At 41.4% G+C, this 60,948-nt stretch overlaps 1 protein-coding gene and 1 pseudogene across 1 annotated transcript; both read left to right on the forward strand.

The window, feature by feature from the left end:
• The first annotated feature begins 26,907 nt into the window (after positions 1 to 26,907).
• LOC101536392 (putative vomeronasal receptor-like protein 4) lies at positions 26,908 to 27,846 on the forward strand. Its single transcript, XM_058670458.1, has one exon. It carries the CDS (start codon positions 26,908 to 26,910, stop codon positions 27,844 to 27,846), a length of 939 nt encoding a protein of 312 aa, XP_058526441.1.
• Positions 27,847 to 46,472: 18,626 nt separating this feature from the next.
• Positions 46,473 to 51,935, forward strand: LOC101536643 (putative vomeronasal receptor-like protein 4; annotated as a pseudogene).
• The last annotated feature ends 9,013 nt before the right edge of the window (positions 51,936 to 60,948 follow it).

Raw genomic sequence — 60,948 nt, forward strand, 5'->3', positions numbered from 1 at the left:
TATTTAGATTTGCTTTGTGTTCTATCATGTGGTCGATCCTGGAGAAGGTGTCTTGCACTGCTGAAAAAAAATGTATAATCTGTGGCCTTAGGATAAAAAGTCCTATAAATGTCTACCAAGTCCAGTTGTTCTATTGGTTGTATGAGTTCTGTTGTTTCTTTGTTGAGTTTTTGTTTGTTGATCTGTCTATTGCTGTTAGCGGGTGTTAATACCACCCACAATTATTGTGTGCATATGTATGTCTCCGCTTAAGTCTGTAAGTAATTGCTTCACGTAGCTAGGTGCATTGCAGTTTGGTGCATATATGTTCACGATGGTGATTACTTCCTGATGGGTCAATCCCTTCATCAATATATAATGGCCTTCCCTGTCCTTTTTGATGTATGTCAGATTGAAGTCTATATCATGTGAAATTAGGACAGCTACGCCAGCCTTTTTTTCTCGTCCATTGGCGTGAAATATCTTTTTACCATCCCTTAACTTTCAGTTTCTTAGAGTCTTTTCTGGTTAGATGTGTCTCTTGTAGGCAACAGATAGTTTTGTCCTGTTTGATGATCCATCCCATTAATCTATGTCTTCTGATTGGTGAGTTTCGGCCATTTGTGTTAATAATTTAAAAAGAGGTTGCAAATTTGCCCTGCCATACGTATGTGTTTTTGTGGGTGTTGATATCTGTGTAATTGCCCCTCCTTGTGTGAACTTTAGTGGGGAGACCTTCCTGTTTGCCATCTTTGCTTATGATTTGCCTGCTTTTTTTCTGGATTTAGTGCATTTCTAAGGAGATTTTGTAGAGCTGGTTTTGTGGTGGCATATTCTTCTAATTTCTCCCTGCTATGGAAGTATCTGATTTCATTTTCAAATACAAATGAGATCTTTGCTGGGTACCTTATTCTTGCTTGACAGTTGTTCTGATTCAGGATTTGGAAGATCTTTGTCCATTCTCTTCTTGCTTGTAAGGTCTCTTCAGAGAAGTCAGCAGTGATTCTGATTGGTTTTCCCCTGTATGTGATCTTTTCTCTGCTTCGTACTTGTCTCAGGATTCTTTCTTTGTCTTCGTTAGAGTGGAATTTGAGCACCATATGTCTGGGTGAAGATCTCTTTGGGTTGTATCTGCTGGGAATCATCTGGCCATCCTGGATTTGGGCTGGGTTCATGTCCCAAGTGTTTTGAAAGTTTTCTTGTATACTTTCATCAAGCACCATTTGCATTCCTGGCTCTCTTTCTGCTCCTTCAGGAAGACCAATAATGCTAACATTTGATTTTCTTGTGAGGTTGTCTTTCATTTCTTGTATGGTCTTATTGGCTTTGTTCAGACTTGTCTCCAGCTGTTTAATGAGCTGGGTATCTTCATTTTGTGTGTCTTCCGTTTCAGCGATCCTCTCTTCTGCTGTATTTACTCTGTTGGTTAGGCTCTCAATTTTGTGTTCTAAGTCAAGGATTTTGCTTTTCCTTTGTTGTATTTCTGTGACTATGTGGTTCTTGAAAACCTTGAAGTCTTCCCAATTTTTCTCATTTTCTCTGACCGAGTTTAACATTATTTTTTTGAATTCCTTGTCTGGTAGAGCTTCCATGTCTTCATCTTGCATCTCCTAAATAGACATTGGCTTTTGGTCCTTTGTTGGTGGGGTGCTGGCTCTCTCATCTGGATCATTACTTTTTCTGGTATTTCTTCCCATTGTGTTAGTGTTTCTTTTTGAGAGACCTAGGCACCAGCATGCTGAGGGTTCTCCAAGCACTATCCTGCAGAGATCGGAGCCTGCAGGCGTGGAGTAGCAGGGTTCGGGAGTTTCCAAGGCACTTTTGATGTGTCTCCAGAACACTGGACCTCAGGGCACCACTTCCAAAACCCAGCGGATTCAAGGTGTACTCTCAGCTCGTCCCCTACATGTACGTGACCACAGGGTGTGGGGGAATGAAGGCTCTCTCTGGGTGCGCCCCCTGTGTGCAGGTTCACAGGGCAAGGAGGATTCAAGGTGCTTTCTCAGTGTCCCCAGTGCCAGGGACTGCAGGGTGTGGAGGTTCCAGGTGCTCTCTGGGAACGCCTCCTGCACGGATCTGCAGTGCCCTCCTGGTGCGTCTCCTAATCATGGGACTGTAGGGCGTGGAGTGTTCCAGGTGCTCTCAGCAGCGAGGGACCACCGACCCCAGCTCTCGCACGGATCCGCACAGCCCAGAGGAGCACACGTGGGTCGTGTGGGTCACTACAGCCTAGCTGTGTGCCAGTCCGCAAGGCATGGGGGAGTACTCAGTGCACCTTCTCAATGTCTCCTCAGCGCACAAGACCTCTGTGCGTCACCTCCAAGACACAGTTTTGGCAGTTTCAAGGCACTTTCGCTATGTCCCCAGATGCTGGAATCTCTGGGGGGGGTGGGGTGTGGAGATGAACACCAAGGAAGCTCAGGCTCTGTGTGTGCCCCTGCAGGGTGAACTCCAGTTGCCTCCGACCCACTTTTGCCCCTACCCAGCCCACCCAAACCTCAGGCTCTTGCAATCTGCCTCTGCAGCTGTTGAGGACATTCGCCAGTGACGTTCTCTCTAACCTTCCTTATCCTCTGGCTGAGTCTCCTGGTGGCTACATCCTCTGGCAGCTGCATCACCTGGCGGCTGCATCTCCTGATCGCTGCACTGAAACGTGACTCAGCAGGTCTGGAGCAGGACACCGTCTTCCCTGCCTTTTGTTTTATTTTTTTCCTGGTTGTTCTTCCGAGCTGTGTGGATTTTTTTGGCTCCACACTGTCCAGGGAACTTCACGCTCCTCTCCCTGTAGCTCTGTGCTGCTCCACTTATGCTTCTTTTGCGTTCTATCCCTCTCTCGCTGTGATCTCCCTCATATCCTTCCTCCTATGTCGGCCATCTTCCGAATCTCCCAGCTGCTATTAGATATTTTATCCTGCTTTCTTTTTGTGTGTTTTTTTTTTTTTCCTGTTGGGCTTGTGTTGTTTCTATTTTCTTTTTTTTTTTTCAAGGAACCAACTTTTAAAAAAATATTTATTATTTTAGTTTGATGATGATTGCACAGTTGATTAGGGCACAAAGGGTCAAGGTCTACAGGAAAGAGGGTAAGACCATTGTTTGCACAATATTTTATTTTATTTTTTGATTCTAGATCAGTGTAAGGGGAGAGATAAAGGGAGAAGCCCCACACAGCCAACCACCCATCTCAGGTTCCCTGATGTGGGGCATGTTCCAAGAGCACTGCTCAAATGGTTTTGATAGTTCAGCAGTTCTGAATTGCTGCCAATCTTTCCATTCTAAGTACGATGAAGTCTCTCCAGAACACACTGGCTGATATAGTCCACCTTAGAGTCTGCCCAGACTCATGGCTGGGGTAGTTGATCCATCTGTTCAGTCCTCCATCCTCTGTTGTGTTACCAGGTGTCTGTGTAGGTTCCAATGGACTGCCATATCCTCCATGAGCACTTCGATTTGCTGTCTACTGTTCCATCTGAGACTCTGAGGAGGCTCAGCTTTGACACTTTCATTCCGTGGTCAGACAATGGAACCTGTATTTCTCTTCATGGTTGGGGCTCTGAGATCAGCATTTCAGTAGGAGGGATCCCTAAAGAAATTTCATCTGAGTTGATCCCAAGACTGATTCTCATGTGCACATGCCTGTACAGGGTCTGGCACAAACCATTGCCCCAATCAGCTTATGCATATGCTGGTGCTTTCAACTGCTGGGTCAATTCTGTTTCCAGCCCTATCTTCCACATGAATCAATGGGTGTTGCAGTCCAGCCTAATTCTGCCCACCTCACTCTCAACCCTCACACAAACCAGTGGGAGCTGCAGCCTATTCAGGGAGACTCCCAATAATCCCCACCAGTTCTGTCCCCTTCACTCGTACCTGTGCTTGCTAGTTTGCTGAGCACACTAGTCCATTCATTCCCACACCCCATTCAGCTCTCATACTTGTTAATGGGCATTGAAGCTTAATTCAATTCAACAAGGCCCACTATCCAGCCCACGCATGTGCAAGTGGGTGTCATTTTGTCCAGCCATGACTTCCTCAGGCCTGGTTTTCATGCTGTCCAGTGGGAGTGGTAACAATAGAGAGAGGTGCTCACTATTTACCTACTGGGCCACTCCCATTCCTGATCATGTCAACCAAGCATGATTTTTCCCTGATCTAGCTCACTTGAGGCCCACAGGTGTTATAGCCCAGCTCTGTCTGGTCTGCCCCATTCCAACTCACACTCTCGAGTGGGAGTTATGTTCCAGCATGGGAGCCCTGCACAGTCCCTCTACCAGATTTACTCTCCCCCCACTCCCATGTCTTGAATGTGCATGTTGAGTGTCATTGCCAGGTCTGGCATAGCCTGCCAACCTCAGCTTTTGCCAGTGGGTGCTGTAGCCAGGTCCAGCACTGTACACCCCCAATTCCAGCTCAGGTTTGTGAGGGCTACAGCCTAGCCCAGCTCAGCTGGCACCCAATCCAAGCCCTCATGTGTACTGGAATGTGTTCCAACCAGATCCTGCCTGACCCACATTAAATCATGCTGCTCAGATTGGCCAACAGGTGATGTGATTGGCCCTGCCCACTCTGCCCAGAAATTGTGCCAAATTTGTGCTGCTGGGTTCCTTTCCCTGGCCTGATCTGGGTTGCCCCCTATCATGGTTCTTGCATTCGCGTCCATGGACTGTGTCCTGACAAAGAAGTTTCCCAGGCTCCTCCATCAGAATCATTTCCAGCGCCAGATCTTGCACACATGGGTGTCCATGGACCAGCCCTACTCAGTCAAACTTCTGATCTATCAGAAAATATGGCCTTTCCTGACAAGCCTTCAACACATTCTGGCTATTATTGCTGGTTGTTACAGCCCAGTCTAACCTGGTCCACACACTGACACAGCTCCCACCCAGCTGTATAGGGGCACAAACCTAGCCTAGCCCGACCTACACTTACTTTGGTCCTCAAGAGCACCAGTGGGTGCTGGATCTACCCCAGTATGGTGCACCCAGTCCCAGTCCACACTTGTGCCAAGATATGCTGCAGCCACATCCAGACCAAAACATGACTCCCATTTCAGCCCCAGGCCTACCAGTGGAACCACAACCCAGCCAGGTTACCCCCTTACCTCCCCAACTAGGTGTGTTTCAAACTATAGATCTTGAACGTGGCAGTGGTTGATCCCACCCAGCTTGGCTAGTTCCTCATCTGTCATGACCTTTGCCTTTGGATGCTGTAGCCTGTCCTGACCCAACCTAAACCAAGTCTCATCATTTGCTGGCAGGTGCTGGAACCTGGCCCTGCTCTTTCTGCTCCCCTCCCAGACTCATGCAGCCTGGTAGGTGTGACAGCCTAGCTGAGCTTGACCTGTGCGCCAGCATGGTTTCTGCTCTTGCTGGTTGAGGTAAGATTGGCTCAGCCCTGCCCAACCACCCCCTTCAAAATCAACCCAACATTATCCAAGAGTTGGACTTTCCTTGCACAGGCTGCCCAACACTCAGGCCTGAGACATGTGCTAAGCAGTGGGAGCCACCCTGAATAGGTTCCCCAAGTTCCCAGGTTACTCCACTAAGTCCTCTCCCTGACTCAGACCTCACATGCTCCAGCAGGTGCTAGGTTCTTGCTCAGCATAGCCTGCCACTCCATCTTGGCTTTGGCATAAGCTGGAGGATGTTGCAACCTGGCCCACCTTACACCCTGTTTAGGATGCACATGCAGGTACTGCAACCTGGACCTCCCAAGCCTGTTTCCAGCCTCAGCATCTGTGAGTGTTGGTGCATCCCACAGTCATTCCTAGCTCAGCCCATCACCACCCTAGCTCTTAAGCTAAACAGCAGGACTTGTATTATTACCAGATTGAACCAGTTTATCCCCTGCAGCATTTATTGCCAGACCTGGTTCTGTTGCGTGCTGGTGGGTTGTGATGACCCTTCCTAATATGAACCATCCCTGCTCTGACACTCAGTCAGATATTGGGCTCTGTCCCTGCTGGATAGGCCCTCAGCCACAGCTTTTGTGTGTACTGATGTGTGGCAGTCAGCAATGTTCTATGCTAAAAGCCCATTGCAGGACTTTCATGTGGGCTGGTGGATCAGTTTGACCCAGACAGATCATATGGATTCTCCTGTCTAAAACACCAGGTCTCACTCACAATGCTTACCAGCAAGTTTAGTGAAACCATTGTTGGGAGTCACCCAGGATTCATCCCTCACCTACATTCATATTGGCCTTCCATGGATGTCTCTAGTCAGCAATTACATATGCCAAAATGCTAGAGCTCATCGTGGGGCACCCAACAGACAGAGCCTCACACCCAATTGGTGTAGTAGCTATCCAAAAGCTCAGGACTTGCTCATGGTGTGACAGTTATAGCCATGTCCTTAATCCCAAGCATTTTGTCTGACCTTGTATGGATATTCCCTGCAAGAGCCACACTGCTAGGGGCTGCTTTCACCAGAGCCCTGTGGCTGAACACCCACCCCCTAGGTTTCACCAGCCAAAAGGTGGTCAACCAAGTTTTTGAGTCACTGATGTTCAGTATGGATTTTCTCATCTCTATTTGGTTAATTTCTATTCTTATTTTGATAATTTCATGCTTTCTCTTGTTTTGAGGGGTTGTTTCATTGTTTTTCTAGTTTCCTCCGGTGTATAATTAGCTCATTTGCATGTTGTCTTTCTTGTTTCTTGACGTGGGACCCCAATTGCAATAAATTTGCTTCTTGATAGTGCCTTGGTGTTATCCGACAATTTTGGTATGTTATGATGTGTCTTCATTGGTTTCAAGATTTTTTTTTTGAGAGACAATATGGGAGAGAAACAGGATGGCAGAATAGGGTAAGGACATGTTTAAACTGATAGAGAAACATTTAATCAGGATGAAGCAGAGAGGACATATTCCAGGAAATAGGAGAGGACAGAACAGCAGAGGGGTACCTAGAGATTGACACACAGTGAAAAGGAGTGAAAACAAGGGTGTGGTGTTGCAGTGACTGATACTCCAATAGCATTCAACTAATGGTAATCTGAACTCCACCAGCAGCTGAAACTCCATCAGCAACCAGGTGGGAAGGGACTTTCACTGGGAGTTCAGCAGGTGAACCCAGACAAAGAACGGTCCATCCTGCTGGTCTGTTTGATTTGACCAGGAGCAGAGACAAAGCTGCAGATCCCAGACAGGCAGTACAAGAACAGGGTAAATTTCAAAGCCCAGTCAGCCTCCTAGAGCTTAATTGGGTGCCATTCTGTGTAAGTAGGAAAAGGCAAGGGAAAGGACTGCTTTTCTGATTCTGTGAACTGCAGCAACGTGGAATTCTACAGGTTCCACCCAAGACAGGTCTGGGTAGCCCTCAGACCTGATGGCTAGCAGATCAAGAACTCTAGTAGTGGTATGTCAGGCACCACTTTGTACACTGTGGAAAATGTTTAGGACTGCAGGAGACAACAGTGAACTGTGCATGTGCTGGGCTTGTGAGAACAAACTGATTTCAGTGGATTGCACTGGTCCCACAGGAAAATAATACCGACTGTGGCATTGTATGGGTCAAAGTAGGTCAGAGTGGCACACAGACCTAATGTCCAACAGGTTCTGGCAAGATCAGCAACATCCACAACCTAACTATGTATAACACCTGATGTCTCCCTAATCCTGGGACCTGGTCCAACTGAAAGTGGGAGAAGGGTTGCCGAGACAATAGTGCTACCGCAGCACAATATCACAGGAGATGGAGACTGGTGAGCCAGGAGCTGATGCTACGGAGACCATAAGTGGAAATCTAACATAAGAATCCAGACCTGGAACTTGCTGGAGGGAGTGGCACAATTGGCTGCAAGCAAGAAGGTTTGCCCCAACTGCAATAAGTGAAATCGAACTGTAGACCTGTGGGTGACACAGCTTAGAAACCCACCCCAAGGAGGAGAATCTGATAACTAGAAGTACAATGATCAAGAGCAAAAGAAGAGACACAGGCACAATGAATATTACTAAAGACTCCCCTGTAAAGGAGCAAAACTCTATGCCAACCTCAGAGTTAACTGAGGAAAACATCGAGAAAATGGGAGACACAGAATTCATAAAACTCATTATAAGGCTTCTGATCAACAATGAGAAGCACATACAAGAGTTCAAAGAATTTAAGGAATATGTTACACAAGAGATAACAGCAGCAATTAAACAAATCATGGCTGATATATCAGAAATTAATAACACAGTAGAACAAAGTAAAGATACAGGGAGAGTCTCCAAAATAGAATGAAGCAAGCAGAAGAAAGAATCTCAGCATTAGAAGATATTTCCTGTCACCAGGGGGAAGCAAACAAAAAAGCTGGAAGCAGAGCTGGAGCAGGCCAAGAAAATGTATTCAAGAATTGAAAGACACTATTAAGAGGCCAAATACAAGAGTTATGGGAGTCCCAGAAGGTGCAGAAAGAGAAGATGAGTTTGCAAATGTATTTAATGAAATAATGAGGAAAAAATTTCCTAATCTAGAGAAAGAATTGGAAAAGAAGTTCCAGCAGGGGCACAGAACTCCCAACAGGCTAGATCAAAAGTGATCTTCACCACGACACATGACCATGAAGCTCTCCTTAACTGAACATATGGAAAAGATCCTTAATTGTGCATGTGAAAAAAATCAATTGACATATAAAGGAATGGCAATTAAACTCACAGGAGACCTCTCACAGGAAACTCTACAGGCTAGAAGAGAATGGAGCAACACATTCCAGATTCTAAAAGAAAAAAATTGAAGAAGAAGACCTTGAAAAATGGAGAACCTTACCATGTTCTTGGATTGGCAGGACCAACATTATCCAAATGGCCATATTACCGAAAGCAATATAAAGATTCAACGCAATCCCAATCAAAATCCCAGCAACAGAAGTTCATCTGGAACCACAAAAGACCACGAATAGCTAAGGCTGTCTTGAAAAATAGAAATCAAGCGGGAGGAATCACAATTCCAGACCTCAAGACATACTATAGAGCAGTGGTTAGCAAAACAGTCTGGTACTGGTACAGAAACAGAGAAGAAGATCAGTGGAACAGAATAGAAACACCAGAAGGGAATCCACACATGTATATTCAACTAATCTTTGACAAGAAAACAGAAAACAATCCAGGTAAAAAACCTGGTCTATTCAATAAAAGCTGTTGGGACAACTGGATAGCAGTTTGCAAAATAAAGAAGCAAGACCCGTACCTGTCGCACTATACAAAAATCAGCTCTAATTGGCTCAAGGATTTAAACCTACACCCAGAAATCATTAAACTACTAAAGGAAAACTTAGGAAGCACACTCCAAGATATAGGAACAGGGAGAGACTTTTTAGAAAAGACTCCTAAAGCAACGGCGATCAAATCCAAAATGAACAAATGGGACTATATCAAACTAAAAAGTTTCTGTACAGCAAAGGAAACAATTAAAAAAGTGAAGAAGCAACCAACAGAATGGGAAAAAAAATTTGCATTCTACACAAGTGACAGGCGACTAATATCTAGAATCTACAAAGAGCTTCAGAAACTCAGGGATAGTGAAAAAATAAACCCTGTAGCAAAATGGGCAAAGGAAATGAACAGACATTTCTCAAAAGAACAGATACAAATAGCTAACAAACATGAAAAGATGCTCCGACTTTCTAGCCATCAGAGAGATACAAATGAAAACCATCTTGAGGTACCACCTAACACCTGCGAGACTGGCCTACATTCAGAATTCAAAAAACAACACATGCTGGCGTGGGTGTGGGGAAAAAGGTACCCTCCTTCACTGCTGGTGGGAGTGTAGGCTAGTACAATCATTGTGGAAATCCATATGGAGAGTGCTTGGAAAATTGCAAATAAACCTGCCATATGACCCAGCAATCCCGCTCTTAGGAATATATCCAACAGAAGTAAAATCTGCATATGAGAAGGGGATCTGTAATCCTATACTTACAGCAGCACAATCCACAATATCAATGACATGGAAACAAACTAGATGTGCGTCTAAGGAAGAATGGTTAAAAAATACTGTGGTACGGAATATATATATTGCTTTTGGTAGTACAGACATTTTGATGATATTAATTTTGCCTATCCAGGAGCATGGGATGTTGTTCCATCTGTCAAGGTCTTGTTCTATTTGTTTTTTGAGTGTTTTGTAATTCTCTTCATAAAGTTCTTCTACACTTTTGGTTAAATTTATTCCCAGATATTTCATGCTTTTCTCTGTTATTTTGAATGGTAGCTTGTTGGTTAGATCTTCTTTCATCTTGCAGCCATTGGCATACACTATGGCTGCTGATTTTTGTTCATTTATTTTGTATCCTGGAAACACAAAAAACCACGAGTAGCCAGAACCACTTTGAAGAACAGGAACTTAACAGGGGGAATCACAGTACTGAATCTATGGACATACTATAGGGCAGTGGTTATCAAAACAGCCTGGTACTGGCACAAAGATAGAGAGGAAGATCAGTGGAACAGAATAGAAACAACAGATGGAAACCCACACAGATACAGTCAATTAATCTTTGACAAAAAGACAGACAACAATCCAAGCAAATGGAAAGGTCTGTTCAATAAATGCTACTGGGACAACTGGTTGATAGCCTGCAGAAACAAAAAGATAGACCCACATCTCTCACCATACACCAAAATCGAATCTAAATGGATAAAAGACCTAAACCTACAACCAGAAACCTTCAAACTTTTGGAAGAAAATGTTGGAAACACACTGCAACACTTAGGGGTAGGCCCTCACTTCCTAAAAAAGACTCCAAAAGCAGTAGAAATCGAGACCGAAATAAACAATTGGGACCTCATCAAACTAAGAAGCTTCTGTACAGCTAGAGAAACAATCAACAAAGTAAAAAAGCAACCAACAGAATGGGAGAAGATCTTTGCACACTACATAGGAGATAGAGGGCTAATCTCCAGAATATACAAAACAACCAAAACACCAAAACAAACAAACTGCTCAAGAAATGGGCACGGGAAATGGGCAGACATTTTACAAAAGAACAAACCCAAATGGCAAACAAGCATATGAAAAAATGCTCAAGTTCCTTGGCAATAAGGGAAATTCAAATGAAGACAACAATGAGGTACCACCTAACTCCAGTAAGGATGGCACACATACATAATACCACCAACACTTGCTGGCGAGGATGTGGGGAAAAGGAAACCCTTCTCCACTGCTGGTGGGACTGCAGACTTGTACAGCCTCTATGGCAATCAGTTTGGCGAATACTCAAACAACTGAAAATCAACATACCATATGATCCAGCAATAGCACTCCTAGGGATATATCCAAAACATCTCCTACACAAGAAACCAACATGCACGCCTATGTTCATAGCAGCACAATCTACAATCGCAAAAACCTGGAAGCAACCAAAATGCCCAGCAGCAGAAGACTGGATAAGAAAGCTATGGTTCATCAACTCTATGGAATACTACTCAGCTATTAAAAAAAACGAAATGCAGTTCTCTGTGGTCAAATGGGCCAACTGGAATCCATCATGCAAAGAGAAATGAACCAATCCCAAAAGGTTAAATACCACATGTTTGCCTTAATTTGTGATGAAAAGATGACAACTTGGAAGATAATACCTGTATATTGTAATATTAGTGCAATCTCTAACAACCTGTATCCAATGCAATAAGATAACGCGATATAATCTATAAACCAACAATTAATGTCAGAATACTCAAGATCTACATCGAAAATCTGTAAAATCTACTATACTCTTAATACGCTATGTTAACCTGTAATGGAGAGGGAGTGCAGGGAAATCTTTCAGGACCATAAAAAGAGTGAGAAAAAAATACAATACAGCCTATCAAGATCAAATCTGGTAATCCACAGACAACAGACTCAAAGCGGCACTAAACAACAGTAAAACTACTATACCAATGCATGAGGGGGGAATCGAGTGCGATCCTGACAACCTCTTAACAGGAGGTCATGTGCGTGGAGCAGGGGGGCACTCCAGAGTGAAGCAGGTGGTAAGGAGGAAGCCTGGATCCCAACCATGAAGACTCCCAGACCTTCACCACAAACTACTAATACAAGCAAGAAGGACTATATCCCAACTGCCAAGGAGGCCACAGAGAATTGGATGCCCTCAGAGGCCGAGTACTCTGAGGTCACCCACCCCCAACCGGAGCTTCCTCAGGGGATGGAAGAAGTCCAAACACTACCGTGCAGAAACCAACGTCATTGGAAAGACAACCAGAAGCCCTGAGAGGTCCGCAGACACAGAAGAACAATAAATGTCCTTCGGGACCAGAGAGGAGAGCTTTCTCTGGTCCGAGCCTGGCTCCACCTCTGGACCCCCGCCCTCCCTCGCAATGACCATCAGGATCGCTTCGAAAACCCCTCACAACAAACAATCATCATACAAACTAAAAAAACCTAAAATAAATAGACAAACAACAGAAAGTAGAGCTTGAAATCTGACAGGAAAGAGCTGGCATGGATTGGCTCATGCCTCGCTGGGTGGGACACAAAGAGTAGTTACTCCTCACCATGGTGTTGAGGATTTTCCTGCACAACCACCCCCCCCCCAAAAAAATGTTCTGCACCTTAAATGTCGACAAATATCTTGTTAGAGTTACAAGCCAGTCTACATTATCCTAAAATCTGCCAAGAGCAGCAAAATTATACTTCAACACAACAAATGGCTAAATACTAAAATGAAATAGACACAAGACAGCTGAATGGTACCTTATAGCCATTTTAAGGTATATAGCAGCCAGTCCTATATGTAAACTAAAATTGAAATGTCAATGAGCTAATCATAGGTTGTGGTTAGGACTTTTTTTTTTTTTTTTAACATACTGGTACTCAAAACCATGTCAATTCCATAATGTTACAAATTGCTGTTGATGTTATATTGGGACTCTTAATTTACTGGGATGATATTCTACCAGCTCTAACTGTGGACCAGAAATGGTCTCCCCAAGAAACTGTTCAACCCATCTGGACAATAAGTAGCTGGAATCTATGTTTGGTATATGTTTGCAAGGAAAAAATCTTGATTGAATTTGAACTGTAATACTGCATCAAGGTGGAGGAATCCACCGGGGGGGGGGGGTGGGGAGGAGGTAGAGGAGTGGGAGGATTCCCAGAGCCTATGAAACTGTCACATAATGCACAATAATTAATAAAAAAAAAAGCTGTGGTACATCTACTCAATGGAATATTATTCAGCTGTCAAGAAGAATGGTATTATTCTATTTAAAACCAGGTGGTCCCAACTAGAAACCATTATGCTCAGCGAAATGAGTCAATCACAAAAGAATAAATACCATATATTCTCTCTCATATAAGGAAGCCAACATGGAAAGGTGGAGTTCATCAAGTGCCCATGGAGTATGCGATGGAAACATAGTTCCTAAGAGACTTCTGTGTTTCCTTTTAGTTAAGCATGTGCTGCCTACTCAGTGGCACATTACTTAATCAAGGTGTTACAATTTGTTGTTGATGTTGTTGCTGCTGTATTCATGCTGTGATTGATGTGGCTGTTATGAAATGATGTCAATCTGAAAAATAGTAAAAAAAAAAAAAAAAAAAAAAAAAAAGACTCATTTTTTGACAGTATTTTTTCCTTGCCCAGGGCTTCCATGATATTAAGGATGACAGTTTGGCATATGAAAATATGTGTTAAAAATATTTGCATTAGTCAGTTATTTTCCTTGTAAAATGCTGTGATTCATAGTTAGCTGAAAGAGCTGTGCATTTAGTTTAATCAGTATGTGTAAAAGTGCATATGCAGTGTTAGAGATGGGAATCATTGAAAAGATGGTTGATGTTACTGTTAAAATTATTGTACTTCTTTATATTTAGTTCTGATCTAAATATAGATTGCTGCAAGTCAGGTCCCACGGCAAGAGATGCTGAAGATTCTCTGTTCTAGGCATGTAGGCATTCCATGGATGAAGTAACAGCAGAGTATATTTAGCATGCTGTGAACATGACTATGGCAAATTGGCAGTTTTCGTCAGTTGCTGGCAATAGTTTAGAGTGATGATAAATATTATTTTGATTTTTTTGTGTTATTTAGTTATGAGGAAAGTGTATGGTAAGCAGTCCATTTGATGGTTTACTAACTTCCTTGTTGAGAAGTCCTAGTTGATTATGTATTTAATATGATAACCATTTGTGTGCTGTGAATTGCATTAAGAGCTATGTAGGGCAGAGTTGATGCTTACTAAATGTGCAAACTGGATTGATGAGACTAGCCAGTCAAATCTTTTCACTAGTAAGCCACTCAACAGCCCATGAGATATTTATTAAAAATGTCAAGTAAATCCTCTTATTTTTGTATCATAGTGTCAAATAGCAGTAAAACAAACATGTTAAGCTCCTTAATCTACTGCTATGTTTCACTGTAAAATTTACCTTTGTTAAAACTTGCTTGTGTTCAAATTTGTTGAGACCACACGTAAAAGTATCCTAATATTACTTTGGCTGGTATTTTCTAATTACTGTATAATATTTTGGGAATGCAAATTTCATCTGAATGTCAACCACAGTTAAGCATGTGCCGTTTGTTTTACTTACTCAGGTTTTGTAATTTGATGGAATTTTTTATCATAATTTAATAAATGTTTGCTTTATTTAATAAAAAAAGAAAAAAATTGTCATCCCAGAATAACATATCCAGCAAAGCTTTCTTTTGTGTTTCAAAATGAAATAAAATTCTTCCACAGTAAAGTTAAAAGAATATGCCTCTACCAAACCTGCCCTACAAATGATACATCAAGATACTGTCTTGAGAGAAAAGGAATAGCACCAGACAAAACCAAAGGCAAATATGAAGAACATCCTAGCAAAATGACAACAGAAGGCTAAATCAATGAACAATCCATTCCTAAAATGACAAGACCAAATTACCACTCGTAAGTATTAATCCTGAAAGTAATTGGTTTAAGCTCAATCAAATGTCATACATTAGTAGACTGGATGAAAAATCAAAACCCATCTATTTGCTGCCTACAGGAGACACATGTCACCAACAAAAATCAGTGGAACCTATGTCATGGATTTTGATTTTTTTGTTTTGTTTTTGTTAGCTTCATCTCTTCAAAGCAATTTCTTCTGATGAAATTATTCAATTGCTTCTGATTAAATTATTCAAAGATTCATAGATCATACAGTAGCTTCTTTCTGTTCAAGAAGGTTCTTGATTTTCTTTTCCACTTCTTCAGCGACACATTAGTCATTCAGTAGCATGTTATTTAACTTCATGGTGTTGTTAATTTACTTTTTCTTCCTGTTTTCATTTTGTTTTGTGTCTTTTTATTTAAGGAGATGTTTAGTAGCTGTGTAATGGAGACTGTCATATCTAGTAACATGTTATTTAACTTCATGGCATTGTAAATTTCTACTTTTCTTCCTATTGTTGATTTTGTATTGTGACTTTTCATTTAAGGGAATGTACAGTAACTGTGAAATGGAGACTAACATATCCAGATGTGAGGATACAATGTAGTATGCATCTCTACTTCCAGACAAAGAAGGACTTACAATGAAACTGTTTACTATGTCTTGACAATAGGATTCTGGACTTTCTGCCTTTGTCCATGCCCTCATGATGCACATATGACTGCGTGTGAACAACTATATTAATGAATGAGGGGAACTAGGTGGGGGGGGATTCGGGAGGGGATAAGAGAAAACCCAGGAGCCTTTTTAACTGTATCAAAAAATGATATTAATATTAATAAATTAAAAAGATTTAAAAAAAGAAAACTAGGGCCCGGCGGCGTGGCTTAGCAGCTAAAGTCCTCGCCTTGAACGCCCCGGGATCCCATATGGGCGCCGGTTCTAATCCTAGCAGCTCCACTTCCCATCCAGCTCCCTGCTTGTGGCCTGGGAAAGCAGTCGAGGACGGCCCAAAGCTTTGGGACCCTGCACCCGCGTGGGAGACCTGGAAGAGGTTCCTGGCTCCCGGCATCGGATTGGCGCGTACCGGCCCGTTGCGGCTCACTTGGGGAGTGAAGTGAATCATCGGATGGAAGATCTTCCTCTCTGTCTCTCCTCCTCTCTGTATATCCGGCTTTCCAATAATAATAAAATCTTTAAAAAAAAAAAAAGAAAAAGAAAACTAGATTTGCAATTATCATGATGAGGTTAAAGGCACAACGATTTATCATGGGATATAATGATAGCAAGTGAAACTGTTCTCCCATATTTTACCTCCTTTATGGCATTTTTATCACCTTTGTCAATAGCGACATTCATTCAGAAATAGATTACACAAAATCTGTTGCATGGTATTAGCTCCTTCACTTATTCTCTTTTTTTTTAAGATTTTATTTTATTTTTAATTTTTTTTAAAGATTTATTCATTTTATTACAGCCAGATATACAGAGAGGAGGAGAGACAGAGAGGAATATCTTCCATCCGATGATTCACTCAAGTGACAGCAATGGCTGATGCTGCGCCGATCCGAAGACAGGAACCAGGAACCTCTTCCGGATCTCCCACATGGGTGCAGGGTCCCAAAACTTTGGGCCGTCCTCGATTGCTTTCCCAGACCACAAGCAGGGAGCTGGATGGGAAGTGGAGCTGCCGGGATTAGAACTGGCGCCCATATGGGATCCCGGCGCGCTCAAGGTGAGGACTTTAGCCACTAGGCCATGCCGCCAGGCCCTCATTGACTTATTCTTATATACCCATATAGTCATGCTTTTCTGATATTATCAAGAATGCTAATGCACTTGTTGGAGGTGGTTTAGGTACAGTGGTTCTATTTCAATTTAGACAAGGGGCAAAAGATTTTTGGCATGTCGTCCTTGATTTTGGTAGGGCACACTTAGGTGGTCCTCAAAACATGTTATCTGTATCCAAGGCACTACTATGTTTCAGGATACCGTTACAATATATTGCTGGATGCTCCTGTGCCTGCTGTATGTGCCCAACCTACACTATTATAGGAAGGCAAAATGGCAGCATGAACATCATCCTTTCAAATGGATTCCAAGCCGCCTCAGTAAGAATTCCCCATAGCTTTTCAAAGTAAAACATCTCCTGATTGTCACACTGTGTTTCAATCTCCTCATGTGAGGGAGGCTGGGTAGGAAATGCCCTTCTTCCTGAAAAGAGATGGTGTAGAACTTCTAAGACTTCATTGTTAACATATATTGCAGAAAGTCTGTTTGGCAAAATTTATTTACTTAAGCAGTTAGAGACTCATGAATTAGCAGTAAAAAAAATTGATGACCTGGAGACTGAAAAAGATGGCTGACTGCAGAGAGCTGGTGTAGGGTGGAGTAGGGAAGGAGGGGAGCTGATCCAGCAGAGAAACAGGCCAGGAGGCGCGAAACTGTAGGGAGAAGAGCGAGAAGGTCACTGGAGTTCACTAAAGCAAGAAGATCTACACAGCGTGAAGGAACAGCCGCAAAAAGTAGGAAAGAAAATACAGCATGCCGCGAGAAACCTGGTGAGTCACGATCCCAGGCAGGGGGAAGGCGGCAGAGGCTCAACCGCCCCAGGGAAAACAGAGGCGGCTGGAAGGATAGGCGCCCACACCGACAGGGGCACCAGTCCCCTGGAAGGCAGGAGCCCCCAGAGGAGGCTACTGGACTGATCATTGGGTGCATTATCCCTGCAGAAGTGGAGGAAAAGCTGGGGAGATTTCCCAGAGGCTTGCCTACCCGCTGCTCAGCGGCTCTGGGAGAGTGCAGAGGGAACAGGAGCAGCGCTGTGGGACTGGGGCTCAGAGATCCCCATATCGGCTCCGAGCTGTGGACTGGCTGCGGGAGAGTCAGTGGATCCTGTTGCTGGACTCGCCCTGAGCCCCAGAGGCTGGGCAACGCTCGACAGGGCCTCACGTCCTGGGCAGAGGAGCAGACTGCTGGGGGCACGTCTCACCTAAAGGGCTCTGTGCCTCTCAGAGATCCGCTTCCATCCTTGAGAGAGTGCAGCTGAGGAAGTGGCTTCTTCAGGGCGGAGTCCCCAGCTGGGCTCAGCTAGAGAGGCCAGACCTGAGCGGGCTCAGCTGAACTGGCCGGACAGGTTTTCCCAGCAGGAGCCCGCTCGGAAAGACCTGCCTGTGGTGTTGCAGCCCTCGGCGGAGCAGCGCTTCCGAGTTTGGCACTGGGGCCGCGGAGATCTCCAGCCCAGCACAGGCCGGGGTTGGGGATTTTAGGCTCCGAGCAGCAGGAGCCCTTGCTGTGCTAACCTCAAGCCCTGAAGGAGAGTCTCGGCTCAGCACTGAGGCAGAGACCCCCGCTGTATTAGCCTTGTGACCCAAAGCCCAGGCGCGGCTCAGCAGAGTGAATCTGTAGGGCACCGCCTTTGAGAGGGAGCCACAGGGGAAAGGGCCTGGCACTAGGGCTGGCCCACAAAGCCTCCTGACCCAACTCGGGGCTGTGATCTACAGACCCTGAAAGCAGCTGGTGAGTCAGGCAGTAAGCCCTGCTAGGCTCAGCCGGAGACCCCAAACCAGAGCCGGCTCAGCTGAATCACCGCTAAAATCTCAAAACAACAAGAAGTAAAAACACAATGAGGAGAAGTATCAGAAAAAGCAATGACCCAGAGGAAAGATCAAGCACTCCCTCCCAATACAACCAAAAACTAATCCCAATATCTGAGATGCAAGATGAAGACATAGAGGAACTATCAGATAAGGACTTTAAGAAGCTAATGATGAAATTCGTCAGAGAGAGTGAAAAGCGCTGGGAAGAGTCTAAGGCATTCGAAAACCATATCACTGCAGAAATAAATCAAGTCAAAAAGGGAATCCTTGATATAGAGAACAAAATTGAAAGCCTAACCAACAGAATGAACACAGCAGAAGACAGAATATCAGAATTGGAAGACAATCAGAATGAAAGGCAGCAGCTCATCAAACAGTTGGAGACAAATCTAGAGAAAGCCAATAGGTCCATACAGGAAATGAAAGACAACCTCAAAAAATCAAATATTAGAATAATAGGCCTTCCCGAAGGAGTGGAAAAGGAGACAGGCTTGCAACGAGTGCTCAATGAGATAATACAGGAGAACTTCCAGAATACTGGAAATATAAATCTAGCACAAATCCAGGAAGGACAAAGAACCCCCAGTAGATACGACCCAAACAAATCGTCTCCCAGACATGTGGTCCTCAAGCTACCTTCAAGTGAATACAAGGAAACCATTCTAAGACAAGTAAGAAAAAAGGATAAGATTACTTTCAGGGGAAGGGAAATCAGGATCACAGCCGACCTATCAGAAGAAACGCTCCAAGCAAGGAGAGAATGGGGTAAAACCTATCAAATCCTGAAACAAAACAACTGCCAACCAAGAATAATGTACCCAGCAAAGCTCTCATTTATATTTGAGAATGAAATCAAATACTTCAACAATAAAGAGAAACTCGAAGAATACATCAACACGAAACCAGCTCTGGAAAATCTCCTCAGGAAGGTGCTAAACCCAGAAAGAAAAAATACAAACCAAAATCAAAGATGGCAAATGGGAAGACCTCCCCACTAAAATCCATACAAGAAAAGTCAACCAATCAAAAACTCTAATAGTCGCAAATACACACTTGCACACTTACACTCATGGCAGCCCAAAACCAATTCCTCTCAATATTATCTCTAAACACAAATGGCTTAAACTCACCAATCAAAAGGCATAGATTAACGGAATGGATCATCAAACAGCACCCAACTATATGTTGCCTACAAGAGACACATCTAACCAGAAAATCCTGTAAGAAATTTAAAGTGAAAGGATGGAAAAAGACATTTCATGCCAATGGACGAGAAAAAAAGGCTGGTGTAGCTGTTCTAATCTCAGATGACCTAGACTTCAAGCTGACAGACATCAAAAAGGACAGAGAAGGACATTATATATTGGTGAAGGGACTGATCCATCAAGAAGTAATTACAATCGTGAACATATATGCACCTAATTCCAATGCGCCTAGCTTCGTGAAGCAACTACTTACAGACTTAAGGGGAGACATAGATACACACACAATAATAGTGGGCGATCTTAACACCCCGCTAACAACTATAGACAGATCAACAAAACAAAAACTCAACAAAGAAACAACAGAGCTCGTACAAACATTAGAACAACTGGACTTGGTAGACATTTATAGAATTTTTTACCCTAAGACCACAGATTATACATTTTTTTCAGCAGTACATGGCACCTTCTCCAGGATCGACCACATGATAGGACACAAAGCAAATCTAAATAACTTCAAAAAGATAGAAATCATACCATGTACCCTCTCAGACCACCACGGAATGAAACTGGAAATCAGCAATTCAAAATGCCCAAGGAAATATAGAAACTCTTGGAGGTTGAACAATATGCTATTGAACGAACAATGGGTCAGGGAAGAAATTAAAGATGAGATCAAAAAATTTATGGAAACCAATGAAAACTCTGATACAACATTCCAAAACTTGTGGGACACTGCCAAAGCAGTGCTACGGGGTAAACTCATCGCAATTGGAGCTCATGTCAAGGCCCAAGAGAGGCGCCAAATACAGGAACTAACCACACACCTCCAGGAATTGGAAAAGCAGCAGCAGATGAGCCCCACACACAACAGGAAACAAGAAATCATCAAAACAAGGGAGGAAATCAACCAGATAGAAATAAAAAAAACCATACACAAAATCAACAAATCAAAAAGCTGGTTTTTTGAAAAGATAAACAAAATAGACACCCCGCTGGCCCGACTGACAAAGAAAAAACAAGAGAAAGCAAGAATTAACAGCATCAAAGATGAAAAAGGCAACATAACAACAGACATTACAACCATTAAGAACATAATCAGAAATTACTACAAAGCACTGTACTCCAACAAATCAGAAGACCACCAAGAAATGGAAAAGTTCTTAGACTCACAACACCTGCCAAAACTTAGCCCAGAGGCAACAATCAACCTGAACAAACCCATAACTGAAGCAGAGATTGAATCAGTGATTAAAGACCTCCCAACAAAGAAAAGCCCAGGCCCAGACGGCTTCACTCCAGAATTCTACAAAACATTCCGAACAGAACTAACCCCAATCCTCTACAAACTCTTCAAAACTATAGAAAAGGAAGCAACCCTTCCAAACTCATTCTATGAAGCCAACATTACCTTAATCCCAAAACCGGGCAGAGATCCTACAGAGAAGGAAAACTACAGACCTATCTCTTTGATGAACATTGATGCTAAGATTCTCAACAAAATCCTAGCCAACAGAATTCAAAAACACATCAGACAGATCATTCATCCAGATCAAGTAGGATTCATCCCTGGAATGCAGGGATGGTTCAACATTCGGAAATCCATAAATGTGATACACCACATCCAAAAACTGAAAAACAAGAATCACATGATAGTATCAATAGATGCAGAAAAAGCTTTCGACAAAATCCAGCACAACTTCCTGCTAAAGACCCTAACCAAGGTAGGCATAGATGGAAAAATCCACAACATAATCAAAGCAATATATGCAAAACCCAATGCCAGCATCATACTGAATGGAGAAAAACTGGAACCCTTCCCACTGAGATCTGGAACAAGACAGGGATGTCCGCTTTCTCCGCTGCTATTCAACATAGTTCTAGAGGTACTCGCTGAGGCCATAAGACAAGAAAAAGAAATCAAAGGAATCCAAATGGGAAATGAAGAAGTCAAGCTTTCACTATATGCAGATGACATGATTCTTTATATGGAAGAGCCAAAAGGCTCAACACAGAGACTACTAGAACTTATACGAGAGTTCGGTAGAGTGGCAGGGTACAAAATTAATGAACAAAAATCAACAGCCATAGTGTATGCTAACAGCCCCAAGTTGGAAAAAGATCTAACCAGCAAGATACCATTCAAAGTAACAAAGGAAAGCATGAAGTATCTTGGAATTAACCTAACCAAAAATGTTGGAGACCTATTTGAGGAAAACTACAAACCACTTAAAAAAGAAATTGAACAAGACCTCAAAAGATGGAGTAACATCCCATGCTCCTGGATAGGTAAAATCAATATCATTAAAATGTCTATACTGCCAAAGGCAATATATACATTCAACGCAATCCCAATCAAATTGCCCAAAACATTCTTCACAGATCTGGAAACAATGATTCAAAGGTTCATCTGGAAACACAAAAAACCACGAATAGCTAGAACCATTCTCAAGAACAGGAAGTTAGCAGGGGGAATCACAGTCCCAGACCTCTGGACATACTATAGGGCAGTGGTTATCAAAACAGCCTGGTACTGGCAAAAAAATAGAGAAGAAGATCAATGGAGCAGAATAGAAACACCAGATGGGAACCCACACAAATACAGCCAAATAATCTTTGACAAAAAGACAAACGACAACCCAGGCAAATGGGAAGGTCTGTTCAATAAATGCTGTTGGGACAACTGGTTGATAGCCTGCAGAAACAAAAAGATAGACCCACATCTCTCACCATATACTAAGATCAAATCCAAATGGATAAAAGATCTAAACCTACATCCAGAAACCTTCAAACTTTTGGAAGAAAATGTTGGAAACACACTGGAACACTTAGGGGTAGGCCCTCACTTCCTAAAAAAGACTCCAAATGCAGTAGAAATCAAGACCAAAATAAACAAGTGGGACCTCATCAAACTAAGAAGCTTCTGTACAGCTAGAGAAACCATCAACAAAGTAAAAAGGCAACCCACAGAATGGGAGAAGATCTTCGCACACGACTTAGGTGATAGAGGGCTGATCTCCAGAATATACAAAGAGCTACAAAACAACCAAAATGTCAAAACAAACAAGCCACTCAAGAAATGGGCACGGGAAATGGGCAAACACTTCACAAAGGAACAAACCCAAATGGCAAATAAACATATGAAAAAATGCTCAAGTTCCCTGGCAATAAGGGAAATCCAAATTAAAACATCAATGAGGTACCACCTAACGCCAGTAAGACTGGCCCACATGAATAAAAGCACCAACAACACTTGTTGGCGAGGTTGCGGGGAAAAGGGAACCCTACTCCACTGCTGGTGGGGCTGCAGGCTGGTACAGCCTCTATGGAAATCAGTATGGAGAACATTCAAACAACTCAAATACAACATACCGTATGACCCAGCAATAGCACTCCTAGGAATATATCCAGAACAACTGTTTTATGAGAAACCAACATGCACTCCTATGTTCATAGCAGCACAATCAGTAATTGCAAAAACATGGAAGCAGCCAAAATGCCCATCAACAGAGGATTGGATAAGAAAGCTATGGTTCATCTACTCCATGGAATACTACTCAGCTATTAAAAAAAACAAAATGCAGTTCTTTGTGGCCAAATGGGCCAAACTGGAAACCATAATGCTAAGGGAAATGAGCCAATCCCAAAAGGTTAAATACCACATGTTTGCCTTAATTTGATATGATGTTATGTATAACAAGTTATGTTATGAATGTTATATGTTGTGTATAAACTAAAATTGAAATGTCAATGAGGTGGTCACAGAAGGTGGATAAGAAATCGCATTTACTTTTACCATATTGGTTACTCATTACTATGTCAATTAATTCCATAATGATGTAAATTTTTGCTGATGGTATGTTGGAGCTTTTAATTGATCGGGATGATACTCTGCTGGCTCTGTCTTCAGACCAGAGAGCGTATACCTAAGAAGCCGTTGAACTTGACTGGACAATAAGATGCAGGACTCTATGTTTGGTATATGCTTGCAATGGGGGAATCTCAACTGAACTTGAACTGTGGTTATGCAACAAGGTGGAGGAATCCACCCTGGTGGGAGGGTTTGGGGAGGGGTGGGGAGAATCCCAGTACCTATGAAACTGTGTCACATAATACAATGTAATTAATGAATTTAAAATAAAATTAAAAAAAAAAATTGATGACCTTCAGAGAATTCACTTAGAAGGCTGAATATGAAGACAAAATGAATATATTACTTGATTATGTATAATCAATGTTTTGGTTTTGGTTAACTAGTGGAAATACCAATCTAGAGGCCGAGAATTTACTTTCATTTCATTGTATATATTAATCATTTACATACAACTACACGTACACATGAATACATTTATATAGAAATATGTTTCACCAAAAATTATAGATTGGGTAATGAGGGACATGGTAATCCGCTTGACTGAATAATTAAAGTGAAGGGCAGCAGCAGCTTTACACCGTGAGCCTGCCGGGACTAACCCAGCATGTCTAGTTCCACAGAAGTCTCCATTTGAAAAATCAACATTCATATATTACTGGTATGGTTGATCCTCACACAGCTCACATGGGTAACTGTACCATAATGAGTTAAAGATGAGACATGAAACCTTGACTGGAAAACACCAAAGAGGCTATTAGTATGCTGGTGAGGATATTCTTGTGAAGAACATCATCACTGTAAAATCAGGAGGTATTAGATTTATAAAGGGGATCAAAGATGTAGCTATTCCAATCATTTAAAAGATTCAACTTTGGGCAAGACACAAAACAAGCTGTTTGCGGAGTATAGCTGGCTGTCTAGTTTCCTTATCTCTGAGTGTGTGGAACAAAGTGACTGTCAGTGAAATTGGAAGAGAAGATGCAGGGTGATATGACACAACACAGGAGAGTGGATGTTGCATCTTTAATAAGCCATTTGAGCTTTATCCTCTGTGCTGTTGAAACAGATTCTATCCTTTCTGCACCAGGGAACTGCATTATCTTGGAGAATGAAAATGCAGCCTGCATTCTGCTACCAATGCAGATGCCCTGGGTCAGGGATGTTTCTAGTTGGACAGCATTTCCTTCCTAAGGAGCAGTGGGAAAGGCAAGCTTTTCCTGACTTTAGGTGCTTACTGTGTCCCTGAAATCTGCAGATGAGAATCAGTTTGAAAGCCCCATGAGTCCCCTGGACAGTGGGGCTCTCCTGAGAACTAAGCTGTGGATTGTGCCTGTCATGAAGTCAAGCTTACTGTTTTTCTTTTGCCTGTTAGCAAGGACTGAGAGCAGAAACCTGCCCAGGCAGGCCTGACTTGGAGAAATGAGTCCAGAGGTGAGAAAAGTAGAACACAGATGTTCTCCACTGACATCTGCCAGAAACCAAGAGAGTTCAATTTCTCCCATGAGTAGATGCTCTCCTAAAGATGACAGGCCAAAACTGTCCTGCTCTACAAGTGAAATGAGAATAATCAGCCAGCAGGGAGATGAACCGGTACCATCCTCTCACTATAAACACATCTTGAGGATTTAGTTCACTATGGATTCACATCAGAGGCTTAGCTGGGTGAGTGTCTTTCTCTGTAGCTTCTGGGATAAAGCAATTTATTTTTCGGTGTAATGTAAAGAAAAATTTCTGCTCATGATATCAATCTTAGATTGAGAAATTCAACTATTTTATGAATTAGCACATGTGTGAATGTGTTTGCAAGATTATAGTTGTATTTATTCCCTGACTTGAATTACAATTACATACTGTATCATTTATTGCAACACATTGTCAATTTAACTTCTTCATTGATTTTCATTTGCCTGAATTAGATATAACACACCTGTACTGACTCAGTTTGCTGTGGTGATATCGAATAGTGAGGGTGAAGTTCATTTACATTTAACCCATTGTTCTTGTTCAGGCAACTTGAAGTAGAGGGCACTTTTTTTTTTTTTTTTTTATTTCTCTGAACTCAGTACTTAACAGGTTGCACTGACTTCACCTTCTTGTTTTAGTGGTTTGTAGGTTGGCATGTATGAAACATTAAAAGTGTGTTTTCATTTCTCTTTTTTTGTATCTACTCAATTTGGTTGATATTAATAATTCCCTGCTATAGAGCATTTTTTTGTTCAAAAACTAATAATTAGGAATTCCTACTAACTTATCTTGCTGCAGTTTCTGTCTCCTACTTTTCTCTGAATATTTTGGTTCCTCTGTTTTTTTTCTCAGTCATGCTGGGAACACACTTTTTGTGATTATGCATATTCTCATCATTATCTTTGCAGTTTTTATTTTTCAACATTAAACGTCATTTTCAAAGAACAGGTAACACATTGTAGTTTTTCAGTGCCATTAGACCCTTATTCTCTTCGTGCTTTTAAATTTTGTCCATCTTATTAAGAAAAAACTTTGGACATACAATAGTGGAGAAGATGTTTATTGCTTGATTCTGCCAGCTAACTCAATTTTGTCAAAAAAAAAAAAAAAACGTATCAACCAATTCACACATATTTTTTCATCAAAAAAAGTTCTTGTTACATTTCAATTTTCTAAATGTTGTCATATATCTTCGAATGCTTCTCTATAAAAATGAAAAAGTATGAGAGCATCAGGCAAATACTGCTGTGGTGGAAGAATAAAATATTGATATTATCTGGTCAACATTTTGTCAGTAATTTGTTTTACTGAATGGCACATAATGTATGAGGATTGCAATACGGTTACATATTGACATATCTTTTGTAAGAGGTTATTTCACCTTAAACATTACTAAATGAGTTGATGTGATCATTCAGATGTGGAAACAGTCAATCATTTAGTGAGTCTGTAGGTTAAACACAACTGTTTCTGCTTTACTAGATGAAGCTTTGGAGAATGTTCAGCATCCATTTCACCAACAAAGCATTGATTCCTACGTTAACCCATGGCATGTCATGCTGTGTGGAAGGGTTTTGTACTTCTGCACATTTTTCTGAATGTGAGTCATTTTTGCTTTATGTATTTTCATGTGTGTGTGTATTTAGAAACATACTATTTTAAAATGTTTGAAAAATCGAATTAAAAATTATATTACTTTGTTGCAGAATTTAAAAAGACTTTAAATTTTCAAAAATGATGTATACTGACAAATTTTAGCATGTTATAGTAAAAGTACTGCAGAGGTTTGACTATCAATAATTTTTACTGAACATTCAGAGTTTATTAAAGTAGTGGGTACAATAGCAAGGATGATTTTTGCATGCTTTTTCTATAAACAGAAAGCTTTATCGTGACATGCGGTCTGTGTTTTATTTCATAGGTATCTGAAATATTTCAAATATGCTAAGATGAACAAAATATCCAGTAATGCTATCACTAAAAACGTGTATTTTTTCCAAGCTGGCATTGGCATCTTAGCCAATACCTCCCTCCTTGTCTTCCACATCTTCACAATCCATCAAATTAGGAGGCCTAGACCAACAGACATGCTCACTTGTCAGCTGGCTTTTGTCCATATAGTGATGCTACTTACCACTCTAGATATTTCATCTGCAGACACATTCAAATTCTTGGGATTTCCAAATGAATTAAAATGTAAAGTTTTGCTCTACATGAGTAGAGTGTCTAGGAGTTTCTCCATCTCCACCACCTGTCTGTTGAGCATTGTTCAGGTCATCACCATCAGTCCCAGCTCCTGCTTCTTATCAGGATTTAAACATAAACTCACAAAACATGTTACCATTGCTTTATTCTGTTTCTGGTCCCTGAACCTGTGTTCCAATAGTAACAGGATCATCCACACTGTAGCTCATTCCAACGGGACAAACCTATTCAGTGTCAGTAAGTACTGCTCACTTACCTCAATGAACTCCACCATCATGGTGATATTTGTCACCCTTTCATTGTTCCAGAATGTCTTCTTTGTAGGAATGATGCTTCTCTGCAGCATGTACATGGTGATTTTCTTATGTAGCCATCAGAGGAAGTCTGAGTACCTTCGTAGCATCAGCATTTTCCCAAGAAACTCCCCAGCAAAACGGGCCACCCGTACTGTCCTAGTGCTGGTGAGTTTCTTTGTGATTATGTACTGTGTGGATATCACTATCTCATCCTTCTCAGCTGTATTGAGGAAACATGAACCTATGGTCTTGGATTTCCATACATTGGTGGGAAATATTTATGCCACTGTCAGTCCTTTCGTACTTATTAGTTCTGACAAGCGAATAGCTGATATCCTGAGAAAAGTAATCCATATGTGCCAAACATTTCAAGAATTGATAAAGTAAGTCAGAAACATAAAATGTATCATTTGTGACATATGCAAAAATTCAGAATTTTTGATGTGATACAAATCCGAGGAATTCTACTAGTATCTCTTTTATTTTCACTTTGTCACTACCAAAATCTATATGCCTGACTTATTTAAATTTTCCATGTATTGAAATTTCTTTTTCTTCTACTTTCCTAACTTTATAAGGGAAAACATTTTCAGAGTGTGCTCATAAGAAGCTCTTTATAACATTGAAACCTTAATGCTCCTTACTTCCAAAGAAACCTAAATTCACCTTTGTTTGCTGAATGCTTAGTAACTATATGTCCAATTCTAACTAACTACACTGTATCTGTGATATGATAATTTTTATCTCTACTTCGGCTCTGTGTAAGCTTTGGAGAATGTTTTCAGATGTTATGTCTTCTTTCTCAAGGATGGTAAACACTCTAGATGCTATTTACATATTTTTGCTAAATTTTCACTTATTGGGCCCGGCACAGCTAACACCCTCACCTTGCATGCACCTGGGAACACATATGTTTGCTGCATCATTTCCTAGCAGCCCCACTTCCCATCCAGCTTCCTGCTTCTGGCCTGGAAAATGATTTGAGGATGGCCCAAAACCCTGACACCCTGCCAAATGTGGGAGACCAGGAAGAATCTCCTGGCTCCTGGCTTCACATCAGCTGAGCTCTGGCCATTGAGACCACTTGGAGAGAGAATCAGCAGACAGAAGATCTTTCTCTGCTTCTCTTTTTCTCTTTGTATAATTGATATTCCAGTACAAATAAGTAAATATTAAAAAATACTATTGACACTGTAAATTTTGGAAACTTACACAATATAAATTATCATAATAATGTCTTTAACATCTTTGTATATTTAGGTATGTATCTTCTAGTGCATTTTAACTTTCATTGAATGTAATGTATTTACCCTAACTGTGCTTAAAATCATAGCTCACTGGGAAAGAATTACTATAGAAACAACGTTGAATATTTTGAGCCATGAGCATAGTATCTTTTTTCACTTACTTATGATAATCTTTCCAGTTATGTTCTATGACAGTGTATAGATTTTGCATATCTTTTTCAGTTTAGGCTCAAGCGTCACTTGTAAGCAGTATCATGTTTTAATTCTGATTCTGATTTTTTATTGCTTATATATGTATTTATGTTTCCCAAAACCTTGATTGGCTTGCTTATCAATCCTGAATGCCTTATTTTCTGGAAGGGCCTATAGAATTTCTTACCTAAAAGATTATGTCATCTGTAAATAAAGACATTGTGTATCTTTTCCAACCGGGAAAAAAAAAATCATAGCTCAACAGTCTACTTAAAATGATTTTATTTGGGCCTAGTACAGTAGACTGATGGCTAAGGCCTTGCTTTGCATGAGACAGAATCCCATATAAGAGGCTGTTCATATACTAACGGCCCAATTCCCATCAATTTTGCTGCTTTGGGCCTGGGAAAGCAGGTGACTATGGCCAAAAGCCTTGAGACCCTGTACCCATGTGGGAACTCCAGAGGAGGCTCCAGGCTTCTGCCTTCAAATCAGCTCAGCTTCTGCCATTATAGCTGCTTGGGGAGTGAATCAATGGATAGAAGATCTTCTTCTTGGTCTCTGCTGTTCTCTGTATATCTGACTTTCCAATAAAAATGAAATATCTCTTCAAAAATGATTTTATTCATAAAAAGTTAAGAAACTGAATTTTCCCATGAATAGCATATGCTTATATTGAATAAATTCACCATGTTTCAGTAATTCGCTTACTATTTTTCAAATATGCATTTGAATCATAAGTTTTCATATTATTTTGTATTAATTTTGTATATACATTTTATTGATGTAAAAACCACATCCAATGAGAAGTTTAAGTGATGTGGAATTTTATTGTGTTAGTTTACTTATATGTGGAAAATAACATATTGATTCTCAAGTGAGGCAGATGTCAGCTTGCAATGTTGGTGGTAAGTAAATTCTAATTCCTTTAATTCATTTTTCCTCTCCAATCTTCATAATCCAAAATCGATTTGTGATATTGCTGAAAAATCTTATATGAATGATAAATTTGTCCCTTAGTTTAATCCCTTCTCCAGATCATTTATTTGGTTTACATTTTCATTTGGATGTCCTAAAGATTCCCTTCCAGCTTCTTTCAGCATTTTAATCAAGCTGGTGGATTCTGAGAATTTTCAACTGCTACACCAGAAAGTTTTATTCAATATAACATTTTCTTCAAAAAAGCACAATTTCTGGAAGTATGCAAATAAGATTTCACATAATGTTCTGAAATACACAAGCAAATTTCAAGTGAAATATTTTTTCATTTGCAAGTTATCTCTCCAACATGGACTGGAGTATGATAATCTGTAGAACATGATTCTTTTTAATATTATGTAAGTAATTTCACATTTTACACAAATTAATTTTATTACACTGGAGTAGTAAGCTAATATTCGTTGGATTATTCATATGAATTCAGGATTTTATCTTCAACCATCATTTATCTTCATTAGCATTCCCATCTTCTACAACATAACCTTATCAGATTACCTAGCTAAATTTTGTGTTAAACAAATGATCTTAATGAAATGTACATGTAGAAACACGTCTCTTTTGATTAAAGTTTCATTGTTGGTTGTTGTTATCTTTACAGTGCCGTTAAAATATCTGCTGGAATTGTACTGTGAGGGCTGCAATGACAGGTTTTACACACAATGTAACTTTTTAAGTAAACACTTACACCTAGTTTCCAAATGTCCATTTTATTTTATGTTTTAGTGGACAAGCTTTAAATAAATTGCTTAACATTTGGTTCATGTGCAGCACTGTCATCTAACCCCAAACAGTGATCAACTTGGAGAAGAGGAAGTGAGGCTGACACTGTGTAGCACTAGAGAAATCATTTAGTAGTTATAATGCTATTCTCAAATATAACCAAAACCAAATCATCAACACAACTCACATTTCATAACCAGAAAACCTATTGCATAAGAAAAAAATACTATTCCAGATGTGCAACTGGCAGTGCAAGAACACGGGAAATAAGAAGAGAATATGGTAGTATGGCATTTCTAAAAGAACTCAGTATCTCTCCAAAAACATGTTTTTATCTGTAGGAATCCCATGTAATTTCTGTAAAAGAAGTCAAACAGTATTCCTACAGGAAAGAAGACGCAACAAAATACAGAGAGCAAGGGAGAGAGAAGTGAGGGAAACAACAGGTAACATGACTGATTAATACAATCAAGAGATTAAATATCAGAAAATGAACACATTTTAGAGTGGGAAACTTGAAGGTGATAAAAATTCAACTGGGGGATTCTAGCACAGAAAAAGGTCAAAGAGAGGGCTAAATGAATCTAATTTGGAGGCCAGTGCAATGACATAGCTACTTAAGCCACTCTCTGCAGTGTCTGCATCCTACAAATGTGCCAAGCTGAATCCCTGCTGCTATACTTCCCATACAGCTCCTTGCTAATGTACCTCACAAAGCAGCAGAGAGTGGCCCAAGCATTTAGGCCCTTATACCAACATGGGAGGCCTGGAAGAAGACACTGGCACCTTGCTTCTGGCTGGTCCAGTCACAGCCATTGAGGCCATTTGAAGAGTAAAGAATAGATGGAAGACCTCTCCCACCTCTTTGTAACCCTGTCTTTCAAATAAATAAATAAAAATGTAACACATACACACACCAGAATTTCTAACATGAAAAAAGAATTCTAAAGCAACTCAGTCAGCCAAGAATAATGACTAATAAATAATGGATTAAGACTCTATGACATGTACAAAACCATTAAACAAATAATTATAAGAATACATAAAGGAGAAGGAAAAAGACTGAAATAATAATGGAAAACTTCTCAAGTTTTAAACATATATAATCAAATATATATGTAGAAATTTTCAAAAACCCCAATCACACTAAAGAGCAAAAACAATTCTCCAAGGCTTGCTACATTTAAAATATTCTCAGGAAATAATGAAAAGTAGAAAATCATAAAATTTGTAGGGAAAATATGTGAAGTTACATATAACGGAAAATAATTTAGATTCAAAAGACTTATCATTTCTTCCAAATACTTTCTTTTCTCTTGTCAAATTCATCGCTGGCTCATGGATTGCATGGTGACATGATTTCACCCAAGAGGCTTTTGTCACCCATGTTATTCCCTGGCATATTTTTTCAACTCCATGGTGCCGTGATTTTGTTGTTGCTGTTGTTGTTCTAATTCATAACGGTTGTTGACCTTGTTGTGTGACTTCTCATGTAAAGGAATGTATAATGATGCAGTAATAGAGACTACCATGTACAATGTAATATGCATTCTTGCTTCCAAATCACAGATGGACTCCCAATGAAACTGTTGGAAATGTGTAGACAGTGGGAGGCTGGACTGTCTGACATTGTACCAGCAATGTCAGGGCACACTTAAACAACAGACTGATGGAATCATGACTCCTTATGAGGGAGTATACTATTGTAACAACGTGGGGAAAATCAGTCGGGGTAGGATTTGGGGGCGAGGAATCCCAGACTCTACAAATTTAATCATAAAATTTAAAAATTCAAAATAAAAATTTTTAAAAAAAGACTCATCAATTTAAACTTAGAGGCCAGGGAACAATCTTGGAAGCAAAAAAGAAAAAAAAAAAAGCAGAGAAGGAAAAAACATTTCGAACAAGTTGAAGATATCCTCTAGAATGAAGAAGAAACAAAATATTTCTTAGACAGAACTTGCCGCCACATCAGCATTTTGAGTATTTTGGAGAGCGTACATGAGAAGCAAAATCTAACAGTATCAAATTCACTAATAAGATATATGTAATCTATAACATATCAAGAAAGAGTTAGGAATACATTCTTATGTGTCAAAGGTAACCTTTAATGCAAATAGATTATATCCCCAGCTAAACCTGTAGGGTTGTTGACTTGACTTTTAAAGTGGAAACAAATATATTCTCTCCACAAGAAACTCATGTAAAAGTTAAAGACACACAGAGACTGAAAATGAACATGAAGGACTGGAAAAAGACATATCAAGCAAATGAAAACCACAAATGAATCACGGTACTCATATCACGTGAAACAGCTTTTAATCCAAATCTTATCCAAAAAGGAGATAAGGGAGGGTAACAAGACATGTTTAGTGATTATGAATACATATGGTTTAACACTAGAACACCAGGGGCTGGCATTGTTCATTATGGTTAGAGCAACAACTAGGACTCAGACTCCGCACTCCTATGTGGGTGATGGCCATTCTACCAGCACCCCCGAGGTTTTGATTTTTATTTTAATAAGTCAACTCTCAGAATTAAATGTTTTTAAGTCCACCTTTAGTCATTGTTTTTTCACCACAGAATTTCTGAAAATGTGTGTTTTATTCTGAGACTTTTGACGATTTTGTGTTTTAAAGAGAGGGAGAGGAATAAAGGGAGAGAGAGAAGGAGAGAGGAAGAGAGAGAGGAAAGAGAGAGGGAGAGAAGGAGAGGAAGAGAGATGCTGATTCACTCTCCAAACGCCGCAAGAGCCAGCACTGAGCCAGGGAGAAGCGGTCATTACAGCCATCTTCAACTGCTTTTCCCAGCCGCCTTAGCAGGGAGCTGGACTGGAGGTGGAGTAGTCAGGACAGGAACAGGAGCCCACATGGGGCGCTAGCATCATAGGCAGTATCTTTTCTCACTACACAACTCCTGCCCCAAAGTTGTAATGTTTACTCCTTCAGTGACTCAGTTTTATGGCACAGAAACTTACCTAGTTCTCTCTCAAAATAATTTCCTGTTAAAATTTCTCTTTTCCTGTTAATATGAAATGTAACCGGTGCGGCACAGCCTACGAGGGCTGGGGCGCAGCATTCTTGGTCACAGGACCGTCTAGCCCCTGTGGGCCCTGAGCCCTGAAGGGTCCATTTCTCCTACCCTCCAGTGCCCAGTCCGGCTCGCAGCCCGTGTTACCTGCTCTGATCCCCAATGTGTCCACCACCTGCCTTGATCCGGGGGAATGCCTGTTCTCTGCCTTCTTCCCCTTGGTTGGCTGCTCTGAGAGGTTTCTTGTCCGGGCCTGTGATTTCATTCCACTTGCCATCGACACAGCAGATTGAATTCAAGAGACCCTGCCCTTCTTAAACGGGGAGGCAGAACCTTCCTGGCCGACATTACTGGTGGTTCTCCCAGTCTGAGGATCCCAACGCCAGCCCTGCAGGTGAGCCGAGGTGTGTCCTCTGCCAGATTCTCCCACCTCAATTCACAATGAGCGTCGCCAGGCAACGCTGTGAGACGCATGCGCACTTCAGACCTTGCTGGTTACAGTTGCTGTGTATGTGCTGGAGGTTTGATGAGCAGGACTGTTGGATCCATTGGGGGTTCTGCTTTCTGAGCAATTATTTTAAAAAGCCAAAGGATCTTGGCTGACCTGACTATGCGGGCAACTTGAGAAAGATGCATTTCAGACCTGTGACTGAAGATCTTATCTAGAGAGGGTCAGTCTCCTTACTCCTCAGTTCCACATCCCTCTGGGTCATTGCAGTTTCCATGAGAAGTTAGCAGCTGATAGTAAGTTCTGTCTGCATCTCACTGGATGTGGCCATGGGGGTGAAAAGCTCCAAATTTGGAGGAGAACTCAGCCTTTGTTTTGCAAGACATTGGAGCTCTTTGTAGAAATTTCCTTAAAAAAATTATTTGAACTGCAGGTTCAGAATAAGGAGAGCCAGAAACAGCCATTAATCTTTCATCTGCTAGTTTGCTTCCCCAAAAGCTACAAGGGTTGGAGCTGAGCCCATCCGAACCTGAACCAAGAAGATTTTTCTGGAAGTCCCACGTGGGTGCAGAGGTCTGGGAACTTAGACCATCCTCCACTGCTTTCCCTTGCGCGTTAGAAGGGAGATGGATCAAAACTGGAGCAGCCAGGACTCCAACTAGCATCCGTGGCCTGCAATTGCTTTAGACACTACACTAACACTGGCCAATTATACGCTGTTTCTCATGCTCTGGGATGGTCTTCACAGATTCTTTATGAAAGGTCTTGTGCTAAATAAAGCACACTTTATCAAATTTGTGTTTCTAAAATTTGATCTAACTTTATTACTACATCTCCTTATTCAGTGACTGCATAAAATTCAAATACTGAACATGGTGTTTGTACAAAATCTTCACAAATAAACCACAACCTTCATACAACTATTTTTACACACTGCTACCCCTCAATATTAAGATGGATGAAGTAATTGTATTTCTCTATGTATTCTATTCCTTCAATTTTTTTGAAAATGTTCTATCATGTTTTATTTCATCTGAAAGTCAGAGAAGGAAAGGACACCACAAAAGACAAGTATTTGGCCTCTGTTTCACTCTCCCATTACCTGAAGGAACCAGCCCTGGGAGCCACCAAACCCCGGAGCCTGCAGCTGAATCTGTCTCCTGTGACTGGCAGGGACTGTGCATGCGCAGATAACGGGAACCAAGAGTGGAATCAGAAGTCAGACCTAGGCGCTCTGACATGTGGGACAGACTTCTCCAGCAGCTTCACTGTTCCTGCCAAGGCATGACTTTCCTCTTTACACCATGTGTGTACTTATTTATTGATGTAGAGTGTAAGGCAGAGAGACAGCAGGGGAGAAAAACAGAATGCATTCTGTATGTTGTATTTGATCTGATCAGTGAAAAAAACCATGATCTATCTTCAAGACCTAACTCATCTCCTTTGAGATTTGGGATACTTTCTTCATTATAAGTTACCCCAATATTATTTTTACTTCCATAGAAATATATATATAATTCAAATGTATGCTTTACCTATTTTTTCAAATTAATAACAACTTTGAAAAGTATGACTGCTGCTTTTGCTGATTGTGAATACTTTAGTGGGTAGAGAATGCGTTGTCCCTATCTTTGTATCTTGTGATACTGAGACATTAATATTAAACATTCTGTTTTGGTAACATCAGAGCTAATTTCAAGGGGAATTATGACTGAACAATCTTCAATGAATGAGTCATTATTTTGCGTCAGGCACTATGAATTATATGATTATCTTAACTCATTGAATTTTCACTAATTCTCTGTGACGTATGTTGCCCTTATCCCCAGATTGCCCATAAAAACAATGAGGTTTATAAGGCATAAAAAGTAAGAAAGCTCAGAGTCACACAAACTCTCTGTGACAGAACTGAAATTTGCTTAAAGTTCTGTCTAATGTTGGAGTCCAAATTTTCTACCACTGGTAATTTTTTCAATTATTTAGTGGAATTTTTATTTTATCCTTGCACACTTTGGATTTTTCAAAAGTGATCATCTACTCACTCCTGATATGTTGTAGAAGTGCATCCTCACAAGGAAAAAGCTAAAATGAGCCCAACAGTACTGGTGAATAGAAGTCTATGTGAGTCAACTGTTTCTTCCAGCTTATGTGCTCTAATTAGAAAGCACATAATGATTTAGAATAAAGTATAACATTTTATTTCATTTATTGATGGAGAATTCATGTAAATGTGATTTAGGTTTTGAATCTTACATGCAATTTTTTTTGCTGCATGCCTATCTATAAAGGAGCTATTGGCAGAAACTTAATGCTTTGCTTTGCTTTATTTATAAGAGTAATAATAGGACATTATTAGCTAACGAACTGGCAAAAAGAACTGCTTGTAATTTCTTTACTATATTCATATAAGGTACCTTTTGTTTTTTTCCCATCATTTTTCAAATGGTGTCATGTTTTAATGCCAGAGCATTCCTTAGCCTTTCCACATATTACGTGGTAGCTACAAATGATCATTTTCATGCCTAAATATTTCGTCTGCTGTGGGACTGCAGTACAATTTAATTTGGGAGAGAGAAGAAGGTAAATGTGAAAGAGATCTCATTAGTCATTGTAAGGTATACATTACATCATCTTGCTTTCCTTTAAAAAACAATGAATTTGACTTTATTGTTACGCTAAGTAGCTTGTTTAATGTCATGTACATAGTATGTATTAAAGCTGCTGAAAGAATCAAACTCTGTGTGGTTTCAGGGACATGCATTTCCCAAAGTGCGTTTACATTGCCCCTGTCATCTCTAAGTGTCCCAGTCACACAAATATCCAGTTATGCAAAAGTAATAAGATGCTCGTGAGGAGTACCCATAGTAATACTGGAAGGGAAACCAGTAGGGGAAGGAGAGAAATTGGGGAGTACAAGGGGAACTCTCAGAGCCTGTGGAACTGTATCACAAAATAATAGATAGATAGATAGATAGATAGATAGATAGATAGATAGATAGATAGATAGATAGATAATAGATAGATCGATGCTGTCACTGACGCTTTTAAACAAATGATGGGGGAATAACAAAAGCAATGATTATGATGACACTCTGTACCACAAATTGTTTAAATCCAGCACTTTTGTTTTACAAAAGTATGTATATTTATATTTATTTTATATTTCACATGCAGATTTACAGAGAGAAGGCACAGAGGAAGAAGGTCTTCCATCCACTGCTTCATTTCTCAAATGGCCTCAACAGACAGAGCTGAGCGACTCCAAAGCTGGGAGTCTTTTCTAGGTCTCCCACCTGGGGGCAGAGTTCCAAGGACTTGAACCAGCCTCCTGTGCCTTTCCAGGTCATAAACAAAGAATTGGATTGGAAGTGAAGCTTCTGGGACACGAACCACTGCCTATATGGAATATCATTGTGACAAGATGCAGTATTAACCTGTTGAGCTACAGAACAGCTCCCAAATACTGTAGCTTTAAAGCAATATAATGTGCACATTCAAATAGAACTCAACAGAATACTGTGAAATATTATTACTAAGAATAATGTTGATTTTGAAACTTATCAGGTGATTATCTGATAAAATCTCAGTTGAAATTTAGAACGTATGTGTAATTATTGATGTTGAGATTTACATATGTACCCTCTACTTAAACCAGGAGTGCATAATTATGCTCCTAGAATTATTCTCTTTTTAGTAGACTTTGCTGTGCTCAAATTCAGTAACTGTGAATCCACAAATTTTAAATTCTACAATAGGAGAAACTCTCATATAGCTCATGTCAAGAACTGTGTTTGGCAAGTAAAAGGGTTTTAATATATGACAATGTGTAAGTAATGTCAAGACATTTTAACTATACAAATCTCTCAAGTTAGTACAAAAATTGTAATTGAATACTATGAGAACATTAAAATATGTGTCATTGGATGTCATGGATGACTTTAAAAGGTTAAGAGGCAGGTATTCAACAAAAATCCAGTTAATCCACTAAACTGTCATTCAGATTTTAAAAAATATTAAATTACTTTATCCAAAAGGGAGACAGAGAAACAATTTTTCCCGTTTATTAATGCATTTCCTAAATACCTGATACAACCAGGGCAATACGATATACAAGGTGAAAGCCAAGATTATAATCAGTGTCTCCCAGGGGTTGCAGGAATCTGGTCATTTGAGTCATTTCTGTGGCTGACCTGCTTACTAGGGAGCTATACTCAATAGTGGAGCAAGAACTCCACCCCCGGCACTCTGCTATGGGATGCAAGCATTCCAAGTGGCTTCTTTGCTGATTTACATCAAATACCCACACTAATATTCACTTTACAGATAACATTAGTAACGGTGTTACAATGGATTCTAATAGACTTTTAGTCACATGCCTTCTCCAAAAACAAACAAGTGGGATAATATTATGTGTATGTGTGTATATATATATATATATATATATATATATATATATATATATATATATATACATATATATATATATATATGAATATGTATTGTTTATATATTTACATCTCCTTTTTGGAGAGCAAATAAACAAAAGAATTCAAAAAAACTGCTCCAAAATTTTGTGGACAAAGAATGAAAAAATGATTTTGGTGCAAAATACATAAAAACCCACACATAGAAGGGCTTTTCATGGAAATTGCAAAACATGAAAAATATTGTTCACTGGTGATTTGTGCCATCCAATTTGATTATGATGATTCAATGGTTACTATAAACATCAAAATTACATATGAAATCATGATGCTAGTTTTATAGTATCAGAATCATTTGGCTCACAACAGAACAATAAATTGTGACATCATGATGTTTATTGTGATAATGAAGTGGTAGTTAATGATTTCAGACATTGATTGTAACACCACAATGACAGGGTTGTAGTTTATCATTTATTCATTATTTTTTTTTATTTAGGTGTGAATGTTGGAGAGAGAGAGAGAGAGAAAGAGAGAGAGTGAGAATGAGACTCTTCCATCTGCTGGCTTACTCTCCAAACACTGCAATAGTCAGAGCTGAGCTAGTCCAAAGCCCAGAGCCTGGAGCTTCCTTCAAGGCCCTCATTAGAATTCAGGAAATAAAGCTCTTGGGGCATCTCCCACTGCTTTCCTAGACCAAAAGATAGGAATACAAGCAATGCCCATTGTAATGCTGGCACCACAGCTGGAAGATGAAACTGCAATGCCACTAAACCAGCCCCCAGTATTTTTTTTTAATTACTATTTTTTTTTTCATGCAGAGGCTGTTCAAGATTGTGTTAGTTGCTTTCAGGATTTGTGAATGTTCCCACTTTTCTTCATTCTATTGATTTCCAATTTCATTCTGTTGTGCTAGGAAATGGTAGCTGGTATGATTTCTATCCCCTTGAAGTTTTAATGCTTGCTTCTGATCTAATGTAATCTGTCCTAATTAATCTTCTGTGTGTGCTTAGTAAAAATTCTGTCTATTGCCAGGTAAAAACTTATGTAATAAGTCTTTTATGTCCATTTTCTGCACTGCATTAACTCCCTTGCAGTTTGTTGTTGCTGCTGTTATTTTTGTATTGTCCTATCTAGATATTATTGCGAATGTAGTACTGAGATACAGTATTGTACTTCAATGATTGGTTAGCTTGATAAAGCCATGTAACTGCTTTAAGAGTGGATCTCCACTCTTCCATGATTATTTGTTCTAATTGAACATACATAAGCTGATACCTGCATCAAACATATGTACTCATACACCAGCATACACAATGCAGATGAAGATGTGGGCATAATATGAGCACCGTCACACACACACACACACACACACACACACACACACAGACTTACCTCAGTATAAGTGAACAGATATTTTCTTCACAAAGAAATCCCTATATGGAAGTCATTCATTCACTCTTAATCTGGGTCCCTCAATGATTTTATGTGCTCATTGCTTGCTCTGGTCTTATTTTATCTCAAACTTCATAACACTCGCATACAGGATTGTTCATTTTGGGTTGTCCTGTAATGCAGTGTGACTATGCAATTGGTACACAGGTCAGCCTTAACAAGAAGAAAACTCAGAGGAAGAGGCGGAGGTGTGGGATATGTGGTTTCTCTCCTACAGTGTCCCATAGTGCTCATCAGACTCCAGCTCTACACAGTTTCAAACCAGTTGTCCCTGGTTTAAAACTAGGCAGAAGCAGGGGAAATTCTGTATTTTTTGACAGGGGATAAAACCAGAGCCCCATGCATGCACAACAATCAAAAAGGTCAACAGAAACACAAAGAATTATACTCTTTCACCTTGGAGTTTGCTTTGCAACAACTTAGAACTTGGTCTTGAAACCTGAATTCAAGCATTCAAAGGCCATAAAAACCAACAAAGTACTATTACTCAGAAGACTGACAGGAGGCATAGTGTCATCACTTAGTACTAAAATATCCAGTTTCAATCCAGGATTATTTAATCTATAAAGATACAGGAAAAATCATGAGTCGTGTTAAAGAAATGCAACAAACTCAAGTAGAAGTCTAATGAAACCCATATCCAGACAAATCAATCAAACTTCTGAAAATTGAGACAACCGCATTGAAAGCAGCCAAAGGAAAATTAGAATGCAGTCTAGATAAGGTATATGGGTATATACAGAAAATATTAAAATTTTTCTATTGCGTTTTAAAAGTATATGGGATGATTTAAGCTTTTTAAATTGAAGTATGAGAGTACACTGTAATAATATGAGAACTTTTCCCCATGCCATGTATCTCTGAATATAATTTTGTTTCTCTGAACTTCCCAAGCATCCCCAATTTAGACGTTCTGAGGTTGTTTTCTCCTCCCAGTGAAGACTGGGATAGGTTGCACTTAGAACACTTTTCAAGCATCCTCATGTAATTAAAGGAAAGAAGTGTTACAGAGTACTTAACTATGTGCTAAGTCATATGCTATGAATACACAGTGTATGATTAACCTTCCCAAGATACCTGCAAATCTTGTCAGTAGTGTTTTATAGGTATGGAAGTGCCTAGTCAATTGGTATTGATGTTGTTTAGAAATAGGATATTTACACATTTTTAATCAAAATACTGAGAATGTAAGTCACAATTGTTGTGTTCACCTTCTCACACACATGATAAAGAAATGTCAGAAATCCAGTGTCTTTGCTAAAGAAGTCCTGATGCCTACATCTCCTCTGTGCCTGGACAAAAGCTGACAACCTGAGCCAGCATGGTTGTAGCACATTCACACAGTGGAGCTGGGGGAGCTCACTTGTCACATAAAAGCACTCCAAGTGTGCAGGAGGGAGATATGTGAGGAAATTCATCTCTTCCAACCCCCAGATAGGCCTGGGTAAGCAGAGTGGTTAGTGATACCTAGGATGTGGCAGAGGACACAGGGCTGAGTAGCTTAGAATTGGGTAAGGAAACCTTGAGTTGTCCATCAGGCCAGCTGCACTGGACCCTCCACCCACCTTCCCTGGTTACCTGTCACAGGTGACAGAAGCATTACTGCTCCTGTGGCTGGAACATTGTCATCTGAAGACAGCATTACAGCTGTACCCCAACAGCATAGCACATATCTTTGAAGTAGCATCAGGGCTAACCACTAGGGGAGGATGGCATGAAAGGTGATGAGAGTGGTTGGCACTGCAGGAGAACACAGTGTGAAACCGGTTGCTGCCTTTTCCTTGTTGTCTCCCACCCAGAGGAGAAACACGCCATTTCTGAAAAGGCTTTAGGGCACCAGAAGTAACAGGTCATCGTGATAGTGAGGTCATGCCCTACTCAGTGATGTCTGCACTGTAAATTTGGAATTCAAATATTCAGAACCAGTGGCGTTATGACTTTCTGTCAATGGACATTTAAAGGAAATGCACACAGAAAGAAGTGCAGAAGTCACATGGGAATGACTCATTCAGCTATTTTCATACAGCAACCATCACTTAGGTCATGAAACAGCATTAGCAGACAGGAACACACCTCTCCTGGACACGACATTCCAAGCAGCCTCTGATTCTAGGACCATGCAGCCTTGTGTGGTCAATATAGAGTACTTCAGAAATATTCAGAAAGGATATTTGAAAATGGTTTTTAGTAAGCATGTTAGACAACGCTGTTTTAAGGAAGCAGTAACAACAAAAAAACAATAGACAGCTCAAATATATACAAAATCTCCACTCTGTGAGAACTGCAATTCAATTTTTCTGCGCCATCTGGAAGATTTTCTATGCATAGTTGACTTGGATAAGGTTAAGCCATATCAGCTGAAATGTCAAGAGATTATGAAATTTGATGTAGGCTGTGCAATTAATGAACAAAAAAAACCTCTCTGATGCAGTTTTGATTAACTAATTACAAGACTCAAAGTAAACTTGAAGAAGTGACTGCTTCTGACTCTCAGATGCTTTTTTTAATTGGCTCATAAACTTTGATGGTGACAGGCAGAGGTGGGATGAGGTCATAATCAAGTCCAATGCACCTGGATCCCTCTGAGACGCTCATCACTGTGCTGTCTTCTGCTAATTAGTGCAAGTTCAGTGTAATTATGATCAGGATGTTTCTGAAGATCACAGTGGGGAGAGGACAGAGCTGGCCTCAGGGATCCACAGCATGCATTTGGAGCCATCCTTGTCACACTGATATACTGACAGCACTTAAAGTGTCTCCGAGAACGGGGACTAGGGCAAGGATAAACAGACCTGGCTTGGCTAGTCTGCGCAAGTCCTGCCAGTCTCTTCAGACCACTCAAGTGATTAAGTGCTAAGTGTAGGGGCTGCCTTTGGGTCAGGAAAGGAGGCTGCCCCACACAGAGCTGATCAGGGCCAGGTGCACAGAGGGAGGGTCTCAACGCCACTGTCCCTGTGGAAGAAGAAGCTGTGAGCACCCAAGGAGAGGGTGCCATCCCTTCCCAATACGTCTGCTTCTGGAAGGAGACAGTGTTCAGCACAGCCACCAATGTCCTGAACCCAACACTACTCCATTTCTCAGGTCAGAGGGAAGCTGGGGACATCTGGCAGCAGTGGGCTTTCAGCCTGGGTGAGAGCTCTTCCTCTCACAGACTCCCGCTTTGTGCACTTTCCCTCCCAGCATGGGGAGTTTTGCTTTCACTTCACCATGTCTCTTTCTGGTGTCCCTCAATGCTTTGTGGTGAGACATTACTCACTTTTGTGTTATGATCTTGGTTTTTCTAATTCCTGGCTTTCTTAGGCTGCAATGTAAAACAGCACCTAAGACTAGAGAATTGATGAAATGTGAATACTGATATGAGGATGCCTGATAACACAGAGAAGTGCTTAGAAATTCTGTTTTTCTGCTTACTAGATACTGGCATGTGCATTACGTACATCTGTTCATGTAATTCTCACAGTGAACATGGATGCTATAAAGCACCCTCTGGTTTACAGATGACAAGGAAGGGTCCCAGACAGGTAAGGTAGTATTTCTAGAATCATACACAGCAGTGTTCTATGAAGGGGCAGAGAGGTGGGAAAGGCACATAAGAAAACAAAGCAAAACAGAAACTTTCTCTGTGATCCCCCAAAGAGACACAGGAGCACAAACCTCAACTCTGTATCTCCACCCTCAGGCAGGGCCTTTGCTTTGCATCCTCTGGGTTGGCAACTGGCAATGAGCTTGCAGAAGGTGAGTTATACCCCGGTCAAGTGCAGTTCTCCTGAAATTCTACCACTCATACACATCATTATTCTTTAAGTGTAGCTTTTATTTTTTTGACAGAAAGTAACTGTATACATTGATAGGATGCAAGATGGTATTTCAGTTCTGAAAAAAAGTGAAATAATCAGAGCATGATATTTGCTGTATTCCAACATCTCAGTGTTTATCGTTTATTTGTTTCTCTGTCCTGGGAACATTCAAAATCCTCTCTACTGACTATTCTGAAATATACATCCATTATTGTTTATCATGCATATCTTGTTAGACTATAAGTGTTAAAATTTCATCTTCAGGCCCATCACAGTAGCCTAGTTGCTTAAGTCCTCACCTTGCATGCACCGGGATCCCATATGGGCACTGATTCTAATCCCGGCAGCCCTGCTTCTCATCCAGTTCCCTATTTGTGGTCTGGGAAAACAGTAGAGAATGGCCAAAAGCCTTGGGACCCTGCGCCCATGTGGGAGACCTAGAAGAGGTTTCTGGCTCCTGGCTTAGGATCTGCACAGCTTCTGCCATTGCAGCTGCCTGGGAAGTGAATCATCGGGCAGAAGATCTTACTCTCTTTCTCTCCTCTCTATGTATATCTGACTTTCAAAATAAAATAAAATAATTTTTTTTTTAAAAAGCATTTCCTCCTATTCAGTTGCAGCATTCAATCCTTAACTTTCCCATGCACTTTCATGCTGGGGTTCGTGCAGTAGGTGTGGATGACACGAAGGTGTGGCAGGGCCCAGGGGAGCTTCCAGCTGTTTGGCAGGTCCCAGGGGAGCTTTCAGCTGTTTGGTAGGGCCCAGCAGATTTCTCTCTGACCACCTTGATGCAGTCTCACCCCCTTTTTGCATGCACACTCAACCACCCCACCAAGAATTCTGCAATCTATTGAGGCATTGTTATTCGCCCCTTTGAGGTGGCTTCTGTAACTGATATGAGCTTGACAGTCAATGTTGCTGATAATGTCTTGGTGAGTGGGCCTTGGACAATTTACACACAGGAGCACAATTAAGCCCATGCCATTCTTGGACGCCTTATTGGGTACTTAACCATTGCCTCAGAATCTGGCCCAGACATGTAGCACACCTTCTGGGAAAGGGTTTGAAAATATCCTAAATATTAATGCAGGTGATGGGAGTAAGAGCTGAAACTGCTATGGCAATAAATATAGTTACTGTGATCTCAAAGGCTAGCCTGTCTCTGCAATTTTTTTGGAGCATAGAAAATTCAACTGTTTTAGCTGCTTTTGTAATTTTTAGCTAGAGGAATTAAGGATGCTTTTATTAAAGAAATATGCTTTTAATTATTGTTTTATTTGTTATAGGGTTGTAGAGTCTATAGTTGTAGGTGGAATTTAACATTTGAAACTTTTGTTTTGGACTTTTATGTTTTTTCCTTGTGACATATTTTTCCCATTAAATGATTGGTCAATTATAGAAATTGAAATGTGGTAGGAATGTATTACTGATTAGCAGGTAATCGCATGTGCCTTGGCCTTGGAGTCCTAGCACTCACTCCAGGACTTCTCCTGACGAATGAATAATGGCTTGCTCTGAAGAATAAGAATACAGTATTTTGCAGAATGACCTTTAGGGGCACCTGCTTAATCCTGACGTGCAGACAGAATGACCAAATGCCTGTACATGCCCTCTTAGTCTTGAAGTAAAAATAGAACAATTAGTTGTTTGTGTAGAAGCTTGTGAGGTTTCTAAGTTAATAAGAAAGGACAGCTTCTTGAGCTGTTGCTAGAGAGCACCAACTGACAGTGTCTGTGTCTTTCTTTATCTGCAACTTCACACACCCTTCCCGAGCTCCAAACTCAGCTGGAGCTGGTCTCCGGCACTTTATTACAACCTTTGGTAACCACTTGTGTACTCGTTATATGTTTACAATGACGTTTTGGCTCCCACATATAGATGAGAACACATGGCATTTGTCTTTCTATGCCTGGTTAATTTTCCACTAATCATTACACAGCTGGTAATGAGTATGTGTGTGTGGCACCAGCACAGTCCAGCTGGGTGAGTCTGCTGGGTGTCAGCATCGACAAGGAAGGGGCTCGGGATCCTGGCTTAGAGTTGATGAAGGGGTGTTCTCACTGCTCAGGAGCCTTATGGAGAAAATCCTCAGGTAAATTTGGACATGAGCTATGCATAGAAGGCTTTTGTGAAAGGACAGAAGATGTACTAACACAGAGTTTATGTTTAAATAACAATTCTCACCATGTCTGTTTCAACAGATGAAAGACATAGACACCAAGTAAGAGATGAGATATTGGGGCCAACATGAAGGTTCAGCAGCTAAATCCTCTACCTATACTGCCTGCATTCCATTTAGGAAATAGTCCTGGTGCTGATTTTTTCCGTGACTGTTCAAGCTCCCTGCTTATGGACTGGGAAAGCAGTGCAGGATGGCTCTAGTCCTTGGATGCTTGACCCTGTGTGGGACACCGAAAAGAATCTCCTGGATTCAGACTAGCTCACTTTGGACATGATCATCATTTGGGGAGTAATCAAGCAGAGAGTGGCCCCTCTTTATTGCTTGTCTTTGTAAATATGCCATGAAAAAAGATTTAAAAAACATAAATGATATATACGCTGTGGAAGAGGAACGTATTATGACATACATTTACATCTAAACAGTTTCTTCCACTCACACAGAGCATACTTAGAGATCTGAAGTTGGTCATCTTAATGTCTTTGCTTTCCTCGGGTTTCTCTGTTTGTGTTTATGAAGATGACTTGCAGTGACCTCATCCAGAGAATAATCTTCCTTTCTCTCACTAGCCAGGAATTGTGGGGAACTTCCTTATAATTGTGAGATATGTACATATTTTGGTCAAGGGTCATGAGAAAAAATACATAAATCTTGCCCTCATTCAATTGGCTATTTCTAATATCCTAATTGTTTGCACCACAGGTGTCAGAGACATGATCACACTCATTTAGTTTAATAACTTCCTCTTCAGTGAAATTTTTTTTTTTTTTTGCCAAACAGTGTTTTGCTTGAACAGGGTGGCACGAAGTCTCTCCATCTGCACCACCTGCCTCCTCAGTGTAGTCCAGGCCATCACCATCAGTCCCAGGAACACCTGGTGGAAAAAGTTCAACCCGCGCACTGCATGGCAGGTGCTTCCCCACCTCCTCACCTTCTGGGTCTTCAGCTTTCTCATAAGCTCTAACTTACTCCATTATATCACAGCAGTCAACAGCTTGAACAGGTCTACAGTTCGAATGTATGCTGGGAACTGCTACAGGTTGCCAGCTACACAAATGGTTGGGTGGCTTTTCCTCTGCTTCATGGCTCTTCAGTGTGGAGAGCGGGACTTTGCCCCAAGATGGCGCTTGTTATTGTCTTCTCAAGGCACAAAGGCAGTAAACAAGTTTTAGGAAGTTGTAGAGGATTGGTTCAAGGTCTCATGCAGTCTGCATGGTGTGCGCGTGATCAGAGTTGTGATTGGTGTGTGTGTGCGTGATCAAGGCTGTGATTGGTGTGTTTGATGCGTGGCCAAGCAGCCCTGTTGCAATTGGCTGTTGACAGGGTTTTAACCTAAGTTTGAGAGAGAACAAAGGAGAAGAAGAACAAAGAGGAGTAGTGGTAGAGTAGTGGTAGTAGTAGTAGTAGAAGAGGAAGCCTGTAAATATGCTGTAGTTACTGCCCTTCTGTATTATACTTGGATTTCTTGTTTTGTTATGTTATGTTATGTAATTAGTTTGTCCTTCAATAAATCCTCATAAGAGCAAGCACCTGTGTCGGAGCTTCACTCGCTGGACGAGGGACCCCGTTATCTGGTGCCGTGGCTCGGATGATAAAAGTCAGCCGGTGAGTACCAAGAAGTTAATTAGCTGAGCAAATCGCTCAGGGAGTTGCTTACAGCTGCAATTAGTTTTCAACTGAGCCTTTGCTCAGGGAGTTTGCAACTGAGCAGATAGCTCAGGAAGCCGCTAAAGGGAGAAAATAATAATAATAAAATAAGTAACTGAGCGAAAAGCTCAGGGAGCTGCCTATCGGCAGGGGTGTGCACACCAATGATCGCGGTGAAAGCGACGATTTTTTTGAAATTTGCGGCAAAAACGAAAATTCTTTTGAAGCTCACAGTGAAACAACGATCCTTTCAAGGTCCTTTCAAGGTCGCAATAAGCGACGGAATGGGGAACTTGCAATCTTCTGTAAAAATGCAGAATCTTTTGCAGAGGTTGCTGAAGAAAAATGGCACGCCAGTAAAGGCAAAAACAGTGCTTTCATTTTTACAAACAGTGCAGCAGCATGCCCCTTGGTTTTTAGAAGAGGGTATGCTAAATGTGCCACAGTGGGAACATCTCGGAAGGGATTTATCTAAAGCTGATCAACTTAAACCTCTCCCTCCGGGTACTGTGGGATTCTGGTCTCTGATTAAGTCTTGTCTAGTAGATAAGACAGATAAATTCAAGGAATTGTTACAAGAAGGTAAAGCAGCTCTCCGCGAGCTTCAGGAGGAAGCTTCTCAGCCAAGTAGTGTTGGTGAGAGAGCAGAATCTGGAAGTAGTCAGGATAGTGAGGAAGAACATTCGGGTGAGGAGCTGGATGCTGTGGCCAAGGGCACCGAGAAGCTAGCCTTAAAGTTGCCTAGAAAGGCCCGACGGACTCCTGTGCCACCCCCGGGGGAGCCTCCGGCGGCACCCAGTGCACCGCCTTGGCCACACTCTGATCCTCCCAGGGGGGCTGCGCCCAGTGAGGCAATGAGGCCGCAGCCCAGGGAGGTTCAGTCATGGCATGATATTGTTGGAGCCAAGCAAGTTTTTCCTGTTTGAGAGGACAGGACCCAGAACCCTGCAGTTCGTTTGCATGACCCCTTAAATTTTAAGTTAATAAAAGATTTGAAGATTGCTGTGGATTCTTATGGGGTTCATGCGCCTTACACTATGGCTGTTTTGGATCAGTTGGCTGCTGATGTTTTGACTCCTGAGGACTGGAGGAATGTAGCCAAGGCCACTCTCTCCCCAGGCCAATACTTGCTTTGGAGAGCTGCTTGCCGAGAGCTGGCAATAGATACTGCCCGCCGTAATGCTCAGGCTGGGAACCCCACATGGAATGAGGAGGCATTATTAGGGGAAGGTGCTCATGCTGGCCAGCAACAGCAGATTCAGTACCCTGAGCCATTATATTTACAGGTTGCTAACATAGCCACTGGAGCTTGGAAGGCAATACAGAGTAAGGGTGATGTGCGTTATTCCATTGCAAAGGTGACTCAGGGACCTAATGAACCTTATGCAGACTTTGTGAGCCGTCTCATGGAAGTGGCAGGGAAATTATTCCCGGATGTGGAACAAGCCATGCCTCTGGTAAAGCAACTTGCCTATGAGAATGCAAATAGATGGTGCCGTGAGGCTATACGCCCATGGAAGCATAAGCCACTAGATACTTGGATAAAACTCTGTAGGGATGTGCATGACCAAGTTACTGCAGGAGTAATTCAGGCTAAAGAGCAGGCTAAAGTCATCATGAATGCTATGCGACAGGAAAGACAGGCTGAAAGTCGTACTCACATTTGTTTTAAATGTGGGAAGTTGGGACATTTTAGAAGGGATTGTCGCCAGAGAGGGCCGGCTCGACCAATTTCGCGACCTATGATTGGCCGCCCCCTGATCAGAAGTTACAGGCCAAAAAACGGGCAGTGGGGCCCAGCATCCCGGGGCCCCTATAGAGCTTACGGGGTGCACCAGGACCCACAGGCACAGAAGGAGGAGTCATTGGCCGAGCCACACCTGGCAGCGCGGGACTGGACCTCTGTGCCACCTCCCACTTGGTACTGACTCCAGAGATGGGCCCACAAGCCCTGGAGACAGATTTCCGAGGGCCTCTCCCTGATGGTACAGTAGGAATAGTGTTTGGACAGAGCTCAAAAACTATGCGAGGTCTAGTTGTTCACCCAGGAGTAATAGATTCAGACTTCACAGGCATTGTCAAAGTTATGCTTTCTTCACCTAGAGGTATTACAGTTATTACTCCAGGGGAGCGCATTGCCCAATTGTTAGTTCTTTCTAGTTGCCATGCACGTTGGAGAAGTCGCAGTGCAAGTCGAGGTGATGGAGGTTTTGGGTCTTCAGGTGATTTTTTGAATTTGGATTTGGATGCTCGTTCTGCTGCTGAGCGTCATGCAGCAGGCCCAGGTTTTAGTAAGGATTGGGTGATGTGGAAGGATGTATTAACGAAACAATGGAAGGGCCCGCATCCTGTCCTACGACAGACGCGAGGTGCAGTTTGTGTTTTTCCGCAGGACTCGGACGGACCAGTGTGGGTGCCAGAACGCTTAATGCGAACAATAAGAAAATCAGAGCAAGATGAACCTGTGGATGTGGTGGATGCTGACCAGACTGATATTTCTTCAGATGATGGAGGCGTGGACCCCAGGATTCCCGCTGACTAATTCTGCCACCGCCAAGCCTGTACCCTGACGTGGTGTTATGGAATGGCAGTTTATTATTTTCCTCAAGTTACCAAAGTGCTATGTTCCTTTCATGTGTTACCTGTGTTGGTTGATTCCACTTTTCTAAGGCCTCAAATTGATGGAACTCATATTGATGAACATAATGTTACATTTCAATTGCAAGATTGTGTTCCTACAGATGGAGGTGCAGTGTGTAATGGTCTTGTTCGATCTGTAGAGCCTTGTTTGTTAACACATGCTATTAATGTATGTCATTTTACTGTGTTTCCGGCAGCTAATTATTCTGTGTTGTATGAAGTTAAGCCTCAGTATATTTGCTTAGCTAATGCTAGGTCTGATGAATTGGCATTTATGGGATTACCCTCTCCATTTGTTGGGTGCATTGAGCACCTTGAGGTTCTTTACTGGTTTGGTGATATTTTTTATCTGTTGCCTGATCTGGTGGAGGATGTTCAAGTTTCTTGGACGCCTCGTGTGTTGTCTCTGCCATCAATTACTATTTCTTTAACTAGTGGCAAGTTATTCCAAGTGCAGACCGCTATAGAGCATGATTCCAATAGTAGATGGTGGGATTTTCTCTTCTCTAGCCCTACCGCCACGCATCATTTTTCTGGAGTGTTTATTTTTCTGAGCTGTGTGTTTGGTGGTTTAATGTTTTTGTGTGTTTGCAACTGTGGAATGTATGTGTATACCAAGAATCAATCGCGTAAGAACCTCCTGCAACAGCAGATCCTGGCTCAAGCCATTCTCGCTCTCCAAAAGAATGATTCCCCTAAGGTATGGCTTAACATGCTGGATCGGTAGTCAATGACGGGTAAGTATCCAATAAGGCTTTACCAACCTAAGACAGGCGCCACGAGCCAGGTGGTTAGCCGATGACGGGTAAGGGAAGCTGAATTTGGAACACCTAAGACAGGCATGATCCCTTAGTTAATAAAACAAAAAGGGGGAATTGTGGAGAGCGGGACTTTGCCCCAAGATGGCGCTTGTTATTGTCTTCTCAAGGCACAAAGGCAGTAAACAAGTTTTAGGAAGTTGTAGAGGATTGGTTCAAGGTCTCATGCAGTCTGCATGGTGTGCGCGTGATCAGAGTTGTGATTGGTGTGTGTGTGCGTGATCAAGGCTGTGATTGGTGTGTTTGATGCGTGGCCAAGCAGCCCTGTTGCAATTGGCTGTTGATAGGGTTTTAACCTAAGTTTGAGAGAGAACAAAGGAGAAGAAGAACAAAGAGGAGTAGTGGTAGAGTAGTGGTAGTAGTAGTAGTAGAAGAGGAAGCCTGTAAATATGCTGTAGTTACTGCCCTTCTGTATTATACTTGGATTTCTTGTTTTGTTATGTTATGTTATGTAATTAGTTTGTCCTTCAATAAATCCTCATAAGAGCAAGCACCTGTGTCGGAGCTTCACTTGCTGGACGAGGGACCCCGTTACTTCAGGACCTCACCTTTCAGTCTCATGGGCTGGAGCAGTGGGTACATGGCTCTCCATATATACAAACATCACAAGCGTGTTCTCTACCTCCGGAGGTCCAGGTTTGCCAAATATTCCAGCCCAGAGATTGGAGCTACTCGGAGTACTCTCATTCTCATGAACTGTTTCCTGTTCTTTCATTGGGCAGATTTCATTTTCTCCTTCTACATAGGGTACACCATGACACATATTATCACAATGTCAAATGTTAAAATGTTTTCAGAATTTGGTTTTGCCAGTCTTAGTCCCTTTATCCTGAGTGGTGGTGCTGTTCACACTGCTAAAGGCTGCTGTGCTCACTGAGGTGTGCAAGATAATGTTTTGTTTTGTTTTGTTTTGTTTTGTTAAGATGCAATAAAGTGTTTATTAAAAAATGGTCTCACCCAGGAAGATGAGGTATATAATTTAAAACTGAGCCCACCACAAAAAAAGGAAGGAGAATGGAAAGGATTAAAACTGCAGCTTTGACCCAGCAACCTGACAGGCCAGGATTGGCAGGGATGGCCCCGGGGACTTGGGACGCTCCTCCTTCAGGCCAGTAGCAGTAGCATCAGAGGCGGGCCTGGCCCAGGAACAGCCCTCAGTAGTGTGTGCTTGTGACCTAGCCTCCGCGCTGCCTGCACGCCACATTCATTCTTCTTCCCCTAGGCTGTGTGTCATGACCGCTCGGTGAGAACGCCAGGGGCCCCTGCTCCCCCATCACCCTCCAGCGTGCTCTGAATCTCCCTCAGGACTCACTCATCACCAGCAGGGCCTGCTCCATCGCTGGGCTTGACCATGTCTCTTCCACATCACTGGTTCTCCGAGTTCCTGGCTTGACCCAGCGCCCGCTCCAGGCCACCCCGTTGCCAGGTGGACTGAGGCTCTCGGCTTCTATGGACCCCACCACAGAGCGGGGCTCAACCAGCCGCTTGGTGGACAGAGAGAAGCGCTGGAACTGTGAGGGCAAGATCAGGTAGGAGCCTTGGCCCTGTTTGGTGAAGACTCAGGAGGCGATGCTGCTGTCCTCGGGGCGGATGCAGCTGCAGCGCACCTGTGGCTTGAACAGGGGCAGCGAGACCACCTGGATGTGCTGACCCTGCTGGTACTTCAGATATATCTCTAGGGATTGCCTTTCCCTGCATGCATCAAATCTTAAACTCATTAAGACTTAGAGAAACAGACTTGATTTCCATAAATCTGGTACCAGATAATCTAAGCTAGTTTAGTGTTTCGGAGTATTAGACAGATTCTTTCCTATCATTCTGCCATCACTATCCCGTGGCTTTTCTGTTTTGCTTGATTTTATTTTAATTTTATTCTTGAAAATAATGGAACCCATAATCAATGTGAGCTAATTGTCTCAAAATATTTACAACTATCACAAATCATTTGAGTAAAAATAGATCTCATCAAAACAACATCCAGAACATGTTATGGATGTTATGTCATATATCGTATATAAACTAAAATTGAAATGTGAATGGGGGGGTCACAGAATGTGGTTAAGAAATCGCATTTATTTTTAGCATGTTGGCTGCTCAATACTATGTCAATTAATTACATAATGATGTCAATTGTTGATGGTATGTTAGTGCTTTTATTTGATCGGGATGATACTCTGCTGGCTCTGCCATCAGACCAGAGAGGGTCTACCCAATAAGTAGTTGGACTTGACTGGACTATAAGATGCTGGACTCTATGCTCAGCATATGCTTGCAAAGAGGGAATCTCAACTGAACTGAATCTCAACTGAATCTCAACTGATTAAGCAACAAGGTAGAGGAACCCACAATGTGGGGAGGGTGTGGAGAGGTGTGGGGAGAATCCCATTTCCTGTGAAATTACAACACAATGTAATTAATGAATAAACTTAACAAAAAAAAAAACAAAAAAAAAACAATATCAGTAAAGTAAAAATGTTCTGTTCTATAATTTTCTAATTGTCTTAACCTGAATATTCAACCTTTTAAAATAGCATATCTCTATCACTTTTTGCACTAACAAAATTCATCCTTTTAATCATTTGAAACCTACAACTCAGTACCTCCTCTTTCTTTTTTTTTAAGATTACAAAGTCAGATATACAGAGAGGAGAAGAGACAGAGAGGAAGATCTTCCATCCGATGATTCACTCCCCAAGTGAGCCAAAACGGGCCGGTGCGTGCCGATCCGATGCCGGGAACCAGGAACCTCTTCCGGGTCTCCCACGCGGGTGCAGGGTCCCAAGTGCATTGGGCCATCCTCGACTGCTTTCCCAGGCCACAAGCAGGGAGCTGGATGGGAAGTGGAGCTGCCAGGATTAGAACCGGTGCCCATATGGGATCCCGGGGCATTCAAGGCGAGGACTTTAGCCACTAGGCCACGCTGCCGGGCCCAGTACCTCCTCTTAAAGCTGTGCAGCCACAACCACACCATCCATTCTAGAATTGTCTTCAATACAAACTGAAATCCTGTACCTATTAGAAAATAAATTTCCATATTTTCATTTCCCAGCCACTGGTAAGATCTGTTCCTGGCATTTGTCTGAGGTGGACAATTCTGGATCCCACAAATGCCTTGATTTAATGATGGCTTAAACATAGGCTCTATTGGAACTGAAAAAATAAGCTAAGATCACTAGTATTGATTTCCATGACTAAAATGTTGTGTTTTCATCTTGATTATTATTATTATTATTATTATTATTATTACTAGAGCAAGATGATAGAGATATGTACCATTTTGACATTCAGACATTAAGTGCCTATAATGGCCATGCGTGGACTGAAACCAGGAACTATAACCTCTATCATGTTCTCCCACATGTATGACTGAACCCCAGATACATGGACCATTTTCCTGTACATACTCACAAGCAAACAATGGGTCAGAAAAGTGGTAGCCATGAATTCAAACTACTGATATGGATTATGACATCACCTGTGGCAGCTTCAGCCACTGTATGAGACTCATCAAAATTTGTTTAAGTCGGAATTCTACATCCTTTCAAGCTAACAACACTCCACTGCAGACATGTATTTTGTGTATTGATTCATTAATAGGCATTTCTTTGCATCTCTGCCTATAGTGCTATCTGCTTCAATAAATATTAGTCTATACGTACCTATACAATTATCTGCTTTCACTGACTCAGGTGTATATGTAAGGGTGGAATTGCTGGATCATAGGATTATTCTGTCTAATGTGTGAAAAACCTCAACATTGAGAACTATGTTTTATTACTTACTGGCAGGGTGTCACCAAATATGAGCATGCACATTGTAAGAGCAACACCCAAAATGGGGTTGCAGGTAAAATTCCCAAATTGCATCACACCTACCACAGATCATACACACTGTCCCATTTTCAGTGTTCAACCTGCTAGTGCAGCCTTGGCATTTGAGCCTTTCATATTCCCCATTGCAGACTCTGCCTCTTGTCTCCAGTCATGTTGATTTCTATACACTGTGGGGCATTCCAGCAAGGTTATATCACATGAGTCGTGCATTTGCCATGGTTTCCTCAAGAGCTGGCTTGAAGAGATCAGGATATGCATTTTTTAAATTTATTTTTTATTGGATGGTTGGATATACAGAAATGGGGGGAGACAGAGAGGAAGATCTTCCATCTGATGAGTCACTGCCCAGGTGGCCACTATGGCCAGCACTGAGCTGATTTGAAGCCAGGAGCCATGAGAGATTCTCGCATGTCTCCCATGCAGGTGCAGTGTCCCAAGGCTTTGGCTGTCCTTGACTGCTTCCCCAGGCCACAATCAGGGAAGCATGGCCAAGGGGATTAGAATTGGCTCCCATATGGGATCCCAGCGCTTTCAAGGTGAGGACTTAAACCACTAAGCTACTGCACCAGATCCACGATATTCATTTTTGTAACAGGGGAGTCTGCAAAAAGAATCTGTGCAGGGAATTTGTCCCCTGGCTCTATTTGATTCTCCTCTCTGCTCTGTCACACTGAGCTGCCTCATCTGCTTTGGGCCCAAGTCAGCCCACCCCAAAGAGAACTTCAAAGGGAGGACATGGTCCCTAATCATGTTAGATGAACTTTCTGTCACAAAAGTTTTGCTCACATCTATCCTGCTGTACAATAGGTACCCTCTTCCTCTAAGGATCCATGTCCATGGCACTGCCCCTCCAGCTCCTCGTGCATACACTCTATATGAAGATGTTCACACTGCAGTCTTCTTGCCAGTCACACTGCACACCAGCCTCACTTTGCTATTGCCAAGTACCTCCCAGAGGAGCTCACAGGGCTTTCCTTCAGAGAGGTCCATGCTGAAACACAGCCTGTCCCAGAAGACAGGTTGCATCTGAGGCACTGAATCCACCCCCACTTCCTCCTCCCTTAGACACACACACACACACACACACACACACACACACACACACGTACACACACACACGTTCTGGCCGGCTAGGCCAGTAACGTGGACACCGCGAAGGATCTGGGGATGAGGCACCGACACGGAGACCAGAGATGGTGGAAGTCTCTCTCTCTTTCAGGCCTCTCTCCGAGGTCTGCTTTTATTGCCTCCACTCTTGACCTTTCACCTAGTTCTTGTTTACTCTTTGCCCCACACCCTCATTAGCAGAATATTGGATACAGCTGATTTCAATTAGACCAGGTGCTTTCAGCCCCAAACCCATTCCCTGTAGTGCTCAGCTTAACCAGTGCTAACCAACTCCTTAGCCTTCAACACACACACACGTTCCATGATTTTGCTCCAGAAACTCCTCTACTGTGAGTCTTCTATGTTCCTGTCTGGGCCACACTACTCAGTTCTCCTCTTAGGTCAATTTCTTCTCACATTCACTCCTTGCTTTCTGCCTGAGTCCACAGCACACTGGTCTCTTCACAATGCTTACTCTCCGCATCAGCCTCCTACCGTTCAATGAGCTGGTTATGCTGTAGTGCCAGAATACCAGCTTACTCATATCAGGGGGTGCAGCTGGGTGATAACACCTCACAGCAGTAGGCAGACAGGCTTGTTAAATGAAAATTTTGTGCAGAAACTTTGGGTTCCTCTGGCTCTGCGGTCTCTGCCCCTCCTGCCTCCCAAACACTGCTTAAGTTAATTGGCTGCACAGAAACTTTGGGCTCCAGTTGCTCCCTTTCTGCCTCCTCCCCTGTGCAACTTTAAGTCAATTGAATGTTTTGTACTATGCACAGAAACTTTATACTGTGTAAGTAATTGTGGGTGTGTTTTGTGTGAATGTGACCTTAAAACCTTTTACTTCAACCACACAGCACAGTAATTCTTGGAATGTAGCTGGAACTGCTGTCACCACTCTTGGCTAATAAAGACTCCTCCCTCCCAACTTCCTACACTTGTGCCTGGAATGAGCTCACTCTACTCCACATGCTGGATTCATTGCCACTAATATTCAGATTCAGACTCCCACTTTCTTTTTTTAATCTTTTTTTTATTATTGATTACATTGCATTATGTGACACAGTTTTATAGGCACTGGGATTCCCCACCCCACCCCTCCCCCCAACACCCCATGGTGGATTCCTCCACCTTGTTGCATTACCACGGTTCAAATTCAGTTGAGATTCTTTCATTGCAAGCATCTACCAAGCATAAAGTCCAGCATCTTGTTGTCCAGATAAGTTCAACGGTTTCTTGGGGAGACCATCTCTGGTCTGAAGGTAGAGCTGGCAGAGTATCATCCCGATCAATTAAAAGCCCAAAGATTACATCAGAAACAATTTATAGCATTATGGAATTAGTTGACATGGTATTGAGTAACCAATATGTTAAAAAAGAAAAAAAAAGAATGCAAGTTCTGAACCACATCCTGTGACTTCTACATTGACATTTCAATTATTAGTTTATATACAACCGGGTGCTATAACACCTTAAAATGGCTATAGATTACTATTCAGCTGTCTCATGTCTATTTTAATTTTAGTATTTAGCAGTTCATAGCATTGAAGCATGATTTGGCTGAACCTGGCTGTTTTTCGGGTAGTCTAATTCTATAACTCTAACAAGACATATGTCAACAGTTTAGGTGAACAGTTTTAGGAGGGGTGTCCAGAGAAATCTTCAATACCCCAGTGAGGAGTGACTAATCTTTGTGTCCCACTCAGTAAGTTATAAGTACATCCCTGCTGACCGTTTCCTGTCTGTTTCTAAGCTTTGCTTATTGTTCTCTAACTAGTTTGTTTGTTTGTTTGTTTGTTTTGAGGGGTTTCTGGAGCGATCTGATGGTCATTACAAGAGAGGATGCGGACCCAAAGTCGGAACCAGGCAAGGACCAGAGAAAGCTCCTCTCCCTAGTCCCTAAGGAAGTTTACTGTTCTTCTGTTTCTGCGGACTGCTCAGTGCTCCTGGTTGTCGTTCCGATGACCTTGGATCCTGTAAGGCAGGGCTTGGGCTTCTTCCATCCCATGTGATAGATCCAAATGGGGGTGGGTGACCACAGATTTCTTGGCCTCCGAAGGCACTCCATTTCCCCGTGGTCTTCTTGGCAGGGGGGATGGAGTCCTTGGTGCTCGTACTGATAGTCCTTGGTGAGGAACTGCAGACTCCCACTTTCACCACTGGTATTTAATATAATGCCAAAAGATATAATCAGATCCACTGGGCAAGAAAAGGAATCAAGGGAAATTTTTTTTTTTTTTGCAGGTGATTTGATTCTGCATATAGGGTAATCAAAAGGCTTTAAGAGACTCATTAGTGAGAACTCATTAACAGCCTGGTAAGTTGCACAATATAAAATCAGCATACAACAAATACCATTTATATAAGCAAATAACTCCAATCTGTATACCAATTTTGTAGTTTTTTCCAAAGCCCAGTGCATAATTTTGCTGATATTGTATACAAATTTCTTGCTCCGGTTTTGTTTACTTCTCTAATTTTTATTATTTCTTTCTACTATGTTTGGTTATTGTCTTACTGTTCTTCCAGCTCCTTAGATGCACTAGATGATAATTTACTAAATATTCTTTTGACCTATTAATGCATGAAAGAATTGATGTGAACGTGCTTCTTAACATGATTGTCTTGTGCCCCATAAGTTTCGATGTCTTGTGTTGTCACCTTCTTTTATTTCCAGGAACTTTTGATTTCTTCTATGACCCACTGTTCATTCAGTTACTGTTTCTATGTGTTTGCATGTCTTCTAGAGTTTATCAGATTGCTGATTTGCAGCTTCATTTCATGATGATAGGGAAAGATGCATCATTTGAGTCCAGATATTTTTCAGATTTGCTGACACTTGCTTTATGGCTTCATGGCCAACTTGTGATATATCCTAAAGTAGGTTAAATACACTGACAAAAAACATGATGTGCTTTCTGATGAAATGTTCTGCTAGAGATCTGATAGGTCCCATTGGTATAGAGCATGGATTAGCTCTGTTTTTCTTTGTTGATTAGTGAGGTTTTGAAATGAAATTGTCATTGTACCAGGCTGCTTGTCTCCTTTAACAATTACTTGAATCAGCTTCTGTGTTGTTTGGTGCATATGCACCAATACTTCTTCTTGAATAGATCCTTTGATAATCATGTAATGACCTTCTGAGGTTTAGATGTTTGCACTGAAATCTATTTTGTCTGATGTTACACTGGCTACAATTGCTCATGTTTCCTTTTCACGGCATAGAATATCATTTTCCATTCTTTCACTTTCAGTCTCTGTATGTTTGTCAGTGAGTTGTGTTTCTTGTAGATGATCCTTATTTTTAATCCATCCATTCATTCCAATCTTTATCTTTTTATTGAAAAGTTAGGTCATTTGCTTTCAGGATTATTATTGGAAAGTAACTACTCCATCCTATCATGTTTACATGTTTATATTGGGTTTTATTTCACTCCCTTTGTACTTTCACTAGAAGACATTTCTACCTTCACATTTTCTCATTGCAGATATGATCCTTCTTTATTTATTGTCATTCATAACACTGGACAGGAGCAGGCAGATTCCTAATTTCCTGTTTGTTTGAGATGGTCTTTGTTTCACCTTCTTTATACTGGATTGGCAATTTCTTTCTTTTGCATCGTGGTCAATGTCCTTCCATTTTCTGCTATCCTTTAGGGTCTCGGTTGATAAATAAGCTGTAAGGCTGACTGAAGATATTCCAAAATTCACTTCTCTCTTACAAATTTTATAGTCTTTCCTTTATATTTTAGTTTAAAGATCAATTGCCAAGTGTGAACACCATTTCTGACCATGCTTCTGATGAGATAGACATGGTTCTTGTCCGTGAGCAAACCTTACTTTCTCAGCATCAGGAAAGCTTTCTGTTATTTTTGTTGTTTGCTTCACAGACAATTCTCTTTCCACACTTGTAGGAACTCCTAAGATACGTATGTCTGGTCACTTGATAGTGTCCCATATATGTTGAGTGTGATTTTGAGTTTTTCGTTCTTTTTTTTTTCTTGTTTCACATCACATGAAATAATTTCAAGTTTTGATCTTCTGTCTTAGATGTATTTCTCTCTCTTCTCTCTTTTTTAATTAATAATAACATGGTTGATCAGGGTGGGAAGGGTAAAGGTTTATGGAAAACTGGGTGAATTCATTATTTCCCATTTTGTTCTTTCTGTTTTCTTTCTTTCTTTCTCTCTTTCTTTCTTGCTTTCTTGCTTTCTTGCTTTCTTGCTTTCTTGCTTTCTTGCTTTCTTGCTTTTTTGCTTCCTTGCTTTTTAGGGGAAATGAGAGAGAAACGGGGAAGCCACACACAACTTTCCGAATATCCCAGTATCCAGAGATGAGAACCTGCCACCTCATATCAACCCAGAGTCTCAATGTGTATGTGTCCCGAGGGTTCTGCCAAGTCGTTTGGATAGTTCTGGAATGCTGTCAATTTCAGCAGTTCAAGGATGCTATCACCCTCCCAATGTCCATTGGCTGACAAGTAAGTAAGCCTTGTGTCTCCATTCACTGAGGTTTTTTTAAAGATTTATTTTATTTTTTTTATTGGAAACTCAGGGAGTTGGATGGGAAGCAGGGCTGTACAGATTCTAGCTCAATCTGTCACTCCCCAGACTTGGTGCATACCCATCCTCGTGGAGGCTGAAGCCATGTCCAGACCAGCTTCCTGCCCCCAATTCTACTCTCGTCCTTACCGGTAGGAACACCATCCTAGTTGGACCGTCCCCTTAGGTCCCCAGTCAGGCCTGTTTCCATTTGCAGTTCTTTTACAAGCGAGCAGATTTCCCTTCCACAAGGGTTAAACTCACATTTCCCCCACAGATTGTTATAAGACCCAATTTTCTGAATCTTGTTCTCCCCTCCAAACCAATTTGCTGCCATACCCCTAATCACATACACATGTCATGGACTTATCTATGGAAGACCCTTAGCTGTAATTCCTGACCTGGGCAT

The sequence above is a fragment of the Ochotona princeps genome, chromosome 11, assembly GCF_030435755.1.
Source record: "Ochotona princeps isolate mOchPri1 chromosome 11, mOchPri1.hap1, whole genome shotgun sequence".
NCBI classification, from domain to species: Eukaryota; Metazoa; Chordata; class Mammalia; order Lagomorpha; family Ochotonidae; genus Ochotona; species Ochotona princeps.

Bases quoted from the DNA above. Each gene is read 5' to 3' on its own strand.
- LOC101536392 (XM_058670458.1), top strand. From the start codon at position 26,908: ATGAACAAAATATCCAGTAATGCTATCACTAAAAACGTGTATTTTTTC.